The following is a 50,837-nucleotide window of genomic DNA, read 5'->3' on the forward strand; positions in this document are numbered from 1 at the left end:
TCCATTCATTGTACGTAACTTGCCAGCCACGGGTGGTGTGAATTAGACTCATGGAGAACCGTACAAAATATTGGTCTAGAAACTAGAACTATCCAATGGAAAGAAAAAATAAATCAAAGACGTGATTAGTTTTAAAAAGAAAATATGAGAGCAATTGAGAAAAATAGTTTCATTCACACTAAGAGAAATGAAAGATAACATAAGCGGTGTGGTAGGGAAAGAAAGTGGGAATGAGAAAAAAATATAAAATGAGGTGAGAATAATAAATAACAACTTATTAAGGAATTATTAAGGAATGGACATTTACGCTCTATTTGTTTTAAAAGAGTTTGAGAGAAAAATATGAGCGATGAGTTAGAGTGGATCCACCAAAGCTTTGACGCTTAGAGGAGAAAGGTGAGTGAGACTCAAATTTGGTGGGCATCACCGATTTTTAAACTCTTCGCAACTACGAAGATTGGAGGAGAGTGTTATTTTCTATCACTTTCAATTCTCATTTTATTCATACATCATTATCATACTTATATAATAATTTATATATTTATGGTAAATATGTCATTTTACATAAATAAAAAAAAATTCTTCTATTTTCTCACTTTCTATCTAACCAAACGAGAGGAGTCACCTAATGTACACAATTTTTTTCGTAACCTTACACAAGGGAAATCTGACTCAATATGGTAGGTTACCCGATTTTTTCATTTTTTTATCAATAAAATTAATATTTTCTTTTTAACTTAGCCCCAATCTATCTTAAATTACATTAGGATCTCTCTATCCCACCTCCTCTCCACCACAATTGCCGCCACCTGACCTTCTCCTCCCTCCCCATCTATCACCATGCATCCCTCTCCACTCTTCAATTATTTCTCTCTTTCTTCCCTTGTCTCTCACCTAAGACATTTTTACAAACACATAGCTCTCTATTATCTCTTCAAGAAACAACGACGAAACATTTCAAAACACAAGTTATGAATGGAGGATGACCGATCTACGTCACACACACACACTCCACCATATCTTCTTCTTCAATCACACAAACTTTTGATTCCCAGGTCGTCAATGTCGCTAGGGGGCTTCACTTTCTCGCTCCCACGACCTGTTGGTCATCCACAACGACATTGAGCAGCATCACTCCAAAGAGAAAGGCAAAGAAAACCAAATAAAAGAGAGAATCTGATAGAGATAGAGAAATTACAAATTTCCAATACCATGTCATTAACAATTTATGTATAACTTTAAAAATAAATAACACAAATATTTGTTTTTTGTTTTTCACATATGTCACCATCCACTCGGGAAACGGTTGCATACTCCTCCCAATAAATGTCTTTCATGCAATTTGAACTTGATGATCTCATCTTACAAAAATCTAAATTGCTTACCATTGGACCAACACCTTTTGAGCAAATTATGTTCTATTTTAAATCAATGTAAATCATACAAGAAAATCTTAATTTATATGCATCAATGTATATAAAAATAATTTATAGATATTATAAAAATAAAAAGTATTCCATGATTTGCATTAACACCTTTGTAGGGCAGAGTTATTCTACGAATTAAGTTTTGTTCACACTTCTTCACTTCATGTCTTTATATATAAATCGAATCTTTTGATGTTTAGCAGGATAGTAGTCACTTGTTTGATCATCAAGCTTAAACTATATTTGACACAACTATTTTCTTGTTTTTCAAGATATTATCACAGCCGGTAGTCACGATACTAATCTCCTCAAAGTTCAAAGATGACATTAAGTGGATAAACATCTTCCGAACAAATTATTTATACACACCGCTTAAGGATCAAACTCTGAACTAGGTCAGCTGAGCTAGATTCAAACCCAACTAATAATCTTAAAGCTTATTTTTAACACGGATCGGCTCTTATGTTTAGAACTCCGATACTATGCAAACATCCTCCTATGCATGTGGCGGTGGATAGGCCAATTGAGCTCGAAACAAAACCTGAACTAACGACGGAAGAGGTATATACTATCATAGTCATACAAGCTTTTATGTTAGTTTCTAACTTTAACCTCTCCTAAGTTAAAATCTATGCTCTTTCTTTCTTTACTTTTGTCCCCGTTTTCATATTTTATGTTTATTTTACTAGTTGCCAAGGTATTCCACATATATTCTACTTACATAGTACTAAACATTTCATCTTTTATTGCTTTGACTTCGTTTCAGGTTGCCAAAGTACAAAGTCAGTTTGCGGAAGCACTTCAAGTTCAAACAAACAATTAAACTAATCAGGAGTTACAGGTAGAGGATTGTACCAAACAATTAACCCGCTTATAGGTAGAAAATCTAGGAGTTACACGAGAAAAGAAAGTAATCAGAATTCAGAATTTCATCACTAAAAAAAATCCATCAAGGATGACAATGGTCAGGCTTAGACAGCAACTTTAAGTTCAGATTCAGAAGCACTTTCATACACAGGGTGGAGGACATGACCTTCCTTAGGCTCAACATGCACCCACTTGCGACCGGTCAGCTTGTTCCGTTCAAACTTCACCAAGCCCTGCTTCAAAGCAAACAGAGTATGATCTTTCCCTATTCCAACATAGTTTCCGGGATGAAAACGAGTACCACGCTGTCTAACAATGATATTTCCAGGTATCACCCTCTGCATAAAACCCAGATTCAGTTCTCTTCCCCTGACAGCATGTCATAAAATTCATATATTCTTGCTTAAAGCATAAAACAACTCATACCTCCCCACCAAATTTCTTCACTCCTAGGTTCTTGGGTTTTGAGTCCCGTCCATTCTTTGTGGAACCAGCTGTCTTCTTGGAGGCCCAACGACTGAAAACCATACTCAACCCTTCTCCAGAAACATCTAAAATAATGAACCAATAAGTCATTAGTCTAACTTTTTTTTGGTGAGTTATTATACAATAGCCAATACAAGATCATGAAGTTATACCACCAGTGCTTCTGTATACAGGAACATTTGTCACAAGTTCCTTGATACTCAATCGTCTGCACAATGATGCTCCAAAATTCATGTTTTCTATGTGATAAAGACACTGCCTGAAATACACATAACATCCGAAAAAAATTCAAATTCAAATATCTAGAATGCTAATCAATGATGCATGGTTTGTTTGCAGTAACAACTACCAAACAGAATGAATCAGTTGTTGCAAGACGATGAGTTAAATACGCTGCTCATACTAGTCCTATGTTCTGTGACCATCAAAGTATTGGCATAATTACTATGCGGGCAAGAAATTATAATAAGGATAAGATATCTAAAAACATATAAACAGATACAATCCACCAACCTGTGTATCCTTAACAGCCTAAAAGAATGTTGGTAAGCAAAGAATTAGAGACATACATAATGAAGTAGAATATGAATACTATAGATTTATCAATTCGAGATCGACACACTTCTTGCCCAAAACAGCAATTAATCATCGCAAGCAAAGGAGCACCTTCATATTGTCCTGATTTATGGCTGTCAAACTCAAAGAGTCTACAAAAATTTGTGTAGCCTCCATAAACTCATCTAGTTTACCTAATAAAGAACAGTATTTCAAAAACCTTTCGCAAACAAGCTCATGGTCCAATTCAGAAAGTACTTTCTATGAAGTTCGTATCCTTAATACCGTAGAGTTATGTTTATATTTGAAAGCACAAAACATAATACCATAGAACACAAACAGAACATAAATTCAAATCCTCAATTTCAAAATAGAACACACAAACAACCCTTAACTTCAACACAAACAGAAAAACGAATAAAATGGAAATAATTATCAGAAGCGAAAGAATGACCAATTCACATTTTACTAACTCTGCTGCTGAAGATATTTTTTAAAACTAGGAAACATCATGGCAATTACATATTTGTTGCATCAAATTATCTGAAGAACTTTTTAAATTTCTATTCTTACCTGCCTCAACCTGAAATTGATTTAAGTGTAATTGTTTTGTTTATTAACCTGTATCTAGAATCACACGAATTGTTCTACAAAAGGCTATGAGATAATGGTTTGTTATTGGCAGATAAAATTCAAGCATTTCTTATGTTCTTCACTTATTTATTTATTTATGTTTCTTTCATTTTATTCATTTGTTTTATTTAGACATGCAAGTATATGCATTGTAGAGAACATTGGACAGAAGCTCTGCATGATGCTCGTTCTCCTTTTTTTATTCTGTCTGAAATTCACTCCTACTGCTACAAATTATGCAATTATTCTGGTTAAATTTCATGACTAAATTCAAATCTCAGACTCGGTACTCGCGAATGGCTTTTCTTTTCTGAAGGACAGTGGATGGTGGTCAGAAGCTCCAAAGCTGCTCGGCTCATAATGGTATTAATGTATTACTGTATTAATTTAATGAAGTTAGAATTTTCTGGTGTTTTTGATTATTTTACATAACTTTTCTAATGGAAGCTTCTCTGCTAATCTCTGTAACTATAGGTTTTCTCGAACAGAAGCCATACAAATGCCAGCATGGATGGGAATGGGATTAAGGTGGAAATGTCTTCTTAAACTAAGCTTCCTTGGACATTCCATTCAAACTGGTTAACTTCTACATAATCATGTTAGTTATCCTTTTTCAGAAGGATTTATCTCCATTGGTGAAACAGTTGGAACCAAATGAAAATGCAAATGGAGCTCAAATACCGTCAGTATCTTATACCTGTTTTTATTTACGTGATTTTCCTTCATTTTGATCAGTTTTAATCTAAGGATTCAGACTTTTTTAATCTATTGATGTCAAAAAATTCTAACATGCTCGATTGTGTGTTACAGTTATTATTATCAGTCTAAACCATTCTGGCAAACTGCTGTTGTTGTCATACCTACCCTTCATGAGGTGCCCTTTTCTGATAAACTCTTGATATATGCACAGTTTCTTAATGGCAAGCGAGGGGATCAAGAAACGAAACATCGTTCATCAGGTTATCAGCAATATACACTATGCTGTTTTTCTTTTGTTGTTATTTTGGTGAAGTGAACTCTTTCTCTTTCTATGAGGGCTGTGTGACTCTTATGTTGGGTTTAATGATTTAAATGTAAGCTAAAAGTATCATACTATTACTACTACATTTAATGGCAGTTAAATGTAATGCTCTGCCAGTACTTTTGGTTAGAGCAGTAAAGCAGTTGCATTCTGCTGAAGCTGTAAATTACATTCGTTCTGGGTCAATTGCAGGGCACTGGGGCAGCATTTGCATTTCACATCTGCCTCGCTGACTCACTTCTAGACCCGAGAGTTTACACAAGCATGAACGATTTTATAAGAGCCTAAACCGAAATGAGCTCAAAAGCTAGTCAACTAGATTTTTCTACCTAAAATCTTATCAGAATCCCATGCAAATCTTCGGCACGTGCATGGGTTACACACCATTCTACAATGACCTCTATTTCCCTCAGCGACAAGCACAATTAGAAGGGAACAGCAATCAGTTACCAGGAAAAGTAATAAACACAGAACACTTCCCAACCACACAAGCATTTCATCGAACAGTTTGTGTGCATAGAATGTGAATGCTCTCAAATCATAATAAACCAAGAGTTAAACTACGAGAATTCAATCAAACTAAAGGGAAGGAAGAATATACAAATTCAAAAAAAAAAAACATATAAACACAGACATAATCAGATGAACCAATCATTCATACGAGGTACACCCAACCAAAATAACAATGAAATTTGAACAAAGAACAAGAGGTTGTTTCATGCGTAACAAGATTTCACTGAGCAAGGTTTAAGACTAGACTAGGTTTCCATACCTTGAGCGAGTTTGGGGTTGGAAGTGTGGTTCTTCTTTGGGTGTGTTGCTGCTATCTGAATCTAATAAGGAGACTCTCATGTACTATAAAACTAGTGAGTTTACTGGCGGTGTATTGAAAAACAAATGTTTTTTTATTTACAAAAAAGAATGGACGGATGAGATGATTCACTGGAACCACCAGATTCTACCGTTAGATTTAATATTAAGAAATGGACGGATGAGATGTTTCACTGGAAACCGCACAACTGAAGAAAAGGTATTTTCAATCAACTCATCTTCTCTTCTATTCACTTTCTGCGCTCTTTTAAGAGTTACGATATATATACACATTTTCACTTTTTTTCCACCTTCATTTTCATCTATTCTTTTTGAGTAATTGATTGAATTTGATCATAAAAATTGCAGGTGTCGAGGTGTCTGCCACGGTAGATATATTTATGAATCAGCGTTGTTTGTTTGATCATTTCCTTCTCTATGTCTAGTGGCACTCTTTGCAGATTCTAATTGAGTTGGGACTGCAGTGAAGTGGTTGCATTTTAATGAAATCATGAAATAAAGGTTACATTCAAACTCTAATTTCCAATTTTATGTCCTTTTGTTATTCCTTTGCTATTTTTTGGTTGAATTTTTATCAACTCTCACTATCAGTTAGTGGGACTATACTCAATGCGAAAGGAACCTTTAGCAATTTATTAGACAGGGAAAATTAATATTAGTTGACTCCATACAACTACAAGCAACTTTGTTTGTTTTTCTTTTCTCACTCTCTACAAAGAAAATGTAAATGGTATATTAAATAAAATTCTCAACTATTTCATGCAATAATATCTAATAATTAACCATAGATAGTAAGATAGCAACCTTCTTTGTTTTACACACAAGCAATTGAGTGGTGATCTAGTTGACCTTTTGATACATTCACACACATTTTCTCTTGTATCTCATTTCCACACACTTTCATTTTCGATCTTCTTTTTTTCCTTAACGTATAATATCTCTCATATTTCTCTTTTATTTCTATCTTTATGCGGCCGGGCGGGTGGGTGGATTTGTGGTGTTAAAAAAATTATTTCCATCCACACAGCCTCCTTTGTTTTAATTTTCTCACTCTCTACCAAAGAATAAAAGATACTAAATAGTGTAAAAACCAGAAAGAAACAGATTTCATTTCCACACTGCCTTTCTTTGTTAATCTATTCTTCAATCTAGCATCATATTGAATCCAAGAAACACATGGCTGCAGCTTTTGTGGGAGAAGCATTCCTCTCAGCTTCTGTGGAGGTGCTGTTAAACAGGATCTTTTCCCATGAGTTCCTAGGCTTCTTTCATAGCAAGGGACTTGACATTTCACTCCTAAAAAACCTGAAAATAACACTTTTGAGTCTCCGAGCTGTACTAAATGATGCAGAGGAGAAGCAGATCACCAACCCTGCTGTCAAGGAATGGTTGGATGAGCTCACACATGCTGTCTTTGATGCTGATGATTTGCTGGATGAAGTCAACACTGAGGCTTTGCGATGCAAACTTGAAGTCAGCTCTCAAAGTGAAACCATCAGTGATCAGGTGCTGAATTTTCTTTCTTCGCCTTTTAACCGGTTATCGGAGTTGATCCATTCACAAATACAAGCATTATTTCAAAGATTAGAGCATTTTGCACAGCAAAAAGACATTCTTCATCTGAAAGAAGGTGTTTCCAGCATTGTTTGGCAAGGAACTCCTACAAGTTCTGTGGTAGATGAGTCTGCTATTTATGGTAGAGATGATGACAAATGGATACTTAAAGATTATTTGATGTCAGAAGATGCTAGTGGTAGTGGCAGTAAAATAGGAGTGATTTCCATTGTGGGCATGGGAGGGATTGGGAAGACAACTCTTGCTAAACTCCTTTACAATGATCATGAAGTTGAAGGGAATTTTGATCTAAAAGCGTGGGCATACATTTCAAAAGATTTTGATGTTTGCAGGGTTACTAAAACCATTCTTGAAGCTGTTACTTTTAAACCTGTTGATACAAATAACTTGAATATTCTTCTAGTGGAATTGCAGCAAAGCCTAAGGCATCAAAGATTCTTGCTTGTGTTGGATGACATTTGGGATGGGAGCTACATTGATTGGAACAATCTAATGGATATTTTTAGTGCTGGGGAAATGGGAAGCAAAATCATCATCACAACACGAGATGAAAGTGTTGCGAAAGCCATGCAAACCTCTTTTCCTATCTACCATCTGACGTCTCTAGCCATTGAAGATTGCTGGTCTTTACTCGCCAAACACGCGTTTGGAGCATATCGCTGCAACGAAAGGTCCAACCTCGAAGTGATTGGTCAAGCAATTGCGAAAAAGTGTGGTGGATTACCATTAGCTGCTATAGCACTTGGAGGTCTTCTCCGCACCAAGTTATCACAAAATTACTGGAACAAGGTATTAAAAAGTAACATTTGGGATTTGCCCAATGTTAAGGTGCTACCAGCTCTACTGTTGAGCTATCATCATCTACCTGCTCCTTTGAAACAGTGTTTTGCTTATTGTTCAATTTTCCCAAAGAACACCAAGTTAGAAAAAAAGATGGTAATTCAGCTATGGATTGCAGAAGGCTTAGTACATCAGTCCAAAGGTGAGGAAACTATGGAAGAAGTGGGTGATGAATACTTTGATGAACTAGTATCAAGGTCATTAATACACCGAGATGGGCAACCATACTTTAAAATGCATGACCTCATGAATGATTTAGCCACAATGGTTTCATCTTCGTATTGTATCAGGTACGATGATCGAAAGTCACATGAAAGTGTTGAAAGAATTCGTCATTTGTCATACAACAAAGGCAAATATGACTCTTTCAATAAATTTGGTGACATTTATCAATCCAAATATCTTCGTACATTCATAGCCCTACCATTAAAACTATGGTGGTTGCCAGAAAAATGTTTTGGATTCCATCACTTATCAAACAAAGTAGTACATGACTTGTTACCAGAAATGAGACAATTACGGGTGCTGTCCTTGTCACACTATTATAATATCACTGAGCTCCCTGACTCTCTTGGGAACTTGTTACATCTGCGATATTTGGACCTCTCTAACACTGAAATTCAAAGGTTGCCGAATGTGATATGCAAGCTCTACAATCTGCAGACCTTGTTGTTGTCCAAGTGTTGGTTCCTAATTGAGTTGCCTGAGGACATTGGAAATTTGGTTAATCTACAACACCTCGACATCCGGGGTACAAACTTGAAGAAGATGCCCGCACAGATAGCCAGGCTGCAGAATCTTCAGACTTTGTCTGCCTTTGTGGTCAGCAAAGTGCAGGATGGTTTGAAGGTTGGGGAGCTAAGAAACTTTCCCCATCTGAAGGGGGAGCTTTCCATTTCAAAGCTACAAAATGTTACTGACCCCTTAGAAGCTTCCCAAGCCAATTTGAAGAAGAAAGAACTCATAGAAGTGTTAGCATTAGAATGGGATCATGGTACCACTGAAGACACGCGAATCGTAAGGCTTGTGCTTGATCAGCTGCAGCCTCCCACAAATTTGAAGAAACTAACCATCCAATGCTATGGGGGAACCAGCTTTCCATATTGGTTGGGTGATTCCTCATTTACTAACATGGTGTACTTGTGCATTAGAGACTGTGATCATTGTTGGTCACTGCCACCCCTTGGACAATTACTCAGTCTCAGAGCACTATACATTTCTGGGATGAAATCAGTTAAGACTGTTGGTACTGAATTCTATGGAAGTGGTTCCAGTTCTTTTCAACCATTTCCCTCCTTGGAAGTTCTGAGCCTTAAGGAGATGCCAGAGTGGGAGGAATGGAACTTGATTGGAGGTACAGCTATTGAGTTTCCTAGTCTAAGATGCCTGTCACTGGAAAATTGTCCAAAACTTAAAGGAACCTTGCCCACCAAACTTCCTTCTTTAACTTTTGAGTTATCTGGCTGTCCACTATTATTTCCCATTGCAATGGTCTGTCCCAAACCCATTGAAAACACATCAACCAACCTTCCTGGCTCAATTGTGCTCAAGTGCACCAATTTCATCCTAGACTTAACAATCTCAAGCATTCCCTCACCAGCATCTCTTCCAAGAGATGGCCTTCCAACAACATTGCGATCTCTCACTTTACGTGATTGTGAGAATCTGCAATTCCTCCCTCATGAGTCCTTGCACAATTACACATCACTTGAGAATTTGACAGTACATAATAGCTGTAGTTCAATGACTTCCTTTACCTTGGGTTCTCTCCCTGTACTCAAAAGTCTTAGCATCACAGGTTGTAAGCAACTGCAATCCATTGCCATTGCAGAAAATGCTTCTTCCCACAGTCTCTTGCTTCTTGAGTGGTTGAGCATACATTGTTGTCCTGAACTAGAGTCATTTCCCACGCGTGGATTGCCCACTCCTAACCTATATCATCTGGATGTTTCCATGTGTGACAAGCTTAAATCACTGCCAGAACCAATTGCCAATCTCACCGCGCTTCGAGGATTGACTATTCAGAGTCTTCCAAATCTTGAGTATTTTGCAAAAGAAGGTTTGCCTGTCAATTTACGAGATTTAGCTGTCTGCAGTCCTAGGAGTTTCTGGACAGAAACTATCAGTGAGTGGGGTTTGCAACGGCTCACTTGTCTTGCAGCGTTGCGTATCGGAGGTGATAATCTTTTGACTGTGCTTATGAACATTCAAGTGCCAGTGTTGCCCACTTCTCTTGTGTCCCTAGTAATCTGTAATCTTCATGATGTAAAATGCTTGGGTGGGATTTGGCTTCAGCATCTCACATCCCTTGAAAAACTTGAGATTTGTTATTCTCCCAAACTCGAATCCTTGCCAGAAGAGGGACTTCCTTCCTCTCTTTCAGTACTGATCATTAGGCAATGCCCATTGCTAGAAGCAAGTTGCCATAGCAATGGTGGGAAAGAGTGTCCTAAGATTGCTCACATTCCATGCATAATTATCAATAGACAAGTGATCATATGAATCATCCTGCACTTATCTTGTTAGAAGATCTTTGCAGGTTGTCCTTCAAAGATCAATAGACAAGTGATAATATGAATCATCATATGCTGGGTTTGCCTTCCCCATTCTTTCAACCTTTTATCTTCTTTTTTTTTGTTTTTAAAGATTGTTATGGTTTAGGCTAAAACCTTGAATTGATCACTTGACTTGTTTGAGATGTAATTTAATAGTCTTCTCAGTCTGGCTGTCTGTTTGAGCTACAAAAATCTTGTGCACTGAAAATGAACTTTCTTATCTGATGAAGTAGTTTTTGCTGTCTGCATTCACGCTTTCGTAATTCTGGAAGTGAGACCAGAAATTTAAATGATGGCTATTCATCCTGTGCCTTTTGACATATTGTTCAGATTCATCAATGAAGTGCAGAATGTTATCTTTTGACAGGATTGTCTAGACTCTAGAGAAAGCCTTCAGAATGATGTATTATTTGGTATCCAATATCTGATTTCTTATTATGTATGCAATTTGTCACTGAATGGTACTTATATTTTACTTGGTTGAAGTGGGAATCATTTGGTAAATTACTGGCTAAACTAGACCATAGAAAGAGTAACTAGGGATTACCGAATTCATTTGTAAAGTTCTGTTTATGAACCTGGTATTTTGAGGATCTGATTGATGTGACACTCTAGTGGGTATGTATTAGCCCAAAACAAAACAAGAAAGATTTGGAAAAAGTTTGGTTGAGACTCCATAATAAGTGGGAAGAAGTGAGAGATGGAAAGAAAAAAGAGAGAAAGTAAAAGATGATAAGTGATATGATGAAGGAGAAGAGAGATTAATAGAAAGTAAGGTAAAAATGAAGTGGGAAATTATAGAAGGGTGAATGAATTATAGCTCTAAGGATTTGTTCACACCAATACATTCACACTTATTAGAGAGAGATAGGAATAGAAGAGAGAAAAATAATATATATGATGTGTGATGTGATAAAAATGGAGTAAGAGATAAGAAGAAAAACTTGGTGAAAATGATATGAAAGATAATGTTGTAATTGGTATGATCATTTTAAAACCCCTAAGCAAAAACATATACAAGTTTATGAAAGAAAGGAGAAACAGATAAATTACTTACACGGTATTTATGGTTATGATAATATGAATTGTGGTTCCATCAATCTAGAGCTGGGTACGCAGGGTGGCCCGCCCCGCGCAGGCATGCAGTTTAGCGGTCCTCTATTTTCCGGGCTATAGCCTGCACTAATCCGTGGGCCGGCTCGCGGACTTTGTCCTCTCTTACCCCCTTTTTCGCCCTCGTAGGCTCGTCCCGTACTAGCCCGCCTGCGTAGGCCCGTAGTTAAGCGGTTCTTTATTTTCCGGGCTATAGCCCGCATTAGTCTGCGGTCTCGCGGGCCGTGTAACGCCCCGAATTTCGGGTGTCACTTTAGTAACCTATTAAAGTAAATATGCAATATTTTCCAAAATGATACATATAAATAAACACGAGTATATTTTTTTCTTCTTTCCAAATGTATTTCCAAAACATGTCATGCATGCTCCCAACTACAAAACCTAACCAATAGAAACAACTCAACAAAAACTATTCTGCAATGCCATCATGAATCCGACATACTCCCTACGATCTCCACCTCGGAGAACCGCAGGAAAGCAATGCATCGGAACCTACCCGAAACCTCAAATATAAATTCCTAAAATCTTTATACAAGCTTAAACCAATAACGGTAAGCTCTCTAACCCAAGGCTCTAGCCTTAAACCCGACTCTACTCGTCGAGTACTCCACTGTCCTTCAAGTCCTCATCTCTACTTGCACCAAGGTTAAGCTCCTTCGAAGATTCTCCATCGCCTAATAGCGTTAAGCGCCCAAACAACACATAACAAACAAAAAGGGTTAACTCCATGCAATTACCACGTATAAAAGAGAAAATCATGCTATTCGAATTTAACTGCATATCATGGCACATAAACTAGCAACTTAACATCACATAACAGCTCAAATATCCACAACCTCCAAGGTATAGAATCAAATCATATGACAATAATCTCAACAATATAACATCAAATCCAATAACAACAACCTCAATCTATATCATCTAATCAGATGTCAAAAACCTTGACAATATAACGTCAAATCAGATATTAATAATCCTCAACAATATAACAACAAATCAGATATCAATAATCCTCAACAATATAACAACAAATCAGATATCAATAATCCTCAACAATATAACATCAAATCAGATATCAACAATCCTCAACAATATAAATCAAACTAGATCTCAACAACCTCAACAATATAGATTAACTCAGCTATCAACCACTTAACATATCAGATGACAATAACACCAACAATATGAGTCAATCAATAACGTCTCAAAAGACGGGACGATGATAGGACCACACCTCCTCATCGCCACTTAGCGTCACAATGGACAGGACAATCATAAGACCACACCTCCTGATCGCCACTTATAGCGTCTCACAAGACGGGACAATGATAGGACCACACCTCCTCATCGCCACTTAGCGTCTCACAAGACGGGACAATGATAGGACCACACCTCCTCATCGCCACTTAGCGTCTCACAAGACGGGACAATCATAGGACCACACCTCCTGATCGCCACTTATAGCGTCTCACAAGACGGGACAATCATAGGACCACACCTCTTGATCGCCACTTAGCGTCTCACAAGACGGGACAATCATATGACCACACCTCCTGATCGCCACTTATAGCGTCTCACAAGACGGGACAATGATAGGACCACACCTCCTCATCGCCACTTATAACGTCTCACAAGACGGGACAATCATAGGACCACACCTCCTGATCGCCACTTAATAACGCCACGAAGGCCATACAGTACAATCCAACAACGCATATGCACAAATATATATCAACAATTTCAAATCCAATAATCAAGACAGAGTAACCCTATGTTACTCTTAATATCAACAAGCATACGTCAACTCAACTCAATGACAGAAACCAGTAAACGGCCGAAGTCTCTCAGAAAACGGAGACACACGTCTCAATAAGTTTACTCGGCCGAAGCCTTCAGAAAACATTTGGCACAAGCCTCAGAAACAGTCAATATAAGCAAGCATACAACATTGCACGCATAATAATCACAATCCAATGCCAATCAATATAAACATCTTCATCTCAAACGCAGGCAGTGCGATAAAAGCAGGCAAGACTCAAAGACGCACTAAAACTGAGTTACCCTTACCTTAGCCAATTTCTCCATCCAAGCTCAACATCCCAGTCCAATCCAAAATAAAGCTCCCGGACTCAGCAAGTTCCCCGGCGTCCTCCTCAGTTGTGAAACCTCACCGCTTGCTCCAAAACCTCTTTCCTCAGCTCAACTTGTTCCAAACCTTAAGCAAAGTACCATTACTTAGTCGCTAAGAAACAATACAACTAATAACACTAACAAAACCCAAAAAGAAGCTTTCGAAGCTTTAGAGTTCGACATTTGGGCACGAATGGACAATAAGACATGTTTTCGCTAAAATGCGCATAACTCGAGCTACAGAACTCGGAATGACACGAAACCAACGCCAAAATTTCGACAATTGAAAGAGCTACGCAATGGCTCAGGTCATAGAGACCCAAAAATTATTTTTGGACACGGTACCCTAACAAATAGGTTTCGGCCACTCTAGAAAATAGGGTTTCCGAACTTTTTCTTCGATCTAAATCAATTCCTAGGTATTCTTAGGCGATATCTAGGCCAGGGAAACTCTCAGAAAAATTATCGGGTCAAAAACTGTCGCAGGGGTATTTTGGTCAATATTTTTAGCTCGGAAACTCAAAATCAGAATTTCGAAAAACAAATTAGATGGGGTCGATACCAACGACGATTATGACGACTAATCCTACTAACGCTAAGCTCAGTCGAGAGTTTTACGCCTAAAGGGTGAAACTTTAGCCAAAAAATGGGTATTTCAAGCAGAATTGAAACTCGGCGGCAATTCGACGAGATTCGGCGAAAAGTAATCCGCTAAACATGCTCATGGGCACGCAGGGAAGAAGTTTAGATAGAAAGATGAAGTTATTTGGACAATTTTACAAAAAGCTCAAAACTTTGAGCACAGAAAGACATAAAGAAAAGCGACAGAATTGACGATCAGAAGTAAGGAATAACATCAGTACCTTGAGGTCTACGCGTAGCAACGAACTGTACGACGATCAGACAAGAATCGACGAAAAGCTCTCCTCCCTTTCTTCCTCTCAAACCCACGGCCACTATGTGAAGAAATGGTGAGTTTTGTGATTTTTTTCCTATTTATAGGAGAGTGAAATCGCGGGAAAATGAATATTTCGCGATTCCGATTTTTCCTGTGCATTCCTCTGTGAATTCTAAGATAGGTTCTGGCGACGGAATTCCAGAACTCAAAACAGGTTTCTCAGAATTTAAGCAAACCATCCAAAGTCGGTGTAAATCTATTTTACCCGAAAAACTACTTTTTGCAGTTGATGTCGGAAGACAAAACTTCCTTCTGAAGAAAGATTGGAAACATCGAAAGAAATGGGTGGACGCGTGTGGAATCTTCGTTTGAAGCTCCGAATAGAAAAAGTCTTCATCAACAGTTTACTTTAAGGTTCTTGAGCTATCAGGGATTCAGTCTCGGCAAACTTCCGAGAATCGAAAACGATCATTCGTACATTCCAGGGTTTCGTGTCGAAACACTCGTAAGGGAAAGGAATAAGATAAATTCTTATAATCCTCTGAATATTTTTGAATTCCGCTTCTACAGTGCTTTAAGAGCGGAATAGCCTTTTACTAACGCTTTCGCCCTAAGGCGGAAGTGAATAAAGCTCGTGCTATAACCTATAGCGACAATAGTACTATTCTTAGTCGTTTCCTGGACTTTCTCCTTCATAATACTAATCCAAACATCAACCATAAGTCAAGTTTCTCTCACGCTGACACAAAATCCTATGCGTGAGTTGGAAATTAATTAATTATTTAATTCTAAAATCCTGGGTCTTACAGGCCGGCCCACGGACTTCAACCCGCTTACCTAGCTCTTATCAATCAGATTTCTTTGCAGTCATGCGACATAGTTACGACTACAATTTCAAACTCTGAATCTGTAACTCTTACAGAAATTTCCTTCTTATTGTTGTGTCAAAGTGAATATTCATCCAAATCTCACATCAAGTAATGTGATAAACCGATAAAGAATGAAGTAGATAAATAGACTATTCATCCAAGCCTCACATCGAGTACCATGAAGAAGAAAGAAGTAGAGAAATATTTCTAATCCCTTGAGTGTTATGCCGTCAACAGCGGGCTCAGACTTGACCTAACCATTTCTAGAAGTTGATGGGTCTTAACTATAATTATAATTTTTACATCAACAATTATTCGGTAATGAGTCTAGATATACTTCCTCGATTTTTATATATTTGTCACTTTAAGGTTTTAACACATGTATTAAGAAGTATTATTAGTATTTTTGTTCTTTTGTAAAAATTATTACTTTTTTTGGTACATCGAAAAGATTGTAAAAATTATTACTAATTTCCTAATATACCATTTATCTCTCTTATTAATTAATTTCATTTCACCAAGTATAATTGGTAAGACATGATTAATGCTCTTAAAACTATAAAATTCTCACATATATAGGGAAAAAAACACTGGATGGAGTAGTTGATTAAGGCTCTTTTTGCATAAGCAACGTAAACCAATATTCACTCAACTTAGTCTAACCCCTTCTTTGACATTCACTACCTTGTATTGTGTGATTCAAAATTCAAAGAGAGCATCAAAATATCTACTTCAACACAAGGAACAATGGCCATGGCAGTTGTTGGAGAGGCATTCCTCTCAGCTTCCATGGAGGTGTTGTTAGAGAGAATAGTTTCCCAAGAGTTCCTCTTCTTCTTCCGGAGCAAGCAGCTTGACGTTTCACTCCTGAAAAAGCTGAAAACAACTCTGCTGAGTCTTCAGGCTGTGCTGAATGATGCTGAGGAGAAACAGATCACCAACCCTGCTGTGAAGGAATGGCTGGATGAGCTCAGAGATGCTCTCTATGATGCTGATGATTTGTTGGATGAAGTCAACACTGAGGCTTTGAGGTGCAAACTGGAATCTGGGTCTCAAAGTAAAAGTCAACCCTTCAGTGATCAGGTTATGAACTTCCTTTCTTCTCCTTTCAAAAGGTTTTCTGGGGTCATCAATTCTGAAGTTCAAGATCTTTGTCAAAGATTGGAGCTGTTTTCAGTGCAAAAAGACATCCTTGGACTGAAAGAAGGTGTTTCTGGCAGAGTCTGGCATGGAACACCTACTAGTTCTGTGGTTGATGAATCTGCTATTTATGGTAGAGATGATGACAAGAAGATACTTAAAGATTATTTGCTGTCTGAAGGTGATCATGGTTGTGGAAGCAAAATAGGGGTGATTACCATGGTTGGTATGGGTGGACTTGGTAAAACAACCCTTGCTAAACTCCTTTATAATGACCATGAAGTGGAGGAGAAATTTGATCTGAAAGCTTGGGCTTATATTTCAAAGGATTTTGATGTTTGCAGGGTGACTAAAAGCCTTCTTGAATCAGTCAGTTCAAAGCCTGTGGTTACTAATAACCTGAACATTATGCAAGTGGAATTGCAGCAAAGCTTAAGCAACAAAAGATTTTTGCTTGTCTTGGATGACATGTGGGATGGAAGCTATGACGATTGGAACAAACTGAAGGCCATTTTTAAATCTGGGGAAGTGGGAAGTAAGATCATCATTACCACACGGGATGAAAGTGTTGCATTAGCCATGCAAACATTTCTTCCTATCCACTACTTGAGATCTCTTCACAGTGAAGATTGCTGGTCTTTACTTGCTCATCATGCATTTGGACCAAGTAACTGTGGGAAACAATCCAAACTTGAAGTAATTGGCAAAGAAATTGCAAAAAGATGTGGTGGATTGCCATTAGCTGCAGAAGCCCTCGGGGGTCTTCTCCGCACCAAGTTATTGGAAAAGGAATGGGATAAGGTATTAAAAAGTAACATCTGGGATCTGCCAAATGTTAAGATACTACCAGCTTTGCTGTTAAGTTATCACTATCTTCCTGCTCCTTTGAAAAGATGCTTTGCTTATTGTTCAATTTTTCCTAAGAACTCTGGTTTAAACAAGAAGATGGTGGTTCTTCTATGGATTGCAGAAGGCTTAGTACATCAGCCCAAAAGTGACAAAGCTATGGAAGAAATAGGTGATGAATACTTTGATGAACTAGTGTCAAGGTCACTAATACGTAGACAGACTGTCAATGGTAAAACGAACTTTATGATGCATGATCTTATCAATGAGTTAGCCACAATTGTTTCATCTGCATATTGTGTGAGGTACGAAGATCCAAAACCACGCGAAGGTCTTGAAAGGGCTCGCCACTTGTCGTACAACAGAGGGAAGTATGACTGCTTCAATAAATTTCAAGCATTGTATGGGTCAAAATGTCTTCGTGCCTTTCTAGCTTTACCATTAAAACATTGGTGGTCATCAAAATATCCTAATTTGAGAAGCCATTATCTATCAAACAAGTTACTTTTTGACTTGTTGCCAGCAATGAGACGGTTGAGGGTGTTATCTTTGTCACACTACAATAATATCACTGAGTTGCCTGACTCTCTTGGAAACTTATTGCACCTGCGATATTTGAATCTCTCTAATACTAAAATTGAAAGATTACCAAATGCAGTATGCAAGCTCTACAATCTGCAGACCTTGTTATTGTCCAAATGCTGCTTACTTACTGAATTGCCTGAGGACATGGGAAATTTGGTTAATCTTCGCCACCTTGATGTCAGTGATGCAAAATTAAAGGAGATGCCTGCACAAATATCCAAACTACAAAATCTCCAAACACTGTCTACTTTTGTTGTCAGCAAAAAGCAGGATGGATTGAAGGTTGGAGAGCTGAGGAAATTTCACCATCTACAAGGGAAACTTTCAATCTTAAAGCTACAAAATGTCACTGACCCCTCTGATGCCTTTCAATCCAACTTGAAGAAGATAGAACAAATTGATGAGTTGGCCTTAGAATGGGATCGCAATGCAACTGAAGACTCGCAAATGGAAAGGCGTGTACTTGAACAGCTCGAGCCATCAACAAACTTGAAGAAACTCACTATTCAGTTCTATGGTGGAACCAGTTTTCCAAATTGGTTAGGAGATTCCTCATTCGGAAACATGATGTATTTGCGTATCAGTGGCTGTGGTTATTGTTGGTCACTTCCTCCCCTAGGACAGTTACTTAGTCTCAAAGAACTCGTCATTTCTGGACTAAAATCTGTGAAGAGAGTCGGTACTGAATTCTATGGAAGTGGTTCCCCTTCCTTTCAACCATTTCCCTCCTTAGAGATTCTGACATTTGAGGAGATGCTAGAGTGGGAGGAGTGGGACTTGATTGGAGGTACAACTATAGAGTTTCCTAGTCTAAAGCGTCTGTTTCTATGTGATTGTCCCAAACTCAAAGGAAACATACCAAACAATCTTCCTTCCTTAGTTGAACTTGAGTTGTCCCAATGTCCTCTACTCAAGTCACAAGCTCCATATGAGGTGGAAAGCAGCAACAATAGAAGGCCATCACATCTAGGATTGATGATGCTTGGACTTAATTCTCTTAGAGAGTTGACTATCTCAGGCATTCCCTCTTTAACATCCTTCCCAAGAGATGTTCTGCCGACAACATTACAATCTCTCACTTTCCTTTCTTGTGAGAATTTGGAATTCTTACCTCATGAATCCTTGCAGAGCTATACCTCACTTGAGAAATTGCAAATATTCAATAGCTGTGATTCAATGATATCCTTTCCATTAGGCTGTTTCCCTGTGCTCAAAAGTCTCTTCATCTTGGGTTGTAAAAATCTGAAATCTATTTCTGTGGCAGAAAATGCATCACAGAGTCTCTCTTTTCTTCAAAGTTTATCCATATACACTTGTCCTAATCTGGATTCATTTCCACTAGGTGGACTAATCACTCCTAACCTCAACCATTTCCTGGTGTCAAGTTGTCGCAAGCTTAAGTCACTTCCAGAACCAATTAATACTCTATCAGGCCTTCATCAATTGAGTGTTTATGGGTTTCCAAATCTGCAAGCTTTTGCACAAGAGGGTCTACCTATCAATTTAAGAATACTTGAAGTCTCCAAATGTGGGAGTTTGTCTGCTCCAGATATCACTAAGTGGGGCTTGCAGCGGCTTACTTCTCTTACAGAGTTGTGAATTCGAGGTGATGGTCTTGTCGATGCGCTAATGAAAATGGAAGTGCAATTGCTTCCCACTTCTCTTGTGTCCCTACGCATCTCCCATCTTTACTATCTAAAATTCTTAGAAGGGAAGTGGCTTCAGCATCTCACCTCTCTTGAAAACCTTGAGATTTCAGACTGTCGCAAACTTGAATCCTTACCAGAAGACGGTCTGCCTTCCTCTCTTTCAGTTCTGACTATCAAGCGCTGCCTGTTACTGGAAGCAAGTTTCCAGAGAAATGGAGGGAAAGAGTGGCCTAATATTGCTCACATTCCATGCATAATTATCAATAACAAAGTAATAATATGAATGTCCTGGTGAGTGGTCTAATGCTCCTTCATGTTTGCTTTCTACTATCACATTACTGGTGTTTTCAGTTCCCAGCTTGGTAGCTCTCTGTTATGGGACCATTTGCAGCACTACTTTTTCCTTCTATTCTACCTTGTGCTGTATCCACTCCCAAATACTGTCCCTATTCATGGCATTATATGTTATACATTATTTCTTACTCATAAAACTGTAAATGTTGATTCTATGATCACAAAATTTCATTGCCTCCCTCATCCTTTTTGTGCTTCCCTTTACACCAAGCTTCATTTATTCATTGTATCTGATTTATCTTGACAAACTCTTCCCAAATTTCAATTGTTATATCACTTTTCTAATCTACATTTAGAAGTTTTGGGGTATGAAGATTTTTTTTTTGTCATTTTTCCTATTAAGCAGTAAGCACAGCTGCACAGAAAGAACTTTGCAATTCTCTAAAAGCATCATAATTTGTACAATAAGATGATATAATCAGTCACATGTAATCAGTAACAAAAATATTTGCGCATGCTAAAACCTTGATTTTCATAACTTGGTCATTTTTAAGGTGTACTTAGATGAAGTGTTATGAGTTGGACTGTATCCGTGCCAAAGATGCAAACTGTGTTCTCAATTTATGAACCGGCTAATTATCATGATGAAATTTTCCATATATTTGACAGGAAGAATAGGAACCAGACATCCAGAGCTTGCATCCAAGGAAGGTGGTCCTGTAACATTTGTGCAGTTTCTCTTTCATGGAACATTTGTACCTGAAGTTTAAGCGCAGACTGGCTCTTGTGTGCTTTCTAACAAATTGTAGAGTACTTGAGTTCATATTACTCCATAGAAGAACAAGAGTTAGTAATTGACAGAGTTATCTACAGAAAGCTTTCAGCCTATTGTGAAATGGATTTAAGATCAAAAGGTTGCTATGTCTGTAACTTTATTACTCTATTATCTTTATTCTGCTAATATTAAATTTTTTGTTTTCAGTCACTACTCACTACATAGTAAATGTGTAACACCTTTGACTTAAATTTTCATTTAGTAAATGTGGATCATATGTTAAATCTAGTTTATGGTGGTGACTATGGACTAGTTCTAAAACTGCAATAATTCCGTTGTCTGCTAAAACAGGACTGAATGGACAGGATCAGAAAAATCAACCAAGTCAGTTAAGAATCTGGATGATTTATGTAAGATCAAGTTTTGATCTAGTAGTACAACTCTATGTTTTGATGATTACAAGTTAACCTTTTGATATGAACAATTGTGGTACTCTAACGTGTTTTTCTGAGTGTGCTATTTACAGGCTCTGACCTCAACTCAATCTCACACAAATCAGAAGCACTGTGTATAAAGGGTAACCCAAGCAACGCTTTCGCATTCACCATGTTCAGTATGAACAGTGGAAAAGCTTCAGAAGTTCTGAAGCTATACAAACTCTGATGTGGACTCAGTCGCTAGAAGCTCTGAAGATCCAGAAGTTCTGATAACCAAGAAACACTGAAGGTTCAGATGTTCTGATGGTGTAGAAAACTCTGAAGATCCAGAAGCTGAATAGTGGAAACTCTGAAGTCCAGAAGCAAGAAACTCTGAAGGCCATGTTCTTCCCTCTGAGTTCAGAATCAGAAGATACTATGGTCAGAGGATCTGTGCTTTCCCTCTGACTCTGATCAACCGGCTTCACAAGTTCCAATATGAAGTATTCCCCTGATCAGAAGTCTCCTAGGTTAAAAGGTCAAGTCGCTATCCAAGTACAAAAGCAAGTGTACCTTCCTGACGACCTACCTAACGTTCTCAGCCACAGCAGAAGCTGGATTTTCCAGAACTGCCCTCCAACGGTAGCATTTCCCATGCAACGCTCAACCCTAATCCTTGGAGTATATATAGAGGCTGAAGATTGAAAGAAGCGGCTAAGAAAAAGAAATACACACGCGCAAGACATATTCAAAATATTCTAAGCTTTCTTTCATCTGAAATTCATTGAGTTTACAATTAGCTTTTTAGAAGCAAATCTCTTGTAAACAATTCTTTGATAAACAGTTTGTTTAGTTCCTTTAGGAGATCAAGGTTGATCGGATCCTAGAGAAGACTAAGAGAGTGAATCTTAGTGTGAGCTAAGTCAGTGTAATTGTTAGTCACTTGTAGGTTTCAAGTGCAGTTGTAACTCTTACCTGATTAGTGGATTGCCTTCATTCTAAGAAGGAAGAAATCACCTTAACGGGTGGACTGGAGTAGCTTGAGTGATTTATCAAGTGAACCAGGATAAAATCCTTGTGTGCTTTTCTATCTCTTATCTTTAGCACTTAAGTTCTCGAAAGATTTGTCAAAATCTTTAAGGTGGAAGTTTTGTTCTGAAAACGTTATTCAAACCCCCCCTTTCTACCGTTTTTCATACCTTCAATTGGTATCAGAGCGCAAGTTCTGATTACCACACCTAACAGTGTTCAGTGATCCGGGCCGGTGTGAAAAACAATGGCTGCCACCACCAGTGAAACTCAAAGAGATGGTTACAACGCAAAGCCTCCTATGTTCGATGGTCAAAGGTTCGAATATTGGAAAGATAGACTGGAAAGTTTCTTTCTGGGTTTCGATGCAGATCTCTGGGATATTATTGTGGATGGCTATGAGCGTCCAGTTGATGCAGATGGTAAGAAGATCCCAAGGTCAGAGATGACTGCAGATCAAAAGAAGCTGTACTCACAACATCACAAAGCAAGAGCAATTCTTCTAAGTGCTATTTCCTATGAGGAGTACCAGAAGATTACAGATCGTGAGTTTGCTAAAGGCATTTTTGAATCTCTGAAGATGTCTCATGAAGGAAACAAGAAAGTCAAAGAATCAAAGGCATTGTCTTTGATCCAAAAGTATGAATCCTTCATCATGGAGCCAAATGAGTCCATTGAAGAAATGTTCTCCAGATTTCAATTGCTTGTAGCTGGCATACGACCTCTCAACAAGAGCTACACAACAAAAGATCATGTCATAAGGGTCATCAGGTGTCTTCCTGAAAGTTGGATGCCTTTGGTGACTTCAATAGAGCTCACGAGAGACGTTGAGAATATGAGTTTAGAAGAACTCATCAGCATTTTGAAATGCCATGAGCTGAAACGCTCAGAGATGCAAGATCTGAGGAAAAATCCATAGCCTTGAAATCCAAATCTGAAAAGGCTAAGGTTGAGAAGTCAAAGGCTCTTCAAGCTGAAAAAGAAGAATCTGAAGAAGCATCAGAAGATTCTGATGAAGATGAGCTGACTCTGATCTCCAAGAGACTCAACCGCATCTGGAAGCACAGGCAGAGCAAGTTCAAAGGCTCTGGAAAGGCAAAAGGAAAGTATGAGTCCTCAGGCCAGAAGAAGTCTTCAATCAAGGAAGTCACATGTTTTGAGTGCAAAGAATCTGGGCACTACAAAAGTGATTGTCCAAAGTTGAAGAAAGACAAGAAGCCAAAGAAGCACTTCAAGACGAAGAAGAGTCTGATGGTGACATTTGATGAATCAGAGTCAGAGGATGTTGACTCTGATGGTGAAGTCCAAGGACTCATGGCAATTGTCAAAGACAAGGAAGCAGAGTCAAAGGAAGCTGTTGACTCTGACTCAGAATCAGAAGGAGATCCTAACTCAGACGATGAAAATGAGGTATTTGCTTCTTTCTCTACCTCTGAACTGAAACATGCTTTGTCTGATATCATGGATAAGTATAACTCTTTATTGTCTAAGCATAAAAAGTTGAAAAAGAACTTATCTGCTGTCTCCAAGACTCCTTCTGAACATGAGAAAATTATTTCTGATTTGAAAAATGAAAATCATGCTTTGGTAAATTCTAACTCTGTGCTTAAGAACCAGATTGCTAAGTTAGAAGAAATTGTTGCCTGTGATGCCTCTGATTGTAGAAATGAATCTAAGTATGAAAAGTCTTTTCAAAGATTCCTAGCTAAAAGCGTGGATAGAAGCTTAATGGCTTCAATGATCTATGGCGTAAGCAGAAATGGAATGCATGGCATTGGCTATTCTAAACCAATTAGAAATGAGCCTTCTGTGTCTAAAGCTAAATCCTTGTATGAATGCTTTGTTCCCTCTGGTACCATATTGCCTGATCCTGTACCTGCTAAAATTGCTAAAAACCCTCTTAAAAAGGGATCTTTCTCTATGACTAAATATCATGCAAATATTCCTTTAAAATATTATGTTGAGACACCCAAGGTGATCAGAACCTCTGGGGTAACTAACAAAAGAGGACCCAGAAAGTGGGTACCTAAGGACAAGATTATCTATGTTGCAGATATCCTTGATAGCTCCACTGAAACACCAATCATGGTATCTGGACAGTGGATGCTCGCGTCACATGACGGGAGAAAACGTATGTTCCGAGAGCTGAAACTTAAGCCTGGAGGCGAAGTTGGCTTCGAAGGAAATGAAAAGGGTAAAATTGTTGGTACTGGTACTATTTGTGTAGATAGTAGTTCATGCATTGATAATGTTTTATTGGTAGACGGCTTAACACATAACTTATTGTCTATAAGTCAATTAGCTGACAAGGGTTATGATGTTATATTCAATCAAAAGTCCTGCCGGGCTGTAAGTCAGATCGATGGCTCCGTTCTGTTTAACAGCAAGAGGAAGAACAACATTTATAAGATCAGATTATCTGAGTTGGAGGCTCAGAATGTGAAGTGCCTTCTGTCTGTTGATGAAGAGCAGTGGGTATGGCATAGACGGTTAGGGCATGCCAGTATGAGAAAGATTTCTCAGCTGAGCAAGCTAAATCTTGTCAGGGGCTTACCCAATCTGAAGTTCGCTTCAGACGCTCTTTGTGAAGCATGTCAGAAAGGCAAATTCACAAAAGTCCCTTTCAAGGCAAAGAATGTTGTCTCAACCTCAAGGCCGTTAGAACTTCTGCATATCGACCTGTTTGGACCAGTGAAAACTGAGTCTATAGGTGGCAAGAGATATGGGATGGTTATCGTTGATGACTATAGCCGCTGGACATGGGTAAAGTTTCTAACCCGCAAGGATGAGTCTCATGCTGTGTTCTCTACCTTCATTGCTCAAGTGCAAAACGAGAAGGCTTGTAGGATTGTGCGTGTCAGAAGTGACCATGGTGGAGAGTTTGAGAATGACAAGTTTGAGAGTCTGTTTGATTCCTATGGAATTGCACATGATTTCTCTTGTCCCAGAACTCCTCAACAAAATGGTGTTGTTGAGAGGAAGAACAGAACTCTTCAGGAGATGGCTAGAACCATGCTCCAAGAAACTGGCATGGCTAAGCACTTTTGGGCAGAGGCAGTAAATACAGCATGTTACATTCAGAACAGAATCTCTGTGAGACCAATTCTGAATAAGACTCCTTATGAATTGTGGAAGAACATAAAACCCAACATTTCTTATTTTCATCCTTTTGGCTGTGTTTGTTATGTTCTCAATACTAAGGATAGATTGCATAAATTTGATGCTAAGTCTTCTAAGTATCTATTACTTGGTTATTCTGATAGATCTAAAGGTTTTAGATTTTATAATACTGATGCCAAGACTATTGAAGAATCTATTCATGTTAGATTTGATGATAAGCTTGACTCTGACCAGTCAAAGCTAGTTGAAAAGTTTGCAGATTTAAGCATTAATGTTTCTGACAAAGGCAAAGCTCCAGAGGAAGTTGAGCCAGAGGAAGATGAACCAGAGGAAGAAGCTGGTCCCTCTAACTCACAAACTCTGAAGAAGAGCAGAATCACTGCAGCTCACCCTAAGGAATTGATTCTGGGCAACAAAGATGAACCAGTCAGAACCAGATCTGCCTTCAGACCCTCTGAAGAGACCTTGCTGAGTCTGAAAGGATTGGTGTCCTTAATTGAACCCAAGTCCATAGATGAAGCTCTTCAGGACAAGGATTGGATTCTGGCCATGGAAGAAGAATTGAATCAATTTTCCAAGAACGATGTTTGGAGCTTAGTGAAGAAGCCTGAGAATGTTCATGTTATTGGAACGAAATGGGTATTCAGAAACAAGCTAAATGAGAAAGGAGAAGTAGTCAGAAACAAGGCAAGGCTAGTTGCTCAAGGCTACAGCCAGCAGGAAGGAATAGACACACTGAAACATTTGCTCCGGTAGCAAGACTGGAGGCAATTAGACTGTTGATCTCCTTCTCAGTAAATCACAACATAGTTCTACATCAGATGGACGTAAAGAGTGCCTTCCTAAATGGTTATATCTCAGAGGAAGTCTATGTTCATCAACCCCCAGGTTTTGAAGATGAAAAGAAACCAGACCATGTGTTCAAATTGAAGAAATCACTCTACGGTCTGAAGCAAGCTCCCAGAGCATGGTATGAGAGACTTAGCTCATTCCTTCTGGAGAATGAGTTTGTAAGGGGTAAAGTAGATACAACTCTTTTTTGCAAGACTTATAAAGATGATATCTTAATTGTGCAAATTTATGTTGATGATATTATATTTGGTTCTGCTAATCAATCTCTATGCAAAGAATTTTCTGAGATGATGCAGGCTGAATTTGAGATGAGTATGATGGGAGAATTAAAGTACTTTCTGGGAATACAAGTTGATCAAACACCAGAAGGAACATATATCCATCAGAGCAAGTACACTAAAGAACTTCTGAAGAAGTTCAATATGCTGGAATCTACAGTGGCCAAGACTCCAATGCATCCTACATGCATTTTGGAGAAAGAAGATAAAAGTGGTAAAGTATGTCAGAAGCTCTATCGTGGAATGATAGGTTCACTTCTATACTTAACTGCATCTAGGCCAGACATATTATTTAGTGTTCACTTATGTGCTCGTTTCCAATCAGATCCAAGGGAAACCCACTTAACTGCTGTTAAGAGGATCCTAAGGTATCTGAAAGGCACCACTAACCTTGGCTTGATGTATAAGAAAACATCAGAGTATAAGCTTTCAGGTTATTGTGATGCTGATTATGCTGGAGATAGAACAGAGAGAAAAAGTACTTCTGGAAATTGTCAATTTCTGGGAAGCAATCTAGTCTCATGGGCAAGCAAGAGGCAATCAACCATTGCACTATCAACTGCAGAGGCAGAATATATCTCAGCAGCAATATGCAGCACTCAGATGCTCTGGATGAAACATCAGCTGGAGGATTATCAGATCCTTGAGAGCAATATCCCAATCTATTGTGATAACACTGCTGCAATCTCATTGAGTAAGAATCCTATCTTGCATTCAAGGGCAAAGCACATTGAGGTAAAGTATCACTTTATTAGAGATTATGTACAGAAGGGCGTACTTCTTCTGAAGTTTGTTGATACTGACCATCAATGGGCAGATATCTTTACAAAGCCCTTAGCAGAGGATAGATTTAATTTTATTCTGAAAAATCTAAACATGGACTTTTGTCCAGAGTGAAGATGGATCAGAACCTCTGACTATGATACTTCTTGATCAGAAGATGTCTAGTCCAGAAGGTAACTCAATCAGAGTGTGTGTGCCCACTGGTACTGACTCTGAAGCTGAGACAACAACACGTGTGTCAGAATTTCTGATGCATAATTCCTTGTGCCCGTGTGACAGTCTGTTATGATTGCGTGTAGATATGCTTATCTCCTGTGTGTGATTGTGTATTTTACTGTTACTATCTATCTTTAATTTTCAACCGTTGATCTTAAAGTGCTTTTTGAATCAACAACGGTTATTTGATAAAACCCACTATACACACACGTTCTCGTTCACTTCCGGTTTTCACTCTCGCACTCTCTGCTTTTCAAAACCGCCTCTTTCTTGATTTCTCTCTCGATCTCTCTTCATCCTTCAAACTTCATCTTCTACCTCAAACCTTCAACCTCTTCAAAATGGTGAGACAAACCAGAAGATCTACTGCAGATGCACCTCAGTTCCCTCACATGGTAGTTGGTTTGGCAACGGGTCAAAGGGGCTCTGAGAACCCGGCACAAGAACAAGTTCAAGTTCAAGAGCAGATTGTTCCAATTGCAGAACGGGGCTGTGCCGTTCACTGCGTATTTGCTCCTGAGGAACTCCAAGTCCTGGCAGAATGGAGATTCGACCTCGACAACCTGGCTGCAAATGGGTTTGATCTTCGTCCTGAAGTCCAAGCTCAAGGTTGGGGAAACTACTTCAACCGACTTCGAGGACCGGTGTATGAGAAGTTGGTCAAGGAATTCTGGAAGCACGCCGACTGCGATGATACTCAAGTGGTATCTCATATTCTTGGCAGGAAGATCATCATCACGGAGAAGTCATTCGTGAATCTGCTAGGTGCAGACACTGCTTATGGGTTTCGATTCCAATTCACTGAGTCGAAGCTGAAACCCAGCACCAAAGACAAAACCAACCAGGCCCTGTACACCACTTTCAAACCGGGCAAGACAAGTTACAAGGTGATGGACCTTCACCCCAAACTCAGGATCTGGCACAAGATCCTGCTCAACTGCATCAATCAGAGACCGAAGGGCAGTTCCCCAGATTACATCAACTTCAACCAGAAGGCGATGCTGTTTTTCATTCAAGACAAGAGGAAGATCTGCCTTCCCTACTTCCTGTTCTCCTACTTGAAGGAGTGTATCCGGAAGTCTAGGACTACTGCCTCAATCAAGTCAGCAATCAAGTATATCCCCTTTGGGAGACTGCTGTCTGATCTCTTCATTGAGAGTGGCCTCATTCAAGACCTGATCAATGCTGGTTGCACAGAGGACTTGAGCACAATTGTCAGCGATGTCTTCACTGCCAACTCTCTGAAGAAGATGGGTTTGGTCCAGAAGAAGATTGCTCCTGCTCATGAAGACACATCTTTTGAGATCAGAGGAAGAAGGATGCCTCTGAATGACTACCCACTGTGGACTCAAGCAGACAATCCTGAAGCCATCAGATGCTATGTTGAAGACCTCAGGGCTCAAGGATTCGAGATTGATCTTGATGATTTCTTCAGCAGACTGCCGCCAGCTCCAGAGTTTCCTTCTCCTCCCAAGAAGAAAGCTCAGAGGAAGATGGTTCTGGAAGAATCCTCTGAAGAATCTGATGTCCCTCTGGTCAAGAAGACAAAGAGAAAGCCTGATGATGGTGATGATAGTGATAGTGAGGATGGTCCTCCAAAGAAGAAGCAGAAGAAGGTCAGAATCGTGGTGAAGCCTACTCGGGTGGAACCAGCTGCTGCAGTGGTCAGAAGGACTGAACCTCCTGCCAGAGTGACTCGATCATCAGCACATTCAAGTAAGCCTGCACTTGCTTCTGATGATGATTTGAATTTATTTGATGCACTTCCTATTTCTGCCTTGCTTCAACACTCCTCAAATCCCCTCACTCCTATTCCTGAATCCCAACCAGCCGCACAAACCACCTCTCCACCACATTCCCCACGATCCTCCTTCTTTCAACCTTCTCCTACCGAAGCACCTCTCTGGAATTTGCTTCAGAACCCAACCTCTAGGTCAGAAGATCCAACCTCTCTCCTTACCATTCCGTACGACCCATTATCTTCTGAACCCATCATCCATGACCAACCAGAGCCCAACCAAACAGAACCACAACCCAGAACGTCTGATCACTCTGCTCCCAGAGCATCAGCACGTCCTGCTGCCAGAACCACGGATACAGACTCTTCAACAGCCTTTACACCTGTATCCTTCCCAATCAATGTTGTTGATTCTTCTCCCTCCAATAACTCTGAATCAATTAGAAAATTCATGGAGGTTAGAAAAGAGAAGGTGTCTGCCTTGGAAGAGTATTACCTTACCTGTCCAAGCCCTAGGAGATATCCTGGCCCTAGACCTGAACGTCTAGTTGACCCAGATGAACCTATCTTGGCCAATCCTATCCAAGAGGCAGACCCCTTAGTTCAACAAGCTCACCCTGTCCCTGACCAACAAGAGCCCATTCAACCAGACCCTGAACCCGAACAATCAGTGTCTAACCAATCCTCGGTTAGATCACCTCACCCTCTGGTTGAAACTTCAGACCCTCACCTTGGAACCTCTGAACCCAATGCTCCCATGATTAACATTGGTTCTCCACAAGGTGCCTCTGAAGCTCATAGCAGCAATCACCCAGCCTCTCCTGCACCCAACCTCTCCATAATTCCTATACTCACCTTCAACCCACATCTCTCTCTGAGTGCATCAATATCTTCTATCATGAAGCCTCCTTGAGGCTCCGCAATGTGCACGGTCAGACTGATCTCAGTGAGAATGCTGAAAATGTGGCTGATGAGTGGAACAATCTGAGCACTTGGCTAGTGGCTCAAGTTCCGATTATGATGCAGCTCCTGCATGCAGAGGGCAGTCAGAGCATTGAGGCTGCAAAGCAAAAGTTTGCTAGAAGGGTGGCTCTTCATGAACTAGAACAGAGAAATAAGCTTCTTGAAGCTATTGAAGAAGCCAAGAGAAAGAAAGAACAAGCAGAAGAAGCTGCACGTCAAGCAGCAGCTCAAGCTGAACAAGCCAGACTTGAGGCAGAGCGACTTGAAGCTGAGGCTGAAGCTCTTAGATGCCAAGCACTTGCACCAGTTGTGTTTACTCCTGCTGCTTCTGCTTCCATTCCAGATCCTCAAGCTGCTCAGAATGTTCCTTCCAGTTCTACTCAGACAAGCTCATCCAGACTCGACATCATGGAACAACGTCTTGACACTCATGAATCCATGCTGATTGAGATGAAGCACATGATGATGGAACTTCTGCGACGCACTGACAAACCTTAGTTTTAGGATCTCTTCTTTTTCTTCTTTTTCGTTACCTTTGTTTTCCTTTGTTAAACTCTGTTTCTTTTTATTTATTTATTCTCTTTTGTTCGTTTGTGATTATATATGCATAACTATATACTTATGTCACATATGTTTGCTAAACTCGTTTTATTCATAATTGTTTTGTGTTTACATCATATTTCTTTCCATCATATAATCTAGAATGGAGGATCTCTCCTCATTCTTCTGCACTCCTGGCGCTGCTCTGACCTATCCTTCTCCAGACGCTCCAGTACATGCTGGATGTTGCTGAGCCTGATCTTTAGCTCATCCCTCTCCATAATCTCTTCTGAAGTCTTGAGCTTCTCTTCCAAACTCTCTTTCTCTTCCAGCAGCTTGAGTTCAAGCCGGCTGAGTTCTTGCACCTCCTCCACGAAGGCAAGAAATTCCTTCAGGTCTCTCTCCAACTCTGGACGCAGGTCCTCTTCCAGCAGTGTCTGTATCAGCTCCGCGATGGTAGTTGCACCCTCTGGATGCCTGATGTTCAGGAACAAGTCCTCTTCAAAGGCCTTCTTCCTCAGCTCTTCTAGTGCTACGTTGTATGATGCCATTTTTTCTTACTGAAAATTATTCGAGGTGTGAAGCTTACCTTTCTCTCCAACGCTTTTTATAGGCTTCACTTTCTCTCTGAAAGTTAATGCTCTTACAGTTTCTCGAGGTTAAGTCCTTGGTAACTGACCCTTCTATTTACTCACTTGACCGGTGGTAAACGTTCATCCCTTGCATTAACTCTTCTATTTATTTTCGCCTAACTCTGATTCTTACATCGTTTTCATTTTCTTTTAAACTTAGACCTTCTCTAAGGGGGAGTACCTTGTACTTCAAGCTAAGTTTTTCACACCCCAAGCTTTTTTCTTATGACAAAAAGGGGGAGTAAACCCAGTTTTTGATTTGTAAGATGTGTTAGTGTGACTTATTTTTCTTTTGGAGATTTTAAGAGTTCCACCTTCATGACCATAGATGTGTCACTGGGCAAATACAAGGAATACATTTCACTTCTTCTGAAGTGATTCTAAGTTGACTCTGATACCCAAGACTCTGATACCTTGTCCCTGACTCTGATCACTTATGCGCTCTGATTATTCGTTTTTCATCTATGTCATAAGCTTTTCACTCTGAACTCTTATATTTTTTAGCTCAGAATCTAGACTTTACTAACGTTTTCATCAAGTATTAGATTCAGGGGGAGCTAAGCTCAGAATCAAGCAGTGACTTGAATTCAGAATGAGCAAGATAAACTATTCACATCAGGATAAGTCTTATTCTATATCTCTAAACTCTGAGTGAATTCAGTTTAATGTTTAAGAATTGTTCATCAAAAATCTTAGTTTTGTCATCATCAAAAAGGGGGAGATTGTAAGATCAAGTTTTGATCTAGTAGTACAACTCTATGTTTTGATGATTACAAGTTAACCTTTTGATATGAACAATTGTGGTACTCTAACGTGTTTTTCTGAGTGTGCTATTTACAGGCTCTGACCTCAACTCAATCTCACACAAATCAGAAGCACTGTGTATAAAGGGTAACCCAAGCAACGCTTTCGCATTCACCATGTTCAGTATGAACAGTGGAAAAGCTTCAGAAGTTCTGAAGCTATACAAACTCTGATGTGGACTCAGTCGCTAGAAGCTCTGAAGATCCAGAAGTTCTGATAACCAAGAAACACTGAAGGTTCAGATGTTCTGATGGTGTAGAAAACTCTGAAGATCCAGAAGCTGAATAGTGGAAACTCTGAAGTCCAGAAGCAAGAAACTCTGAAGGCCATGTTCTTCCCTCTGAGTTCAGAATCAGAAGATACTATGGTCAGAGGATCTGTGCTTTCCCTCTGACTCTGATCAACCGGCTTCACAAGTTCCAATATGAAGTATTCCCCTGATCAGAAGTCTCCTAGGTTAAAAGGTCAAGTCGCTATCCAAGTACAAAAGCAAGTGTACCTTCCTGACGACCTACCTAACGTTCTCAGCCACAGCAGAAGCTGGATTTTCCAGAACTGCCCTCCAACGGTAGCATTTCCCATGCAACGCTCAACCCTAATCCTTGGAGTATATATAGAGGCTGAAGATTGAAAGAAGCGGCTAAGAAAAAGAAATACACACGCGCAAGACATATTCAAAATATTCTAAGCTTTCTTTCATCTGAAATTCATTGAGTTTACAATTAGCTTTTTAGAAGCAAATCTCTTGTAAACAATTCTTTGATAAACAGTTTGTTTAGTTCCTTTAGGAGATCACGGTTGATCGGATCCTAGAGAAGACTAAGAAAGTGAATCTTAGTGTGAGCTAAGTCAGTGTAATTGTTAGTCACTTGTAGGTTTCAAGTGCAGTTGTAACTCTTACCTGATTAGTGGATTGCCTTCATTCTAAGAAGGAAGAAATCACCTTAACGGGTGGACTGGAGTAGCTTGAGTGATTTATCAAGTGAACCAGGATAAAATCCTTGTGTGCTTTTCTATCTCTTATCTTTAGCACTTAAGTTCTCGAAAGATTTGTCAAAATCTTTAAGGTGGAAGTTTTGTTCTGAAAACGTTATTCAAACCCCCCCTTTCTACCGTTTTTCATACCTTCAATTTAGTATTATAGATTGTAGTGCTTTTTGTAGCTTTCTTTTATACCATTCACTAGGTAATGGACAACATAAAGATTGAACTAGGAAATAGGGACTTCACTATATAATTATATACATCAAACTGGTATCTTGTGAAATGATATCAGAAGGGGATGTGACTTTGTGGCAAATGTTCAAGCCCAGTGTTCTATTGCTTGCTTCTAAGACTCTTTTGCTTCACTATCAGTCATAACTAGGGAGGAGTCTCATCAGATCAAATCGACGTTTCTTAAGAAAGGAGAATGAAATGGAGGGGAAAAGGAAATTACTAAGAGGAAATATATGATATGATATGAAATTAATCCTTAGGTTGGGTGGTAGTATTGAAAGAAACTTGACTCTTCCTGATTTTCCTTGCTTACAAAATTCTCCTTCAAGTTATAGAATAATTTGTCTCGCCCCAGTTGATATAAACAAATTGTGACTTAGTTTGTGTTTGTCTAAATTTTAAGGTTATGGAGACAATGGGGTGTGCCTAAGCCCCCTTCAATTTGCAGTAGCATGCAACCAACATACAAGATTGTGAACCCAATCACCAAGCATATCTATGGCAAAAGACCAAAAGCTCAAGTGCCACCATCTGATTTTCTGGCTAACTTGCTCATGCCTATTTGTCATATGATATTTTGTTGTTGTTTACTAAATCAAAATCTCCCATGTGCATATTATAGGTTTTAAGGTGAATCTTGCCAAGTCTTAAATTACATGTTGGTTGTATTCCATCAACTAAGGAGCATAAATTTACTAATATTTCATGTCTGATTATGTTTATTTATTAGATTCTCCATCCCACTCCAGTGTCATTGTCACTCCCCTTCACGGTGTGAAGTTGATGTAGCGCGGCTGGCTGCGCGCTTCGACGATGATGTCGCTCGTCGAATGAGCCCGATCGGATTTTAGCCCATCTAATCAGTCTCGGGCCCGCAAAACAAAATCTAAGTATTTTATTAGGATTTTATTTATTAGGATCTTTAATTTTCAATTAAGATCTTTTAGGATATTATTTATTTTTTGTTAGAAACTTATTTATTTCAATTAGGATCTTTTATTTTCAATTAGGATCTTTCAAGATCTTATTTCTTTTTGGTTAGGATTTTCTTTCTTTTCCTATTTAAGCAATTGTAAGGCATAGCCTATTCAGTTTTGATTGATAATAAAATTTAAGAGTTTTCCCTTCTTCTCTGGTGGATTCCAGTGTATTTTCTAGGGTTTTAGCGCTTGCTAATTTCCTTTCTGGTGGATTCCAGAAACCTTTTCCTTAGGATTTGCGCTTGCAATCCTAGTACGACTTCCGCTGCATCAAGTGGTATCAGAGCAGGCTTTCTCCTGTCTCCTTTCTTTGCTTGATCAACCATGGAAGATCAACCATTGACCAAAGCAGACCTGAAGGATGTTACCGCGGCTCTTACCGCGGCCCTAACTGCTATGACACAACAGATGACAGAACAGATGACACAACAGATGGCGACGTTAATGACGCCTTTAACTGACAGCATCAACAACATGAACCAGCGAAGAGACGGGGGAAGAGTACCGCATAGGGTTCCGCACGGTGGCAACAACGGTCATGCCATTATTACGGAAAATTCAAGTTCTGAAGGAGATGAAGCTGATGAAGAAGAAATAGTTGACCAAGGGAATCAGAATCATAACCGGGACTACCGAGTGAAAGCTGATATTCCATTGTTCTACGGAACTATGGGAGTGGAGGAGTTTCTAGACTGGCAGATTGATGTTGACAGATTTTTCGACGTCATGGGCGTCCCCGAGAATAAGCAAGTCAAGATGGTGGCAATCAGGCTGAAGAGTACTGCTGCTGTGTGGTGGGATAAGCTTGTTATCCAGAGGCAGAGACAGAGAAAAGGGCCAGTCAGAACTTGGCGAAGAATGAAACAATTGATGATGGAGCGATTTCTACCAGAAGATTACGAGCAGATTCTTTATAAGATGTATATCGATTGTGAGCAAGGAAAGAAGTCTGTGACGGAGTATACAACTGAGTTCTTACGTCTTTCTGAGCGTAACGAACTGGGAGAATCTGAAAATCAGAAGGTGGCTCGATACATCAGTGGCTTAAAGGGTTCTTTGCAGGAGAAGATGGGTTTGCAAACTGTGTGGACTGTGGCTGAAGCATCCAGTCTAGCTTTGAAGGCTGAATTGATAGAGAAGTCCCCTCGAAATTTCCCATCTTTCCGAAGATACTCTCCCCAAAACAACATCGAGTCAGCATGCGATAAGGAAAAGAGCCCAACAACCAAGGATCCCAATTCAGGAAACAAAGGAGCCAACAGTTCTAGCGGTGTGCAACAGAGCAAGACACCCAACCAGAAACCAACTAATCCTTATGCGAGACCGGCAATTGATAAGTGTTTTCGTTGTGGTGGGCAAGGTCATCGATCCAATGTTTGTCCTTCTAGGAGAACCGCCGCCATTCTGAATGAGGAGACTGAGGAGGAAGAGGAGAACAATGACTATGAAGGGGTTGAGTTTGCTGAAGAGGAGTCTGAGGAAAGAGTAAACTTTGTGCTCTTGAGGATCCTGCTATCATCCAAAGAAGAAAGTCAAAGGAAGAATTTGTTTCGATCACACTGTTCTGTTAAGAACAAGGTGTGTAACTTGATCGTGGACAACGGCAGCACTGAGAATTTGGTTTCCCAAAAGCTGGTAGAGTACTTGAAGCTGACAACAGAGCCTCATGAGAAACCGTACACCTTGGGGTGGGTGAGTAAAGGGCCACATGTGAAAGTTTCACAGACTTGCAAGGTACCTATTTCCATTGGGAAGCACTACAGAGAGGAGGTATTGTGTGACGTTTTGAGTATGGATGTTTGTCATATTTTACTTGGGCGGCCTTGGATGTATGATACTGATACTACATACAAAGGAAGGGATAATGTGATGTTGTTTACATGGGGAACACACAAAATTGCTATGGCTCCTGTTTTGCACTTTGACAAGGGTCCAGTAGAAAAGAAGTCCAGTTTCTTGGTGATGACACAGAATGAAAAGGAGCTTGATGAGGATGTAAAAGAAACTAAATGCTTCTGTCCAGTGGTAATTAAAGGATTGATGAGCGTTGTCAAAGAGGAACCGATAATTCCAGAAGAGGTCCTAGAGATTCTAGAGGACTTTAAAGAGCTGACTGCAGATGAGCTACCCAACGAGTTGCCTCCGATGCGAGATATTTAGCACCACATTGATCTGATTCCGGGGTCTAGCTTGCCAAATCTTCCTCACTACAGGATGAGCCCGAAAGAGAATGAAATCTTAAGGGAGCAGATTGAAGACTTGCTGAAGAAAGGATTCATTCGTGGGAGCATGAGCCCATGTGCTGTACCAGTCCTCCTTGTCCCTAAGAAAGGAGGTCAGTGGCGAATGTGTGTTGATAGTAGAGCCATCAATAAGATAACTATCAAGTATCGATTCCCAATTCCCCGTTTGGAAGATATGCTTGATGAATTAGCTGGTTCTAAGGTGTTTTCAAAGATAGACTTGCGTAGTGGCTATCACCAGATCAGAATCAGGCCTGGAGATGAGTGGAAGACAGCTTTCAAGAGCAAGGATGGATTGTATGAGTGGTTGGTGATGCCTTTCGGGTTATCAAATGCCCCCAGCACCTTCATGAGGTTGATGAATCAGGTTCTGCGTCCATTTATTGGTTCTTTTGTGGTTGTTTACTTTGATGATATTCTGATTTATAGTAAGAACAAGAAAGAACACCTGGAGCATGTGAAGCAGGTGTTGCAAGTTTTACAGGAGAACCCGTTATACATTAATATGAAAAAGTGTACATTTAGCACCAACAAATTACTCTTCCTAGGTTTTATTGTTGGAGAAGAAGGGATTCATGTTGACGAAGAGAAGGTGAGTGCAATCCGGGATTGGCCCACACCAAAGTCAGTAACTGAAGTACGCAGTTTTCATGGTTTGGCTACTTTTTATAGGAGGTTTATCAGAGATTTCAGCACTATCACTGCACCTATCACTGAATGTCTAAAGAAAGGAAAGTTCAAATGGGGATTTGAACAGGAGCAAAGTTTTGGCCTGATTAAGGAGAAATTATGCTCTGCACCGGTGCTAGCACTCCCTGATTTTGATAAAGTGTTCCAAGTTGAATGTGATGCTAGTGGAGTTGGCATAGGAGCGGTGTTGTCTCAAGAGAAGAGACCGGTGGCCTTTTTCAGCGAGAAGTTGAGTGATGCTCGCCAGAAGTGGAGCACTTATGACCAGGAGTTCTATGCAGTCTTTAGAGCTCTACGCCAGTGGGAACATTACCTAATTCAGAGAGAGTTCATTCTGTTTACTGACCACCAAGCTTTGAAGTTTCTTCACAGCCAGAAAGTGATAAACAAGATGCATGCTCGGTGGGTGAGTTTCTTACAGAAGTTTCCTTTTATTATTCAGCATAAATCGGGAGCTCTTAACAAGGTAGCAGATGCGTTGAGTAGGAGAGCTTCCTTGCTAATTACTTTAGCGCAGGAGATCGTAGGCTTTGAGTGCCTTAAAGAGCTGTATGAAGGTGATGTTGACTTCAAGGAATTATGGGCCAAGTGTAGTGGTAAGCATCCTTCGGCAGATTATCATATCCGTGATGGCTATCTTTTTAAAGGGGATCAGCTGTGCATCCCTTGCTCCTCTTTAAGGGAAAAGTTGATCCGAGATTTACATGGTGGCGGACTCAGCGGTCACTTGGGCAGAGACAAGACCATTGCTAGCCTGGAAGAGAGGTATTATTGGCCACACTTAAGGAGGGACGTTGGTACTATAGTCAAGAGGTGTTACACTTGTCAGGTTTCTAAAGGTCAGTCACAAAACACTGGTCTTTATATGCCTTTGCCTATTCCTGATGATATCTGGCAAGATTTGGCTATGGATTTCGTGTTGGGCTTGCCTCGTACACAACGAGGTGTGGATTCTGTGTTTGTTGTTGTAGACAGATTCTCCAAGATGACGCACTTCATTGCCTGTAAGAAGACTGCTGATGCGTCCAACATAGCCAAACTGTTCTTCAGGGAGGTGGTGCGCCTTCACGGGGTTCCTACGTCGATTACTTCAGACAGGGACACCAAATTTCTCAGTCATTTCTGGGTTACTCTTTGGAGGTTATTTGGAACAGCGCTGAACCGAAGTTCTACGGCACATCCACAGACTGAGGTAACCAATAGGACTTTGGGAAATATGATTCGGAGTATTTGCAGGGATAAACCGAAGCAGTGGGATCTAGCTCTTCCACAGGTGGAATTTGCTTATAACAGTGCTGTGCACTCAGCTACCGGAAAGTCACCTTTTTCTCTCGTTTACACTTTTGTGCCCAGACATGTGGTGGATTTGTTACAATTGCCTAAAGCACCTGGGGTTAGTGCAGCGGCTGAGACAATGGCTAAGGAGATTGTGACTGTTAAAGAAGCTGTAAAGGCCCGGTTGGAGGCTACTGGAATGAAGAACAAGGCTGCCGTCGACAAACGCAGGAGAGCTAAAGTTTTCAATGTGGGAGACGATGTGATGGTGTTCTTACGGAAGGAGAGGTTCCCAGTTGGTACTTACAACAAGTTGAAGCCACGCAAGTATGGTCCATTCAAGGTGATTCGAAAGGTCAATGACAATGCTTATGTGGTGGCTCTCCCAGATGACATGAATATCTCAAATACTTTCAACGTAGCTGACATCTATGAGTATCAGGAAGATGCGGCCCTTTATCACGATGAGAACTCGGGGTCGAGTTCCTCAGGGGTGGAGGAGACTGATGTAGCGCGGCTGGCTGCGCGCTTCGACGATGATGTCGCTCATCGAATGAGCCCGATCGGATTTTAGCCCATCTAATCAGTCTCGGGCCCGCAAAACAAAATCTAAGTATTTTATTAGGATTTTATTTATTAGGATCTTTAATTTTCAATTAAGATCTTTTAGGATATTATTTATTTTTTGTTAGAAACTTATTTATTTCAATTAGGATCTTTTATTTTCAATTAGGATCTTTCAAGATCTTATTTCTTTTTGGTTAGGATTTTCTTTCTTTTCCTATTTAAGCAATTGTAAGGCATAGCCTATTCAGTTTTGATTGATAATAAAATTTAAGAGTTTTCTCTTCTTCTCTGGTGGATTCCAGTGTATTTTCTAGGGTTTTAGCGCTTGCTAATTTCCTTTCTGGTGGATTCCAGAAACCTTTTCCTTAGGATTTGCGCTTGCAATCCTAGTACGACTTCCGCTGCATCAGAAGTCCTAGTATTACCATGTGACCATTACTCTCATGTTAGATTCTCTTTGATAAGAGTGATGAAGTTTCAGTGTTTGCTTTCAGCTACTAAGAACATGTCTGACTAGAAGCAAGATCACCTTTAAAACCTTGATGGAAGAATATTCTATAAATCTACATACCTACGGTGTTTCTCTCGCACACATAGGTATATTAAAGTAGATGGTGGCCAATTCTTTGTTTGTTTTCTACAAATGGAAGGTTACCAATCAAGAGAGGGATGATAAACACAAATGAATGTTATTTGTTCTTCTGATTGTGCAAACTTGGTGGCGGTATTACAATCCAGGACTGATACTAGCACTTACTGGGACCATGATGCACTTGACAGGGTACGCAACTTAATGAGCGATTTCCATAGCATCACTTTGACTCATGTCGCGAGGGAGAAGAACAATACAGCGGATAATTTGGCGAGAGAAGCCGCTAGACTTGGATCGCCGGTTCAAGTCTGGAAGAGGCCTCCATCCTTTGTTTCAGCTTCAATTTACTTGGATGCTATTAGTTAGTTTTTCTTAATCGTTAATTTTCCTCTTGTAACAAAAAAAAAAGATTGATGTTAGAGTTCGAGAAACATGTAATATATCTAAAATAAAATAAAGGCTTTATAAAAGAATAAATCTAAATTTTATTTCATAATTAAAGAAAAATTACTATCCTCGCTAGCATGTCACTGGCGCCATGCCGGCCCGGTAGTCTGTAGGTGCTTTCTCTCCGTTCTACCTAAAAAAAATTATTATACCTCAACCATAATAACCGAAGCATTTAGATTCGACCATTGAGATTTTTTTTTGTTTACAAAGAGGGGCTAAGCCTCGGACAAAAACCTACAGCAGAGAAGACCCCTAGGATTAGAAGCCACAAGGCCTCTATCCCTATCTACTCAACCATGACAGTACTCTCCAAACGAAGAATCAAATCAATGTGTCTCAAAGGGAACGGCTAAGCCAGCCTTAGCCAAGTAATCTCACAGATGAATAATGCCATAAAGACAGAATCTGACAATACGCAGAAATTCTAATAGTTTCAAGAGAGAAAACCAAGTCTAATGACAAGAAAATTAACACAGTCAACAACACCAGCATTAAACTACGAAGCCAGAAATATCAAAACTTGGCAACTGTAAAGGGTGTAAATGTCCAATAGAGTAATGTCGTAATCTCTGATTAATTGTACACCTTGAAAGGAAACATCCTTATTGGGAAATATGTCTCTTTTTTCTTTTCTTTTTCTCCAGCACCCCTTCTACTATCATATTTACATATTTCCCCTTGCCTTTCAAAAAAGAAAAACCAGTGCTTAGTAAGCCTTCTGTGAATCATTTGTCTTCTCAAAATTGGTCTTACCTCAGGATAATTATTACAGAAGTCAAAGGTAAGATCAAAAAATTGTTGAACCAGCAATTTCAATAGAACCCACCAATGGAGTATCTAGTGTAAGAGGAGGAGAAACCAGAGCATTGGTTGAGCGAGAGAGAGGGAGAAGGAGAGATAATAATGTATGGTTAGCGAGAGTATTTTAGTTATTTTACTCATTCAATCTCAATCATCCAATACTTTTTTTTTTTTTTTTTTTTGAAAGAAATCAAATATATTGATTAAATGGAAGGTAGCATAGACGTCAATACATCAGCTGACACAAGCGAAACTAACTTTGGTGGCACTTCCTTAATGGTGAAAATTCTATCTAAAAACATATCATGTACCAATACAAGACTTATTTACAAATCTGCTGAAGTTGACGGCTAACTCAAAACTCCACACCTAGTAAATTCGAGGCTAAAATACTAAGTACCTACGCAAGTGGTGTTTCTCGACAAACCATGATAAATGATGCCACTATGAAAGGAGAATTTACTAAGTGTCAAACTGCGACAATCGATGTCGATTATGTATATCAAAAAAGATTCTTCCATATAGGGTGATCGAATTTTATTAAAGAACTCTTCCAACTTATTTCTGGTCCAAGAACTAGAAAATATTTATTTACCAAAAACCACGGTAAACATCACCGCAACTCATTCTTCACTATGGGCTTTCTTCGACTTATCAAACCATGCTCTCTTTGAAAAATAAAATTGAAATTCTTATTACCTATTTCAATCAATAAAACATCCCTTGGTACAATAATACGATCACTCACCATCCCTTCCTTTTTCCATTTTCTTTATGGAATAAAGTAGCATTGTTTTGCAAAAAGTAATAGAAATAGAAAAACTTTCAGACGGTGCAAAAGCAAAATAAAAAAACAACAAAGCCTATGTCCATATATGGGAAAATGGATCCCAAATGTGGTAAGCACAGAACTCCATAACTTCACACCCAAAACAAAACCATCAAAATCTAGAGATGAGAATGAGAGCATGTTCCTAATAGACTTGGAACCATATAACAAAAAAAAAAAAATTCCATCATCATAGTATTTATTTTGGTTTAGCACTTTTCTCCATCAAGCCAAATTGTCTTTGTTGTGACTTCAAACTTCAAAGTCCAAGCCACCAAATCCTTTCCTTCCATCCTTCCTCCTACCCACCTAAGCCAAACCAATTGTCATAAAACTTGAAAAAGGGAAGAAAGAAAACTACATCTAAATCTAAATAAATACCATAACCCCTTTCTCAACCTCTTCTTTCTTTTTCCCCATTCTCTCTCTAGAATCCTCCCCTCTCTCTAGATTTCCTCCATCATTAGCCTAAATTGATCATCATCACTTGTTTGTTTCCTTGCTCTATAATAATAATACCCATTTCATAGTCATTTCATTTCCTTTACTTTTCCATTTTCCAATTTCCAATTTCCACCCATGGATCTGCCATTCACAATCACACCCTTAACCACTTCCAATTCTTCATAAGTAAGATCCATTCATTCACTTGAATCACTTCATATAAAGTCACACACACAACTTGAGAGAAAGAGAGAGAGAGGAAATTGAAAATGAAAATGAAAATCCCTTGTTGTTCGGTTTGCCAAACGCGGTACAACGAGGAGGAGCGTGTTCCGCTTCTACTCCAATGCGGCCATGGCTTCTGCAGAGAGTGTCTTTCTAGAATGTTCTCTGCTTCGCCGGACGCCACGCTCACGTGCCCCCGCTGCCGCCACGTGTCCACCGTCGGCAACTCAGTTCAAGCGCTGCGCAAGAACTACGCTGTTCTCTCGCTCATCCACTCCGCCGCGGAAGCCGCTTCCGCCGCCGGCGTCACTGGCGGAAAGTCCAGCTTCGACTGCGACTGCACCGATGAGGAGGACGGTGACGGTGACGACGATGAGAATGGAGATGACGAGGAGAAGCGGCGCCGGAACAGCCGCGGCTCGCAGGCGTCGAGCTCGGGGGGGTGTGCGCCGGTGATCGAGGTCGGGGCGCATCAGGACTTGAAGCTGGTGAAGCGGATTGGGGAGGGGAGGAGGGCTGGAGTGGAGATGTGGACGGCGGTGATCGGCGGTGGGAGGTGTCGGCATCATGTGGCGGTGAAGAAGGTGGCGATGATGGAGGGGATGGATTTGGAGTGGATGCAAGGGAAGTTGGAGAGTTTGCGTAAGGCTTCGATGTGGTGTAGGAACGTGTGCACGTTCCATGGAGCAATGAGGGTGGATGAGAGTGTGTGTCTTGTGATGGATAGGTGTTATGGATCGGTTCAGTCTGAGATGCAACGCAACGAGGGGAGGCTCACTTTGGAGCAAGTCCTAAGGTTTTGGAGGAGTTTTACTTTTTCAGATTTTGCTTTTGTTCTTTTCTGCTCTTGCTCACATGGTTCTTGTGATTCATTTTGTTGCAAGAAATTTATTTGACTAGGTAGTGACTAGCCATGAAGAAGTATAGTGATTATGTTTGGTTGATTAATTGATTTAGTTTCGCTTGATTTATTTGATGAGTAATCAAACGGTTTTAAATTGCAGTTGTAACCGTCGCGGGCGCGGTTGCGCGCGCAGCTTCCGTGATGAGTATTATAGTAATTTAAACTGTGGCCATCGGCAATAATCCGGAAAAAGAGGATTATTTAGAGCGGGTTCAATGGAAAATGGGGATGGAGTAGCCATGGTTAGGACATCCTTTCTTTAGGGATAAAGAGGGGTGTGAACTTTTTGTTCGTCATTTACCTACCTTTTTTGAGACATTTCCGGTTGTTTACGTAGATAGAGACAAAATTGTTAGAACCGATGTTCCTTTTTGGAGGGGAGTACAGTGTCGAACAAGTAGGTGGACTATTTAGTGATGCGGTATTTGATTTGAAACCATGATGAGTTTTATAGAAATTTTATTGGTATAAGTAAAATGCACCACATTCTGGTTAGGATTTGGAGAAAATGCAATGTATTATGTCTCCACCCGTCAATGACTGATCAATCTTCCGAAGGAAGCTCCATCTTGGTGATCTCATCCAGGCTGCTCTAAATCGGAGTGGTTTATTTGATTCCGTGTCCGAAATTTATCATTTTACTCCAGCCTCTTACTTTCTTATTGGCTAGGTTTAATTAAACCATAAAACAGTGGAATAGCTGAATACTTTGTTTCAAAATTTTCAGAAAATCTTTGTCAAAATGATTTCACCTCTTGATTCCATTGCTTGTTTCTTGTTCATGTAATGTGGGTGATTTAATCACGTATTGCGATTTAGTTGCTCAGGACAGTTATGAATAGTGACATTAAAATTTTCCTAATGTAGATATGGGGCAGATATTGCACGAGGGGTTGTTGAGCTTCATGCTGCAGGCGTTGTTTGCATGAATTTAAAACCTTCCAATTTACTTCTTGATGCCGATGGTCATGCTGTGGTCTCTGATTATGGACTTGCTACAATTCTGAAAAAGCCTTCCTGTTGGAAGGCTCGGCCAGAGTGTGACTCCTCAAAGATCCATTCCTGTATGGAATGTATAATGCTCAGCCCACATTATACCGCACCTGAGGCTTGGGAACCTGTGAAGAAATCATTAAATTTGTTTTGGGATGATGGAATAGGTATATCTTCTGAATCAGATGCCTGGAGTTTTGGTTGTACCTTGGTGGAGATGTGCACGGGTGCCATTCCGTACGTAGAGCAACTCATTCTTTACTTATGCTTTCTTCCCTCTCTTTTTTTTTTCCATCCAAATTTCTCAGTGCAAAATTTATGCTTGTGCAGGTGGGCTGGTTTAAGTGCGGAGGAAATCTATCGGGCAGTTGTTAAAGCAAAGAGATTGCCTCCACAATATGCTAGTGTGGTTGGTGGTGGAATTCCTAGGGAATTGTGGAAGATGATTGGAGAGTGCCTGCAATTCAAGCCTTCTAAAAGGCCTACTTTTAATGCAATGCTAGCAATATTTCTCCGTCATTTGCAGGAAATACCGCGCAGCCCTCCTGCAAGCCCTGATAAGTAAGTCTATTGAGTTATTATAACCATGATTGTGTCTTCTAGTTTAATTTTATAGCATCTGATTGAGCAGTTCAGTCTATTTATGGTTTTTAGTTTGGAAATGTTAACTTGATTGAGAACATACCAAATACACAGTTTTCTTGATGTTCAATAAAAAGCGCCTTATACAATTATTTCTGTCGATATAGTGACTTCGCTAAGAGCTCCATATCAAATGTGACGGAGCCTTCCCCAGTGCCTGAATTAGAAGTTCCTCAGGAAAATCCAAACCATCTTCATCGACTAGTGTCTGAAGGGGTTGTCTCAGGTGTTAGGTTAGTTGGTATTACAACTTTTCTTGCTTGAGCTAGCTTTTACTAAAATTCTGTCATTTTATTCAATGCCTTAGTATTTCTTGTACAGAGACCTTCTAGCAAGGGCTGCATCAGAAAATGGCAGCAACTACATATTTTCTTTATTGGAAGCTCAAAATGCTGATGGGCAAACAGCTCTCCACTTAGCTTGTAGACGTGGCAGTGCAGAACTTGTTGAGGCAATTCTGGAGTATGAAGAGGCAAATGTTGATGTCTTGGACAAAGATGGAGATCCTCCTCTCGTTTTTGCCTTAGCAGCTGGGTCTCCTGAATGTGTTCGTAGCCTCATCAAAAGAAATGCCAATGTGAGGTCGCGATTGAGAGATGGCATTGGCCCATCAGTAGCTCACGTTTGTGCCTATCATGGACAACCAGATTGTATGCGGGTATGTTTCACTTAAATTATACTTTTCCTCCTTCATTTGAGCTATATTCATCTAAATTTATATGGACAAATAACAGGAATTACTATTAGCTGGAGCTGATCCTAACGCAGTGGATGATGAAGGTGAATCTGTACTGCATCGGGCAGTTGCCAAGAAGTACACAGACTGTGCTGTTGTAATAGTGGAAAATGGAGGCTGCAGATCCATGATCATCTCGAATTCAAAGAACCTGACGTAAGTAACCAATTTTCTTTATCTTTAAATTTGTGTGGGTATTTCAATCAGTGGAGGCACAATAACATGATTGACTATTAGGAAATAATGCATTAACAGCTTACATATCATACAGAGGAAAAACAGAATTTCGGAAGTTGTCTTTCTACCATGAACATAAAGTTTCACATATACGATGTTGTTCTGGTTAACTGCATGTCCTTTTCACCACCTTCACATTGAAAGATGAAGCTAATCTGGATGAGTTGCTATGGGCTAGTGTTATTTCTTAGCCACCGGTATAATTGAAAACATTTAAGAATGTGAACAGTATTTAAGTCTTGTACATTGAATCTGCATCTTTAATTTGATGAATGATTAATGATGACTGTCAATATATTACATAAGTGAAGCTTTATCTTGTCATGTAATCATCATGGTGCTTTCCTTTTCATATTTTGTTGCAAAACTTTTAAGGTTATTTATAGTAAGATTTATAAAAATTATGTACAGTAAAAGCATAAATCTTTCTACATTTAAGTTATTCTGATCCCTTTATGGCATATAAGCCGGATGAAAATATCTTGTTGATTCCAATTGCAGTATGTTGTCCATAGTTATCTTATCACCTTAATACTTCGAATTTGTTAATTGGGGTGAAATAAAGAGGTGTTAAAGCAGTGGGGATTAGTCAGGTTAGTTAGTTTAGTTATAAAGAATTGATTTGCAGTTTGTTGAAATTCTAACTGAATTGTAAACTGAATTGTATTTCTGAAAAGTTTTTTTTACAATGAATAGCATTTAGCTATTTATAGAATCAGAGAAGCTTGCGTAGCAAGCTGTTACTAAGAGAGAGAGAGAGAGAGAGAGAGAGAGAATCAGTTAGAATCAGTTACTGTGTAACTGATTCTGTTACACCTAATAACTAATTCTGTTACAGATTGACATGTCAGCAATGCCATGTCAGCATGTGACTACATATATCCTAATACACCCCCTCAAACTGAAGGTGGGTGAGAAACTAGTTTCTCAGTCACATTAAGTTTGCTTCTAAGGTCTTCAAAACGAGTAGGAGAAAGTGCTTTGGTGAAGAGGTCAGCAAGCTGATCAATGGAAGGAACATGATGAACAAACAAAGACTTATTCAGCACCTTCTCTCTAACAAAGAAAATGTCAAGTTCCATATGTTTGGTGCGGGTATGCAATACTGGATTATGAGTTAATGCAACAGCTCCCATATTATCGCAGAAAATTCTGGGAACTGTGAAGGGAACATGCAGCTCTTGTAACAATGATTGAATCCATAGCAACTCAGCTGAGGTATTAGCAAGACTCCTATATTCTGCTTCAGTACTAGACCTGGCTACCAAAGTTTGCTTCTTAGAGGTCCAAGAGACAAGATTAGGACCAAAGAAAACACATGACCCTGAGGTGGATCTCCTGTCATCAACATCAGATCCCCAATCAGCATCACAGTATGCCACTAGAGCTACTGGAGAATGCAGAGAACAAGGCTTGATATGCAAGCCATGATGAATTGTACCCTTTAGATACCTCAATATCCTCTTAACTGCCTTCCAATGTTCCTCCAAGGGCTGACTGAGAAATTGACACACTTTGTTGACTGAAAAGCTTATTTCAGGTCTGGTAAGAGTGGCATATTGCAAGGCCCCAACTATGGACCTATAGAGTGTAGGATCTGCAAAATAATCTGCTCCATGCTTGCTTAGTTTGGCACCACTGACCATAGGTGTAGAGATGCCTTTAGCTTCAGCCATGTCAGCTCTTTCAAGAAGATCACCAATGTATTTGGTCTGAGTAAGTAGGAGAGACCTATCTTGCAAGTGATGGACTTGAACACCAAGAAAATAGTCTAACTGACCCAATTGTTTTAAAGCAAATTCAGAATTAAGCTTTTGAACAATCTCTTGAATAAAGGGCAGAAAATTCCCTGTGATAATGATGTCATCTACATAGACCAAAATATAGATGATACTTGACTTATGATGGAAAGTAAAGAGGGAAGGATCACAACAGCTTGCCCTGAACCCAAATTTGATTAGAGCTGTCTTCAACCTATCAAACCAAGCTCTTGGAGCCTGTTTGAGCCCATATAAAGCTTTGTTCAGCTTGCAAACTAGGGTCTTGTCTGAACTTTGAAAACCAGCAGGCTGCTGCATATATACTTCTTCTTGGAGGGCACCATGAAGAAAAGCATTATTCACATCAAGCTGGTGAATATGCCACTGTTTAGACACAGCCAAGGTAAGAATCAAACGAATTGTAATAGGTTTAACTACAGGAGAAAAAGTTTCTGCATAGTCAAAACCTTTCACTTGATGGTATCCCTTAGCCACAAGTCTGGCTTTATACCTATTAACTGAGCCATCAGCATTTTCCTTTATTCTAAACACCCACTTGCACCCTATAGGATGTCTTCCCTTGGGAAGAGGCACCAAAGTCCAAGTATTGTTGGTCATGAGAGCTTCATATTCAGACTTCATGGCTGCCAACCACTTAGGGTCTTTAAGAGCATGCTTAGTGGTTGTAGGTTCTGCCTGTGCTAAAAGCAAAGTGGGAAAAAGCCTTGGCATAACAATGCCAGACTTTGCCCTGGTTTGCATGGGATGCACATTAACCACTGGTGGAGGCTGAGAAGACTCAGTGGCAGGGACTGAATTGGAAGGTGCAGATGCAGTGGTTGCTGAACCAGAACCAGGAACTGGAGCTGCTGGAGTGGCAGAACTGTTGACTGCAGAAGCTGGACTCTGCTGTGGAGACTGAAGTGGTGCAGGAGATACTTGAGATGTGCTGCCAGTAGACTGGGAAGATTGGTGACTAAGAACTGGTTGCTGCACATGAGGCACAGAAGTAACAACAGGAATAATAGAGGAAATATGTGCATTATTGGAATCAGGACAAGGAGGAGAAAATAAAGTGGTGTATGGAAACTTGAACTCATTAAATTTAACATCTTTAGAGATGTAAATTCTACCATCAGCTGCTAGGCACTTATAACCTTGATGAGAGGAGGAATAACCAAGAAACACACACTCCTTAGACCTAAAGGACAATTTAGAGGAATTGTAAGGCCTAAGATGAGGATAGCATGCACTTCCAAACACTCTAAGGATAGAATAATCAGCAGGAGTGTTGAAAAGCTTATGGTAAGGACTGATGTTATCCAAAACAGGAGTAGGTAGTCTATTGATTAAGAAGGTAGCAGTAAGAAAAGCATGGTCCCAGTAGGAAGTAGGCATGTTAGCACAAGCTAGAAGAGACAATCCAGTTTCTACAATATGGCGATGCTTCCTCTCAACACTACCATTTTGATGGTGTGTATGAGGACAAGTAAGCCTATGATTAATGCCTAGTTTCTGAAAATATGGGACTAAAGGTTTGAATTCAGTGCCACCATCTGTTTGAACAGATTTGATTTTTAAACTAAACTTCAATTCAGCCATAGCTTGAAATTGAAGAAAAACAGAACTGGTATCAGACTTCCTCTTAATTGGATAAATCCATGTAAACCTTGAATAAGCATCAACACAAGTGAGAAAGTAAAGATAGCCAGTAGAAGACTCAATGGAGGCAGGACCCCATAAATCAGCAAAAATTAATTCTAAAGGTGCAGTATATATAGTAGTAGAGGAAGATGAAGGCAATCTATGAGACTTTGCAACACAACAAGATTGACAAATGTGATATTTTGATTTATGAGGAACTGGTATCTTACAAGTGGATAGTGCTAATTGCAGAGCCTCATGATGAGGATGCCCTAATCTAGAATGCCACAAGTCATAAGCTGTGGTACTAGGTACATTATTTGAAACTGAAACAGAAGAAGTAACTGCAGAAGATGCAGGCTTGGACACTGAGAAGGCAGATGGGGCAGAAACTGGAGGAGAACCCTTGTTGAATGTTGAAGAGTGCATGCCATCAAAGGAATATAAGCCATCTGGACCAAGAGAGCCTCGGAGAAGAGTCCTAAAAGTATCCTGAGATTTAACAGTGCAATGAAAAGGGTGAAACTCAAAGAAAACACCATTATCCTTTGCAAATTTGCTAACACTAACCAGGTTTTTAGTAATATTAGGAACTAACAATAGGTTTTTAAGTTGAAGAGTAGTGTGTGTGTGAAAGGGAGAAGAAAAGGAAGCTGAACCAATGGATGTGATAGGCAAACCTTGACCATTTCCCATGTACACTTGATCATTCCCAGTCACTGACACACAATCGGAAACTGCAGAAGCATCATGAGTAACATGATGAGTTGCACCTGAATCTGGAAACCAATTTCCTAGAGTGGAAGGTGCAGAAGTTAGCATAGCTTGTGGTGCACGAGGCTGTGGTGGTGGAGCTCGAGGATGGAAGCCAAAACCAAAGGTGGATGATGCTGGAGAAGCATATCCATAGCCAGGGGCAAACATTGCACCAGATGCAAGGGGAAAACCAGATCCACCAGCAAAAGGCATGCCAAACTGTGCAGGTGCACCAAAAGGTTGAAATCCACGAAAAGGTGAGTATCCAAACTGAGGCATCATGCCATAAGATGAGCCAAAACCATAAGGAGAAGGCATAGGTGTGTTGGAAGACACGTTTGGCTGAGCATTCTGTGCAGGGGAAGCAGAGTTGCCTCGATGATAGCAGATG

General features: G+C 39.8%; 5 protein-coding genes across 6 annotated transcripts in view; 4 read left to right on the top strand and 1 right to left on the bottom strand.

Annotated features, from left to right (window-relative positions):
* Nucleotides 1–2,149: 2,149 nt before the first annotated feature.
* LOC130749510 (uncharacterized) lies at nucleotides 2,150–5,918 on the bottom strand. The gene is made up of 4 exons (XM_057602873.1): nucleotides 5,762–5,918; nucleotides 2,933–3,039; nucleotides 2,721–2,845; nucleotides 2,150–2,632 (listed from the first exon to the last, which is right to left on the bottom strand). The coding sequence occupies exons 1-4, from the start codon at nucleotides 5,839–5,841 to the stop codon at nucleotides 2,399–2,401; spliced, it is 546 nt and encodes a 181-aa protein (XP_057458856.1). The 5' UTR covers nucleotides 5,842–5,918; the 3' UTR covers nucleotides 2,150–2,398.
* A 797-nt stretch (nucleotides 5,919–6,715) lies between these two features.
* LOC130748457 (putative disease resistance RPP13-like protein 1) lies at nucleotides 6,716–12,084 on the top strand. The gene has a single exon (XM_057601675.1). It carries the CDS (start codon nucleotides 6,997–6,999, stop codon nucleotides 10,735–10,737), a length of 3,741 nt encoding a protein of 1,246 aa, XP_057457658.1. The 5' UTR covers nucleotides 6,716–6,996; the 3' UTR covers nucleotides 10,738–12,084.
* A 4,313-nt stretch (nucleotides 12,085–16,397) lies between these two features.
* Nucleotides 16,398–21,377, top strand: LOC130748171 (putative disease resistance RPP13-like protein 1). The gene is made up of 2 exons (XM_057601335.1): nucleotides 16,398–20,311; nucleotides 20,984–21,377. Exon 1 carries the CDS (start codon nucleotides 16,548–16,550, stop codon nucleotides 19,968–19,970), a length of 3,423 nt encoding a protein of 1,140 aa, XP_057457318.1. The 5' UTR covers nucleotides 16,398–16,547; the 3' UTR covers nucleotides 19,971–20,311; nucleotides 20,984–21,377.
* A 13,605-nt stretch (nucleotides 21,378–34,982) lies between these two features.
* LOC130743636 (uncharacterized) lies at nucleotides 34,983–36,818 on the top strand. Its single transcript, XM_057595870.1, has one exon. The coding sequence runs from the start codon at nucleotides 34,983–34,985 to the stop codon at nucleotides 36,816–36,818; it is 1,836 nt and encodes a 611-aa protein (XP_057451853.1).
* Nucleotides 36,819–42,467: 5,649 nt separating this feature from the next.
* Nucleotides 42,468–50,837, top strand: part of LOC130742375 (E3 ubiquitin-protein ligase KEG) — a 24,213-nt gene continuing 15,843 nt past the window's right edge. For both annotated transcript variants that reach the window (XM_057594475.1, XM_057594477.1), the window contains exons 1-6: nucleotides 42,468–43,570; nucleotides 44,546–44,908; nucleotides 45,002–45,232; nucleotides 45,421–45,546; nucleotides 45,635–45,971; nucleotides 46,048–46,205. In XM_057594475.1, the coding sequence (XP_057450458.1) occupies nucleotides 42,819–43,570; nucleotides 44,546–44,908; nucleotides 45,002–45,232; nucleotides 45,421–45,546; nucleotides 45,635–45,971; nucleotides 46,048–46,205 (1,967 nt within the window). In that variant the 5' untranslated portion in view covers nucleotides 42,468–42,818. The remainder of the gene's footprint in view (nucleotides 43,571–44,545; nucleotides 44,909–45,001; nucleotides 45,233–45,420; nucleotides 45,547–45,634; nucleotides 45,972–46,047; nucleotides 46,206–50,837) is intronic.

The sequence above is a fragment of the Lotus japonicus genome, chromosome 3, assembly GCF_012489685.1.
Source record: "Lotus japonicus ecotype B-129 chromosome 3, LjGifu_v1.2".
Classification (NCBI taxonomy): Eukaryota; Viridiplantae; Streptophyta; class Magnoliopsida; order Fabales; family Fabaceae; genus Lotus; species Lotus japonicus.

Excerpts from the sequence above, each read along its gene's own strand:
- LOC130749510 (XM_057602873.1), bottom strand. The coding sequence starts at position 5,841 with ATGAGAGTCTCCTTATTAGATTCAGATAGCAGCAACACACCCAAAGAA. Across the intron at positions 3,040-5,761 it reads CAACCCCAAACTCGCTCAAG|GCAGTGTCTTTATCACATAG; the intron begins GTATGGAAACCT and ends TGTGTATTTCAG. Across the intron at positions 2,633-2,720 it reads TGAAGAAATTTGGTGGGGAG|AGGGTGATACCTGGAAATAT; the intron begins GTATGAGTTGTT and ends GGTTTTATGCAG.
- LOC130748457 (XM_057601675.1), top strand. The coding sequence starts at position 6,997 with ATGGCTGCAGCTTTTGTGGGAGAAGCATTCCTCTCAGCTTCTGTGGAG.
- LOC130748171 (XM_057601335.1), top strand. The coding sequence starts at position 16,548 with ATGGCCATGGCAGTTGTTGGAGAGGCATTCCTCTCAGCTTCCATGGAG.
- LOC130743636 (XM_057595870.1), top strand. The coding sequence starts at position 34,983 with ATGGAAGATCAACCATTGACCAAAGCAGACCTGAAGGATGTTACCGCG.